Source organism: Schistosoma mansoni (genome assembly GCF_000237925.1).
Source record: "Schistosoma mansoni, WGS project CABG00000000 data, chromosome 3 unplaced supercontig 0220, strain Puerto Rico, whole genome shotgun sequence".
NCBI lineage: Eukaryota > Metazoa > Platyhelminthes > Trematoda > Strigeidida > Schistosomatidae > Schistosoma > Schistosoma mansoni.
In genome coordinates this window covers 1-62,758 of record NW_017386014.1, presented here as the reverse complement: position 1 = coordinate 62,758, position 62,758 = coordinate 1, and the positions used below count along the sequence as shown (strand labels likewise).

Below are 62,758 nucleotides of genomic sequence, written 5' to 3'. Positions count from 1 at the left end.
ATCATAGAAGGTTAATAATTCCAATATGGATGATATGGCTCCAGTAGATTTACCAAGTGTAGTATGTAATAAGAATGTCACAATTGTCTATAAACGTAGATGATATTCAACTAGTAATCCATTTAACATATTTACAGACATAGGAAAACGATGCAGATGTATGTTAGAGTGTATTTATTGCGGAGCAGGTACAATGTCGCGATATGTTGTATTTAAAACGGAAGGAAGTCAATTAACGAGAGTTTAAAGTAATACACTTAAATAACAAGTACAATTGTTTAGTGCTAAATGTACAGAATATGAAAATGCACAAAATAGATGCAACGACTATGAACAATTGTTTACAAAATAGGTTTAATGGTCCTATCTCCACAGTTTCATTAATATTCAAACAACATCATCACCACGCTTTTTCAGGAAAAATGTGCTTGAACTGACAATCATTTAACAACTATATTTGCACACTTGCTTGATTGACACAGTCTATCTCTCAATTGTCAAATGCAGTGTGTGACAAACATAATCACTTTGAAATCATATCATCTATTTACGAACCATTAAATGTTGATCTTTTTCTATAACATGCAATTGAATTTCTTTAGTAGCAACTTCTCAAAAGTGCTTCGAAAACTTGTTGATGGAAATTAGTTTTTGCATTCATTTCACAATATCAACCAATTCACTATACTTTGGAAACTAAATAGGTTCACAATAGTGGTATTAGCAATTCTCGAATGGAAGAATGATCTATTCATTCAAAACTGTAATAACTGGAACTGACTGTGATGGAATCGGACTCAAGATTTAAGGCAGATATAGTTGACCTAAGTTATTCTCTCTCATCATCTAAGGATGACGAAGCTTAGCAGTTTATTTCACCATGAATTGTTCAACTTTATCTAACCAGCCTAATGACGCAATGGTCCCTTTTCGTTATGATGAATTGTATGTATTCAGGAATGAGATCTGAAACGTTTTTAGTTCTCTGCGATGTATCTGACTAAATATTGAATAAAATCAAGAAATACCATTTTCTTTACAACCCGTAAATGCTTTTACATAGGCGTTATTAATTCTCTAATCCATAAGTATGTTATATAAAGGCCTCATTAGCAAACATATTTCTGTTGACCTCATCTGTCTGTAGAAATATCAATGATTGTACATTCTTTGGTCGTCTTTCACTATCTTCTTTCTCATTAATTAAATATGGTATTATCTATTGTGTAGTAAGCCTTATATGGATCTCAGAATGAACAATGTCGCTTTCTAATCAATTATGTGTTCAGTTAACTGACAATCATCTATGCACACAGAATACCGATGAATGAGACATTCATTTTACAAAAGATTGTTACTTTTCTAAAACTAAAATGAAGTGAAAACAAATATTTCACCTGATGATTGACAGAGAGTCTTGCTTCAAGTAAGAATAAATATTGTAATTATATCGTTCTCTTGTAGAGTCATCATACGTTCCGAGTATATTGGTCTGTGTGACTCTGATGAATAGTCATGAAGACAGTCTCTTTATCGTTTACCATTAAATAAACTGAGAGAGCATTTGAAAAATCGGTTAACACATAGGCTACGGTGACATCGAACTACCATTAGGTTTCAGTTATCATACTACAGATATATTCCTCGTTCAAACTGTGTCTTTGAACAGCTAGTAACTGTTGGTTTGTGTCTTCTTCAAGCGTCATTGCATAAAAGAAACCTTATTCAGTAGACTTTTTGATTTAACACAATCTACACAGAGAATATCAAATAATTTTCTAATATTATCTGAGTTATTACGTTCACGGTTCATGTTCGCCATGCATGCATTTAACCGATTTATTTCGGACAATCACGTTCTCCACCAGTTCTGAAGTAACTTACCATTATTGTTTTTTGTGTTATACACTATACTGTGTATGTTATTACCACTTTGATCACATGTTCCGCATTCTCAAGAATGCTGTTATCAACAAGCTCAAATAAATAGGTTCCATCTCATAAACTAATTTCTTCACAATTGGTGAATATCAGAAATGTGTCAGATTCAGATCAACAAACTGAATTCAACTGACTCAATGGTTTACAGGTGCGCAATTGTTACCTTGAAGTTTCTCAACTTCTTAAAAAGTGGTTAACACAAACGATCTTGATTGATTGATTGATTACCTTGGTGAGTACGTCAATTGGCAGACTATTTCTTATTACTAGGTTTTACTGTAACAGAGTCAACGAACGGAAATATCATTCAGAAGCTGAATACGTTAAACTCACTAACACTGACCATTAGTTGATCAATAACTTACATTTTGACGATGATTCAAAAATATCGACTAATCAAAATTGTACTGACAGCATGCGAGGCTGACGACTTTATTCGTTTGATCGTTACTTTGAAACACCTTCGCGTCAGTACAGAATAAATGGAATATGGTCAGTCGGGGTTACTACAAGTAGATTGAAATCTTACCGCACAGTTTGTCACATTTCACTGAAATAATGTTTTAAATAACAAGGACATCTGTGTTGATTTCACGAACTTATGATTTCTCTGTGCCTGGTTCCAATATTTCGAATGCTTTCAATCATTATATTGACGTGATGATAGAATTTCGTGATATAAAATTTTGACACCGTTTTGTCTTTGTGAACTGTTGACTCCATCATTTCTATGTTGTGAGAGAAATTAAGTTGGATTCATGCAATTCTGCTGATCTTGTTATTCTTGCTCCATTCAGACCCAAATGGTGATTTGAATTTCAGCTGGTTGACGTACTTCAAATAATTTTCTTTACATGTTGACATTTAGTTTGCTTTTCCAATTACATACCGTTGTTTGTAATAAAATGTTGAGAGGTATTGTTTAGTTTGACAGAGTCGTCAAAATAGAAAGAGGTCGGATCACGGATTCTACAGAAACACAAAATATGTGAAGAAATTTATCCAGTGATTTGGCATTCATTGAGAAATTGTTGAAACAATGATATTTGATTGGGAGGGGTTTATTGCCAATTTGATAATAATGATGATGTAATGAATGGTTGAATGAAATTACTTCCTTACACAAATTCATCAGTTCTATACCCCACAAAACTGTTCAAACTTCATTTGGCATGAAGTTCGCCTGAAGCGAGTGATCATTCGATATTTACGAAGGATTCTATCACAAAATGTAACAATCAAAAATCTAAAGAAATGGTATTTGTTCAAGATTTCTTCATTTGACTGATTTTGTATGAAAACACATGTAGATACGTATTTACTGGAAATTTTCTTTACTTTTATCTGTATTAACAATAAAAGTGAAGATGTGAACGGAAATTAACGGACTTCAGCCTTCCGGTCCAAGGTTTATGTGTTTAAAACATAAATCATCCAGTTCAGATAATCGCTCAAAACATTCAAACCAACAGCAAGCTGATTCTTGGATTCTTCATCACTCATATTTAGGACGTGCTGACAACATTTTATGGCGTCCAATCAGTTCATATAACTTGTATTCACAATTTGACGATAAACCGATGTTTTGGAAAATTTGTTGGCCACCAATAGTTAAAATAAAACGAAACCAATGACATAAAACACACCATATTTTGTATATTTGTAAAACATAAAAATAGTTCTGCAGTACTGATTGTTTCAGACAACTTTACCAACAAAGTCATCCTGATCAATAAAAATGTTGTGTAACTTATAACAGGCCATCCGCATCATTCTTAAATCCTATCGATTAACACCTACAGTGACAATAATAACTGAAGAGGTACGTTCACTCTGAGTTCTCACAATATTAAATGTTGTTGGCTGAGTAAATTCGGACATTCACACTGTTTTTCAAGAGGTCATGTGTTCGAGTGCGAGGTCGATGTTCCATTGTTTGGTTGCTGCCGATTCCCTCAGATTTTCGACAGTGGTCTAACGTTAATCAATGCAAAGAAATATGGGAACACGGGAATTTCAATCATCTTTCCACAATATTCTACTGATTGCAAATTCTTGTGGAATTATTTGCCCAATGCTTTCAACATGCATGTGATTCCTGGTTCATTTAGTTTACATAAAAGTAGGTTCACAGTGAAACGTATCGAAATTAATGAATCGAAGCTGGTACAACTGGAAATGACACCGAAATAACTCCACACAAAGAAGGAGTGCAGCACTATTTGTTAGGCAAAAGTTACTGTCATGATACACAGATCGCAAGTTTAGTAGCTCAATTCAACATGATTTTAGTTCTTTGACTATTTTCATAAGCCATTATCACTGACCGAACGATACTGTCTGTAAAATGAGTTCTATTCATCCACATTTATCACACAATCAGTTACCAATCTGCACATTCAATTTACCATTGAAACATTAAAAGGTTATTCAACCAGATACGTATTGTTTCTAGGCATAAACAGTCTAGTGAGATAGTTCATTCAGCCACATAGAAAGTGACAAATCTAATGAGCAATCAGTTTCCCAACTAATTCGAGAAAATTTTCGAATTGAATACTTGTCTAAATTTTGTGCGATACATCTAAGTTGGAAGATGCGACAGGTGAAGTTCAAGTGAGAATTTGTGACCAGTGTAGTTCAACCACATCGAGTGTGAAACCGTTTTCCACTGTAAGCGGTGGAGAATGTGGTACAAAACTGTGAATTATTCGACGTTTCACATGAAAACATAGTCTGTCCAAATACAAACTCCTGTTTCTTGATAGCCAACTAATCCTTCTAGTAATGGATCCTCAATCAGAATATCTTGTTCAAAGATGACTTGTCAAACTCACATTAAGTAGAATGATAATATTCTTAATCTTTAAAGAATGTTCCATCTTAGAATTTTAGGAAATTGGCTTATTACCTTGAAGGCAATAATAATAGTGTAAACTATCTGAGAGTGTGATTTGCGATCATCTGTAGGTTTACCTCAATTGTTTGTAGAAATATCAATGTTTATACTTTCTTTTTGCCTATCACCACATTTTATCTAAGCAATCGAATTATATGGTGTTCTCTATTTTAAAGTAAGCCTTACGTGGATCTCAGTTAGAATAAACAATGTCGCTTTCTAATAATGTACTTGGTTGACCGACATTCACCTACGCAAATAGAACACTGACGAATGAGACTTTCATACCACAAAAGATTGCTACTATTCTAAGAACAACATAAGCTGAAAACAAATATTTTGTCTGTTCATTCATAGGAGTGTTTGCTTCAAATATGAATAAACGCTGTAGCCTTACTCAGTTACTTCGAGTACCCCTCATGAGCATAGGCCACTCATCAGCATTCTCTATCGAAATATGTTATGGACGAACCTTTCCAGTTCTTTCCAATTGCTACTCCTCCTATTCATAGCTGCTTTCAATTCTTGACCTAGTGTGTTATTTGGCCTCCCTAGTTTCTTTTTACCTTGAGAATTCAAAGTTAGCGCTTGCTTAGTCATGCAGCTTGATCATTTCCTCAATGTGTGTATATTCCATTTTAGGCTCATTTTCCCAATTTCTTCCTTGGCTAGAAATTAGTTTGAGATTACATCAAATATGATTATGACATTCCAGTCATTCATATACTGATACTAAATACTTGTTTCGCTTTTCTGAACTCTTTTGAATCTACACGACAACTTGAATATGAGTGAAAGTACGCGAAATATGGAGGGAGCACTGTACTCCAAGATCCGTTTATATACAAAACATTTAGAGTATTTATGGAATTTCAAATGGCCTTGTACTTACGAAACGTTCTGAGACCCTACTAATCACAGTAGCTAGATAGATTATCATCCAGTTGGCAGTATGACACATGATTTTTCACTGTCTATATGTTGCTGAGAAACCTCTATTGAATGTCGATTGACCGAGATGTTTCAATCCCCCTTTGGACTTTGTTCACGAAGTTTTGTGAGTCTTCCCAACATCTTTCCTCTCCAAAAAGAAGACATCTTCGGGTCCACTTGCAGTTTGATGACTGGTCTCCAGAGGCGCCTATACTTTCTTTGTTTTTATAGACTGAGTGTCCACTGAAGTTCCTGTCATCAGGTTATCTGCAATTATCTGCAGTGGAAGTCCAGCACATCTGTCTGCCTTGATCCACGTCCTTATTTTTTGTGGATTTGGTTGATGTATCTTGTTTACATTCTAAACTTCCAACGCACCTTTAACAAAACATTTCCTGTTCCCTTTTCAATGAATCAGAGTTACCATCGATCTTTTCATGGTATGACTTGATGACCATTTTATCACCTATATTAAAACTTCCGATATTCTGGTTTTGCTTGCGTCCATCCACTGGTTTCAGTTGCAAAGTGGCTTCCAATACTCTTCGAATACGTCTTTTAAGCGCAGCTTTTGAAGAAAACTTTCCATCTAAGACAATATAGTGGAAAGTAGTTTTATAAGCCCTTAAGAATTTTGTAATTACCTAACTTGTCCCACTCCCAGCAGTGCTCTTTTGAATGTGTCAACGAAGGGCTTTGACCATCCATTTGATTGAGAGTGACAGGGTGGAGAGTGCATATCTGCAGAAGCAAGTGAATGATTCTGCAGTAAATTGCTAGCTGATATTGGTCACAACATTTCTCTGAATTCCGAAGCAGCTAAACAGTTCAGATACCTTGGTGATTGTGTCGCTGCCTGTAAAATTTGCCACAGTATAGATTTGTGGACATTACGTGAGTGCAAACAATATGACTAAAATAAGTTTTCGTCGTACTTGACTGGCATCATCTGCGTACAGCCTCTCCCAAGGATCATTAGGGTTTATCCAACGTTATGTTTAATATTTCTCTAAATGTTTGGCTGCTCGTGAGCACAATAAACATTTGCGGCATTTAGTTTTTGATACCTTGTTCCATTGAAAGCCAGTACGAATAGCTTCTAGCCAACAATTTCATCTTATTGATGTCAGTACGGCCTCTGTAGAATTATTCCAAAACGTTTTGAGGTGCCATTTTTGGAACAACAGTTATGTCGCCGAACATAATTCAAGGATCGACAATCAAGTGTGAGTCCTGACGGTGCAAATATTGTAGCAGTTCTCCTGAAGAACAACTGTTCGGCCACTTGGTGAAAAGATTATCTCCTACTTCTAATGTCTTGTCATTTTCAGTAGCTTCTTTGATGACTTCGAAAGTAACCGATTGACCATAAACCACGTACTCCAACACTATGTGTACTTACGTTTCCGTCCTATTTGCTACCTAAGTACCTTTTCCAAGTTTCACTTGTGTGCCGATCAGTCTAGACAAAGTGTCAGCTTGTACAAAATCAGTAGTAAGCTATTGCTTGTTTGTGACGTCGTAACGATCGAATGCCTCTTCAAGTGCACTCTATGTGCAGCACATGACAAGAGCAAGGATATATCGGCTTGAGATTTCAAGTAATTGACACAGTAATTATCTGTAAGCCATTTATAGAAGGTTTGCATAGGAATATATTCCACCTGTTGCTGTACATCATTATCACTTAGTGAATCCTTAGACTCGATAGACAAACTCATGATCCTAATTGCCACATAAGTCCTTACAACCTATTCTCACACAATCGCAATGTTTAAGTGTCGTTTATCCACATACAGAAGCAAAACGGTGTATCATGACTGGTTTGTGATAACGCCTTGACTGGTTACAAAGAGTACAGTAGTTGAGTCAGAGGATCAAGCCTCATTAGCTTCAGCTGGTCGATGTCTGAAAAGGTTTGGATCTTCGTTGCTTTTTGTTAGCTCAAGTCACTGGCTTCTCGGGAGAGATATCTGTGTCTCAAGCAATCGACGAGTTTACAAAGTAGAAATGTGTGCTATTCTACCTTATGTAATTGAAATGAGGCTTCTAAAAGTGGAGGACATTCGTTAATCATAGCGATCTTATCAGTAATGTCATTGAATTTTTGTTTGAGCATGTTAAGAAAATCTATTTATCAATATCCAGGTTAGACACTGGTTTAGCCCCAGGTTTCAACCGAAGTGTAGCTTCCATAGCCAAGCATCGACCCAAAACAGACTGGAAAACGGTTGAAAACTCCGTCATTAATTTCTTTGCATATGCTTCAGGTTCATGGGGTTACTTTACAAGATGGTGTACGCTGTTTATCGGAACGTCAGCTAAATACAGCTGATCAAACCAGTCTAAACCAAGTAAACTAAGATCGGCTGGTGTTATGTAACATACCCCAGTGAACGTCGAATAGTGAAAAGACACTTTACAATCTAGTTGTTCCAACAAACGTAGGTAATTACCACATGCCGTACGAGGTTTTCGTGTTGTTGGCCGTGATCTGTTCATTTTGATCCAAGATTTTTGTGAGATAACTGATACGTCTGATGCAATGTCTATTTGCAATCTGAACAGATGCCCATTAATTTAAAAGGTAATAAATTTTCTCTCATCTGGGGTTGGACTCTGACAGGTTGCTACTAGACTCAACGAATTCGTGCAGGACTCAGGAGCAAACCTTCTAGTACTTCTGGGGCGATGCGGCTTCTTTTTGGGACAAAATCCATCTTTGTGACCCACAGCTTTACACTTCCTGCAACGATGTTGCTTATACGGGCAGCTTCGAACGTAATGCCACGCACCACAGTGCCAGCATGGAACAGGAGGATTTGTTTTTACTTGTTGGACTGAGTCCGAATGAGATGAAGTAGGTGTAGCTGGGGCGGATTGAACCGTGTTCAGTTGTTGTTGGACTACATGTACTTAAGGGCAATCGGAAGCACCACGCTGAACCATCGTAGTGTCATGCTGCAGATTAATTAGACGTAGATATCCGTTTGCGGTATCATTAAATATCAGTTTGGGGTCTTGATCCAATCGACTGAGCAACCGTGTTCTAATTTCACAACGTTTACCATTGGGGACTGCAGATGAGGATGAGGGCTTTCAACTGACCTTCAGTCAGCGACTTCAACTGAAAGCGTTCGCATTCGCGGTTGACAATGAGCACATGCGTCAGAAAATCGGCGTCTTCGTTCATGGTCAGCTTCAAACAACGGTAGCATGTGTTGAACAGTTAGGAGTTATCTCCGAACTGCTGGATCAATGCCTGGACAGTTTCCGAGTGGGTTTAGAAGTAGATACAAGTTACAATATCTATCCAGTCCACTAAGGCCCAGCTTCCGAAGCAGCAAACGGACTTTTCAAGCATCGTATTGATTAGCGAAAGCAAATTTGATTAAATCTTTATGACGCAGAAACCGCATATCAAAATTGACATTGGATTCAGGATCGTAATGAAACTCAAAGATGCTGCTCGCAATACAATCAACTGAAGGTGCAGTAGTGGTAGGATTAGAAGTTCTTGTTTGAATGTTTGGCGTAATGTTTGCTTCCGTTAACATCTTGATAAGTTTCATCTGCTGCTCGAGCGATGATTCCACTTTTAAAGGATCCATATTTGCACCAGCCTCGTCGCCAAATTGTTATTTCTGAAGCCGTTTTCGACGTTGAACCTAGCATCTGAGTACTGGCAATTGCAAATCAGACAACAACATGGGAAGAAAACAGCATTTATAGTACCAAATGGTGTATATGAATTCCAAGTTATGCCTTTTGGTCTAACGAATGCTCCAGCTACTTTCCAAAGACTAATGCAAACAGTTTTACAAGACATAGTACCCCTAAATGTTTGATTTATCTTGATGACATCATTTTGCATAGTAGCACACCCAAACAACATAATACTCATCTGAAAGCACGATTAACCTCCTCACCCATATTGGCCGTCACGGATACTTCAGCAGACGGAGGCGAATTTATATTTGATACGGATGCTAGTTCCTTGACTAGTGGAGCAGTTCTATAACAAGTAGATCGGGATGTACAGGAAAGAGTCATCGCGTACGCTAGCCGTCGACTGGATAAGAGTGAAGCAAGATATTCTACAACACGTCGAGAGATGTTAGCATTGGCAAAATTCTTACAACACTTCCGCCATTATTTACTGGGTAGACTCTTCCATGTGCTCATGGACCACCGTGCATTACAGTGGCTTCGATCCTTCCACGAACCAGAAAAGCAAGTAGTACGCTGGCAGCAACGATTACAAGAATTCGATTTCACATGCGAGTATCGACCGGGAAGCTGACATACAAACACAGATGTCCTTTCCCGCATTCCTCAGACCGCAGGTACTGTTAACGTCATTCTGAGTACAGCTCTGGAGACTGACTGTCCTTCTCTGCAAGCAGCAGGTCTATAAATGCAAATTATTTACCAAAGACAGTCACATGGAAACAATAAGCCCTCCATGAAAGAGTTAAAAGATCAATCCGTAATAACTCGTCTTATTTCTATTAAATTAGGCAACCAAAAGTTATATGGTGACACGTTATTCCTAATTAATGAATCGAGACAACCCCTACTGATAGTACCGCGAATAAAAGTTGAGAGCATTGTGGAGCGGGTGCACCGCACACTTGGTCATACAGGAGAACGAAGGTCTGAATACGCTGTCCGCCAGTGCTTTTGGTGGCCATTCGTACATGAAGATGTAGTGCAATCTTGCAAGAATTGTAACACTCGATGCCGTTTTAAGTTGCCTCACAGACATCTTGGTCACCGTTGACTCCGATGGTGACCACAGGATCACACCAGCGGGGTGGCATAGATATCATGGGGCCATCTGACACGACAAGAAAAAGGATCGCACATACTTGGTTATGGTGGATTATTTCACTAAAGGGTGCCAAGCAGTGCACATTTCGCAGCAAGACGCCTTTACGGTGCTCCAGTTTCCATCGATCATTGGGTTTACCGTTACAGTGCCCCGTTCTCACTTCAATCTGACCAAGATCCGGCCTTTGAAAGTCATCTCATCGCTGAGATATGCTAGCTATTAGGAATCAGGAGACACACACCGCTGAGTATCATCCAGAAGGTAACGGGCTGGTGGAAAGAACAAACAGAAGTATTAAAGCCATTTTGCAATCGTTTGTGGGCAGATCTTCGCATGAGTTATGGGATGATATGCTCCCTCAATGTCTTTTAGCATATCGAAAATCGGTACATGAGTCCATGGGATTTTCACCCGCTATTTTACTGTTCGGGCACGAATTATACCTACTAGTGAAGATACAGACGCCCTTACTGCCCTGAAAAGAATATGAACATGTACCGTACATACGTACTCTCAATAACCGCCTAACTGATGCATACCGCTTGGTCAACATCTACTTTGTCAAAGCTAACGGACACCAAAAGGACATGAACGATCGTCGGGTGCAGGCACCAATTTATACAGTCTTTACGTCGTCCCATGACATCGTTAGGGATGACGTGGCAACTGTGCACTATGACCAAATAAAATCGGATCGGATGACAGTTTCCTCTGATGCTCGGTTCGTCGATCCACCAAATGCCACTAGGTTTTATGAGGCATCGTCAGAAGGAGGGACAGCACATCCGTGCCCGAGACAAGGCACTGAGGACAATGTCTCATTAAGAGAGGGGATGACATAATGGAGTTGAAATCGCCATGTATGACGTTGCTAACATATTCCATTTTCTTTCTATTGCAGGGCGACCAAGCACAAACTCTTTGGAGGAAGAAGAGCAAGCTTTACATACACTGCGCTTACGAGACGACTTATAAGACTATTTTGTAAACTGGCTTTTCCCTCTGTACTTACCCCCACGAATTTCGATTTTGAAAATAAAAGGCTCATGGCTTCCACTCCGTGTTCTTTCTTGGTGTGAAGTTCTCGATCAACATTGCGTGGTGTGGTTTCAGGTCTTCTCCGCTTTTTTGTGACTGCTGATTACACGTGTTACAAACGCTCTCTCCTCCGTCCATTCTTCGGCTTTATTGGCCACGGCCCTTGATTGAAGATTATAATAGTATTGTGGCATCCTTTTAGGCCTTCACACACTACTTTGGAGCTTTGCTCCGGATGACTATTAAATAATACTACAGGATTTAATCCTCTTCATTTTACTGTTGATGCCATCACATGCAGAGGAACTTTTGTTAATCAAGTGAACTTACTTGTGGTTGTTATCTCAGAGAGCAGCTTACAAGTAACATTCATTTCATAATAACTGTTACCATTTTGTTGCTCAATGTTGCCTTATTATGTTGTAACTGTAATTTGTTATCTTTTGCATTACTCATAGACATACACTTAGGTTTGTAGTGTGAATTCTTTTTGGTATATTATTGGTAACTTTGCATATTGTTATGTCTTGGCTAAGTTCTTTTGCCGAGACCCACCACAAGGTATATTGTTAATTGTTCATATTCACATATTAGATATTAATAGAGTGTTGAGGCTATTGGAAATACTTCAGAGATGTCCTGAAATAAAACCATCAAAGTTAGCAGCTTTACAGCGAATACTGCTCTCAGACTTTTGTGGCATGATTCGTGAAGTTTATAAGCATATATACACAACTGTTGGTATCAGTGGGTCAGAAGTTAGTATGGTTTTTGCTATACTGTGGGTTTCACACAAATATAATGCTCTAAGCCTCAATTATTACTTACTTTTGTGCCACTGAGTAATCCATTCATATAAATTGTTGTCAGAGTCTCCATTTGATTCATTCAATAAATGGTGGACACTTGTAGAGGCCTACTGGAAAGTGGCACTGCATGCTCCTGACCTTCTGTTCTCAAGGTGCAAGAGTGAAGCTTACAGAGATTATGGAATGAGTTTGAAATAATCTAGGTGGAACAGCTCAGAACCGACCACAATTACTTAGGTAATATACACTCATTACACCCTTAAATCATGAGATTAAGATTATTATTATTATTGTTATTATTATTAATAGCTTTATTCAATATTATAATCTGGTACAATATAGAATTCTCAGCACGAGTTATTTCAACATGTTTTTTTACTAAAAAAACAGAACAGAAATAAATTTTAAAAAAAGGTTCAGGAAAATCTGACTTTATACAAATTATCGAATTTGAGATATGCTTAAGAAGACAGGTTATTTACTAGGTCAACTCTAACAGCCTGTTCGTCACAAAGTAAATTTGCTAAGTAAGGTATTACAGAACTTTTATAAATTTGCTTGCGTGCATAAATTTCAACGTATTTACGTCTCGTTCTACCAGAAGATATACAAGGAGAAAGATATGAATGAAGCGGATGGTTAGTATCTGATAAGATAACACCTGCTAAGAGTTTGGAAGACTTAAGATGTCTATCCACAAGCATATTAACAATGACTTCAAAAGATTCACCACATACCTTGCAAACTGCCTTTAGCATTCTACGCAAAATAGCAAAGTCTTTTCTCAAATGCCCAGGAAAGAATAATGGAGAACAATATAAAATAATAGGTAATATGCAGGAATTTACAAATTGTAAGAGTAAATGGCGAGTAATCCCAAAAGCATGCAGCCTCTTTATGTAGTATGTCAAACGGTAAACTTTTTTCGATAACAGTAAAACATGGGAAGACCAAGAAAGATCAGAGGAAAAAGTAACACCAAGATATTTGACCCTCGACACTGTGTTTATTAGGAAGTCTCCAATGGCACAAGCATTATGGGATCCCAACATAGAGTATAGGTTCTGTCCATGTCTCAAGCTAAAATTAACAGCTTGACATTTAGATGGATTGAGTAAGAGACCATTACCAACAGACCACCTTTCAATACGAGATAAAAACTCATTCATTTCTATAGGATGTAAGGAGGTAGAAATTGGCATACATACAGTGAGGTCGTCCGCATATTTTACAAAATGTATTCTGTGGAAGATGGCAGATCATGCAAAAAGAAAGTGAAGAGCAGAGGTGAAAGAACAGCTCCTTGTGGCACACCTACAGTAGACAGTAGAGATGTTAAACACTTTCCTTCAAATACAGTGTACTGTTCTCTTCCAGAAAGGTAGGAACGTAGCCAATTGGTTATCCAGCTGTCAGTGTCGATGCTAATCAGCTTGTTAAGTAAGAGGTGTCTTGAAATAGAATCAAAAGCAGAAGTAAAGTCCAGGAAAGCGCATCTAACATACTTCTTACCCTTTTCCAACACGAACACTATATTGTGATGCAGAACAGCAACGGCATCTAATGTGCTTCTTTTGCATTTGTAAGCAAATTGAAATGGATCACAGTGCTCTTTTATTGCAGGTTGAAGTGGTTGTATCAGTAATTTTTCCATTATTTTGAGGAAAGGTGAGGTTATTGCTATGGGTCTAAGTTTCGCCTTTTTATCACCAGAAGATTTCTTAGGTATAGGGATTACCTTTATCTTTCTCCACATTTTCGGTAAGACATTAGTTGAGAAGGATCTGTTAAAGATATTCGTTAATGGATAACATAAAACGTCAGCACATTTTTTGAAAAGGAGGTTTGGGATACCATCAGGTCCTAAACATTGGGATGAATTCAGAGACTGGAGACATTTCCGGACATCATTTTCAGTGAAACTGGGGACACAATTATTCTTCAAACCCTTGGATATAGGGAGCATGATGTCAGATGACTGACGAATAAAGGACTTATTTAAGTCACAAACATTTAGCTGGTTATCGCTTCTAGTCTGCCTGTCCCCTGTAATTTCTTTAAAGAGTTTCCACATACTTGGAGAGCTTCTACAAGATAGGAGTTTTTGAGTGAACACAGAGTTGAGACGTCTAATCTCTTGGTTTATTTGATCATTTAACTTACGAACTTCAATAGCGTTTTTCTCCTTGTACATCCTTTCTTTTACCCTCCGTAGTCGTTTTAGTTGTGGAGGTGTAAGTCGATCAAAACTTAAAAAGAAGGTTTCGGTAGGGCAGCAAATATCAAAACAGAATTTAAGATAAGAGGTGATAACATCCGTTGTGTTTTCTATTGAGTCATCTGTAAGTACTTCCCAGTTGGTCGTACGAAACATGTTTTTCAGATTTTGCAAATTTTCTTCTGAGTAACTCCTATATATTACTTTTTTGGTATGGTGTATGTGTGTACTCTTTCCATGTTTACCATATACTTTAGGTAGAACACGAATTATACAGTGACCCGACTTAGACAATGGAGCACGTTTGTGAGTCACATAGGTACCCACATCATTAATGAAAACCAAGTCTAGATGAGCATTCAAACGAGTAGGAAAATCTACTACATTTAGGTGACCTAGTGATGTGAGGAAACTACAGTCACATGAATTGAAATCACCACATACAATTGAAAGTGAGTAACGGCGAATTCAGTAAATTTATCAGCAAAGACAGATAGCGCAGATGATGTGCAGTCTGGAGTCATGTAGATATTGGTAACATAAATATATTTGTATTTATTCAGGTGTTTTGGACGGCACCTTGAAGTTAGACAGTCAATAAAGTCATTTGAAAACTTGAAACAGGCAAAGTAGGTCGACACCAGTTAACGTTCACAAAAGTAGTTACTGCGCCACCACAGGTCTTTTTATTGTTTCATCGATCCTGACGATAGATATTAAAATCACGTAATGATACTAGGCAATCATCCTGTAAGTCAGTCAACCAAGATTCTTGAATTGTGATGACACCACAATTACGATACATGTTTTGACATAGCAGAAATTGGAGATAGTCCACCTTGTTAATTAGTGATCGACAGTTAAAGTTAAGTAGCTCGGGAATCGACATCTGATTGATGTTTATTCTCTTTAAAGCATATTGACAACCACCACGATGTCTCTTATTGTACTTGTTTGTAATTTTTGCAGCGAACGGACGTAAGCTTTTCATAAACGCGTCTGTATAGGTTATGCGATTAATAGGCATAATGATAGGTTAAAACAAATTTTAAAAATCAGATAACTTGTTGAAATATTTAGATGGAAGAAACAGGTAGCCCAGTTATTCAAGCAGGCCGCCTTGCATTATTTCATCCTCTCTACTGGTTCTTTCTCCCTGTATCGCATGACTGTAAACAGTCTTTTTTTACGTGTTACTACCACTCAATTAACTGTTTCTATGAATTTGTTCAGACCTCAGTAATAAGGATAGGTCTGTAGATTTTATTAATCCTTGCAGGTTGTAACATTGTGAATGCCCAATCTCGCATTGAATATGTCAGCAGAAGGCGATGATATCACGTGTTCTGGTAGCGAATTCCAGTAATTCACTACTTGGTGCGAGAAACGAAACTCCAGACGTAGACGATTTGACCTCGAATTTCGGACTTTCTTTGAATGTCCTCTCAGATGATCAGTCCGAGACGGAGGGAAAAGATAAGACTTTAATATGAAGGTCATCGTCTGGTGCACGATAGGCCAATATTAAATCACCCGGTATTCTACGGTAAGATAACGGAAATAATTTGAAGTATCGCAGTTTGTCTTCATAGAATCGGTAAAAGTAACATTTTAGTCCCTCGTCGTTGGACTCATTTCAACATATCCGCCTCATACCTGGAACAAATGCGGTCTCATGAAATTCGGGTATAATAATCTAAACATCTCTTCGTTCAAGTACTGAAAAGACCAACGAATAATCCGCAACACCGTAAAGCCTTTAGCAGCCTCAACCTTGCAATTACTCATAGTTTTGAGGTCTGTCCTCATTATGATCTATTATTTTTTATATTCCATTGATTTGCGTAACACTAATCCACGTATTATGTAGTGATATTATTCACTATGTTCATTTAATTGCATCTCCACACTCTTGTTAGAATTTACTAGTGACTACCCGCTTATCCAGGTAACCAGTGAATGGAGGTAATGGTGTAACATAATCTGACATACTGTGTATGGGTCTCCAAATCTTTATGTCATCAGTGAAGAGTAGAACGGATTACTTCTCAACAGTTGGTAATTTATCCGTATGAGGTAAAACAAGAAGAGAGTCGATGATTGTACCCTTGGGAATTCCACCTTTTTAAAGGATCCCACGATGAGTAAACTCCATTCACCCTTTACCATCTTTCTCGTATCAAGGAGAAAGTCGCTTATCCATTCTATGACCGGTCAAACTATAATTTATAGACAAGCCAATCAGAAGCTTATGAGGGATTTCAAGGTCACAGCGTCAATTTCAGTGCCTGAGTCATTCAGTCACAGCGTAGAACTTTTTAAGTACGTGCATCAGTTCGAGCTGCCATACCACATTAGCACAGAGATGAAGTTGTCGATTCCAATTCCATAATGGTAGTGGTAGTAAGAGTATAAGCATTATGTGAAAGATAAGGGTTTAAAGATGTTATTGAAGGAGTGTAATACAGTGAAATAAATTTGGAAAGAGAAAAAGGATAGGGACTTAAAGAATTCAGAAGATTAGAATTTGGCAGAACACAAAGAGTGGATGCACCTTCGCCATTACAAACGATTTTGATCCATGTCACTCAAGGTCTCTAACCATCGGTTGTTATCATCTCGCGGATCCCAACCAGGTAGTCTACACTTACCAACACGGCTCAGTCCACTTGTTAGTAACTTCATGGATTTGTGTCACGTTTTGATCTGGCTGCCCCTAGCTTTCTTCCAACCCACTCCTACACCATAAAGCACTGCACGTCTGTTTTATTTATTTATTTATTTAAACACATATATATTGGTACAAAAGGGCACCAGGTACACATGCGCCACACAAAATAATGAAAGTAGGAAGAGAAGGGATGAAAAGATAAGGCGGACTAAAATGTACGACCAGAAGACTCTTTCAAATAGGAAAGTAAGAACCATACTTTATGTAGAAAGTAAAAGAAGGTTGCAGCAGGATCGCCACTGGTTTCTATTCTGAGCCATATCTGATAACGTCTCTAGCCACTGTGTTGCACTATCTCTCGGACCCCAACCAAGGAGTCGTGAAGGACCAACAGAAGCTAGCCCTTTGCAGCTCTCTTTCATGCCACGACACCATGTCATACACTGACCTCCTCTCCGCTTTTTCCAACCAGTCCCAGGGTCGGCAAATAATGCACGACGTGGAAGTCTCTGGGACGACATTCGTAAAACATGTCCAAGCCACCGAAGTCGGTGTTTCAAGATGGTGACACCAATTGAATTATCGTCTGGGCAGTCAGTGGTTGGGCATACGTAACACGTGTCCCAGCCATCTCAACTGACGGAGTTTCACTACTTCATCAATCGATTTGCCATCATTACCTAGTACTCGTTTCCTAACAACTCCATTACTTACCCGGTGGTCCCAGGATGTACGAGCAATGCTTCGAAAACACCTATGATCGAATACTAGTATCCTACAAATATCCTCTACTCTTATTGGCCATGTTTCACAGCCATAAAGTAGGACGGAACGAACTGCTGCGCCGTTTTGACGCGTTGTCTTTCTTCTTCGAAGAGCCTTACCGCAGGAAACAGAAATCCGTAAGGTAAGGTAGGGCTTGACATTTTTAGGGTCGATCTTTTCTACCCCCCCCTTCCTTGTTAGAAGGCAGCATCGCCGCAGATGCTGGTTGTCCGAGGGAAACACATTGTTGTCACACCCCTCTACAGCCAGCAGTACGACGTCGCCCTCGGACCTTCAGTTGTTGCTTTTAGTCTTACTGTTCTCCACTCGACTTGCCCGGCATGGTAGGACTCACATGAATATACGTTCCAGCTGATATAGCTCGATTGGGTCGTCACGATAGACAAACCTGACCACTACGCCAATGTAGCGGCTACAATCAGGACAGGACTATCGGACTTATCAGGTTTGAGATACTGAGGTATTCTTAAGACAGTACCTTTATCGATAGTTACAGAGTCCATCAACAAGCGGCCACAATCACAGTAAATCATTGGTCGTTCCGCATTACTGATAAAAAATACTTTACTGAAATATTCCAATAAAGCTGCAGGTGAGTGACAAAAACTTGTGGTACATGTGTCCAATCATCCCCTATCTGGACTCGTGTTGGTGACAGGAATAAGAGTAAGTTGGAATAAACCTTGGAGTGATCAAGCCATGAATTGAGATCATGATACTGACATTTTGTTTATAATCTTGGTGAGAGTGGGTGAAAACTACCTCGTTGAAGTCAATGTTATTACTGATCACTGGTTGTAGACGCTGGTCGACGTGACTCAAAATCACCCTGTGATGTAAATACTTGTGTTCTTCATCTTTTACTTAAATCTAGAGCCCCGTAAATTCATTCCCCCTTGTGTTCCGTTTCATTTACTATCGTAAATACTGCTATTGATTCAACCTCCTACTTACCATGTATTTGGTCATAAGCTAAACTCTCAACCGTTGGACGAGTTTACCATGTAGCAGTTTTCTTCTTTCTACTCTGTAAACGTGAAACACGCCTATTAGGAATAAAGGATATTGGTTGATTACTAGTATTCGATTGTAAGTATCTTCAGAGCATTGCTCGTATATTTTAAGACCATGGAGTAAGCAATGTCTGGGTTAGGAAAAGGGTACCAGGTAAGGATGGCGAATTGATTGAAGAGGTAGTAAGTCTTCATCAACTATGGTGGTTGAGATATGTGTCGGGCTTGCACAACCAGCGCTTACCTCAACAGTGTTTTATGGTATAGAAGTGGGCCGGAAGAAAGCGAGGAACCAAATGCCCTGGTACGGCATTCATGTGATTTTTCATTGTTACAGAGTTTTATGTTACTATCCTCATTATCTAATAATCACGTTTTCACAATGCTAGAATATTCATCTATATATACGTGTTCACATTATGTGTAGTATTTAATATACTCATAATCACTTGTTATGCAGTGTGTTTTCAGTTTGAATCATCATATGAAACAAGTTGTAATAATCTCCTTTCCATTATAGGTACTGTGAAACTTGTCGTAAGGTATACACCACGTATTCTTGAAGAGATGGGAGCACGTTTTGACAAACAGAAAGCTCGACGTCGACAACTTAATTAACAGAAATTTAGAGACGTGTGTGCATAATTCTGTGTTGTATAATTAACCAAATTTGGTTAGACTAACATACTTCCATTATACAGCACAGATTAAGTTTTCGAACTCTTTACATTCCCATTAGAATCTGTAGATAATTTGTTGTTTATATTAGTTTTTGATTATTTCGTTGATTTTGAATTCTTTATTGTAATTTGCTTTATCATTTTGTAGTCATATAGACAAAATATTTAATTTTTTGTGCAACAATGACTTTTTGTCATTAATCCATTTATGTATCTATGAAATGAAGACTTACGTTATTGAAGTACGTTTGTAAGTATGATCACTTGGTTTTTGAAGAATTATACTTACCGGTTATTGATTTTAAACTTATCCAATTAAAATATAATTATGGGGATTTCATGGATTATGTTGAGACATGTACATGTAAGGTATACGATCACTTGAACTGTGAGAAAATAACAGTGGTAGAAATTCCACTGAATATATGTTTGTAGTCTAACGACTATTGTGTGTGTAGAAGTAAGTACTAGATTTGAGACACAATGGAGGTAATGAGATACGAAAGATCCATTAGGCGTCAAAGTGAGACTGTGTGTAGTTGAGTATCGTTCTAGGTAAGGACACGTCATAAAAGCGTAGAAAGACAAGAAATTAACGAAATAAGACTACATTTGAGGCGAAGAAAATAAGATCAAATAACGCAGAGTTTTGAATGACACCTAACTCTATATTTAAATTAAGGTAGAATAAATGCAACTAAAAGTTCACCATGTTTGAGCCCTCGGTTACCTTAAAAATAAATAGATGCCTTCAGGTCTAGATGAACATCCGAAAAATTTGAATCGCTCATTAATAGTAGTCAAATCGCAAATTAGTCAAACATTTGAAGTTGTATATAATTTAGTCGAATAGGCTTTTCCTTATGCAGCGAAGGTATTTAGTAAAATGTTAACTATATTGATTTGGTAGTTAGTAAAATGTTAACTGTATTTATTTTCAAGGCATCAAATGTTTGAATTTACTCATTCAAAATGACCTCCACATAGATGTTTACACCATATACAAAGAAAGGTTTAGTTATGTTTATACAAATTTAAGATATGAATATGTAGTTCTTTCAGTACTTTCTATAAGTTCAAGTATACGTTTTATTACATAAAGTTGTTCGGATAAAAGACTTGACGCTCGTTTGTAGCAAACTTCATCATATCTAGCCAAGTTTTCACTCTATATTCGCATTATAGAGGTGGTATTCTCCATGTTCATATCTTTTAAATAATCAAATTTGTAAGATAAATTTTAAAAAGCATTCAAGAAATTAGTAATAAGGAAGCTTAGAAATATAAGGAAGAATTATATTAGATCGTAGATGTGTCCATTATTTTATTAATGATATTCACGGTTGAATTCGATTTGTCTCTAGCCATATACAAACCCTTTGAAGTAACGTCTTGAGTAATATGTGGCAATATAATCTTAAACATATTTTGTTTCATCCTGTCCTTGTCCGTGAGAGTTAGTGTCTTCACCCGAATACACGTCCTATGTGTAAAATATGATCATGGTGATAGTTCCTATTTCTATGATTTTAAATAAATGGCAAAGGCTTCTACAATTTGGATGAGCTTAGAGACTAATCATCCAATAATGTTTGACTGGATAAGTAACTTATGTTTGGCTTCGTCTCTGTTATATATGTTCCAGCCCAATTCTATCAGCGATCTTACTGCTTGTACTTGGAAATTAGGAACATTGGGATTCCTACGACGCAAAGCGGAAATACGAAGGCTGGTACAAATGGGGATTTATTGACCCTTCAAAGACGCGTCCCGAAAACTATATCACTATTAAACCAAATACCTATTCATATACTGATTTTACATATACTTGATGAATACAAAACAAACATCATGTAAATGAAAGAAAACAGGGTTACTGTAGAACATATACGAAGTTCACATAGAATAATACAAGGAATGTAACTGTTACACTAAGAGGAAGTTCGCACTTCTCATATTGAAGAAAATTCACACCTATTTAGTACAAAACATACTGACCCGATATAATGTTACACTAAAAAGTATAAAGTAAAATGTCACACTGAAGCAAAAACCAGTGTCAAATTACCACACTTGGGAATAGATTTAATGTCATAAAATCCTACACCAAGATAAATGAAAAGTCAACTTGCTTTCTTATTCCGAATTACCAATAATAGGAAAACATCAGGAGATGAATATCCTATAATAATAACTAAGTGTCTCAAGGTGGAGGATGAAAATGATTTCCGTTATCCTTGAACCAAAGCAAAGATGGATGACGTCATTTAGAGAGATGGAGTTTGAGTATCTTTAAAGGTTGTAAGCACATAAATCCCTGAAAACCTACACTCATAATAGTCGTCTAAAAACTTTTATTTAATCCTATGAAACAGCTTATATCTCTATCGACTTTACAGTTAATAAATAAACGAAAAGAAATGGTATCTAATAAAATACAATTCAGGACATAGTCCAGAAAGATCACCTTTAGCTAAAGAATTTCATTTCACTTTTGTGCGAATGATAGGAAACAAATGTAGCTTAATAATTTGACTTGTTGAATAAGATACGTAGAAATTTTCCATTCAGTATCAGTGGAACTGAAGTACATATTAAAGTCAAATTGTGAAGAAACCAGCACACATTCCCAATAATATACCACTTGGCACCAATTTCTTAAGTCTACAGAATCTGACAATGGAAAATTTAGCAAATAGTTTCGTGTTTTGCCCATTATATACTGACATGTGTAACATTCACTATCAAAATGTAGTTTAAGGCCAGTGAAATGCAACTAAACCTAGACAAGTTAACCATCAAGCCGAAATATATTTACATCAGATCACTGAAAGTTCAACAAGTTACCGAATATCACCAAGGTCAAAAGATGACTGACGCAGACCAATCAATGGCACGCCATCGGCTGGCTAATGAGGCAGTGGCTCCACTTCACATTTCTCTGATCTGCTCTTACTGATAAATGCCACTGTTCCTGTAAGACCCTATTCACTCTAGAGTTATCGAGGAAGACGATTCATTTGGTTATCACAAGATAAGCTGGGTTAGGTAATGATCACGAGGTGTGATCTCGACGTAAGCGAACTCGCCATGCCCTTTACTGACTTATAGTAGTAGTAGTAGTAATCCTTTAAGACTAAAAGGGTTGTAGATGACTTTTTACATTACTACAATATACTTCTTCCTTTCTGTGCGGTACACACATAAATTACAATGCTTCAAACCATCTGGCAAGAGTTTATTTGATAACTCAATTTATATTTTGGTGGCTATTATTAAGAATTTTCCCTGACGAGCGACCTTTGTCTGGGATTAAGAGAAATTTTTCTAGGTGAGACCATGTTATATTCGTCCTCTTGAAAGAAGCGATAACTTCAACATTCCAAGAGGTACCGGGCTGCAAGAATCATCAGCATAATAAGCAGAAAAAGCTTCAAGTCTTAAGACAGTATATTTGAGTTAGAGTCCAAAGTACACTTTATGGCTATTGACATTATTCACTAACTAATTTAGTGTGATCTACATAGCAAGACAAATGCATTACGTCAGTATTTCGAAAATTACGAAAATATATCATCTTGGTGCCTCCCCGCTTCTTGAGGTTGCAAACCGAACGGGATCCACTTGAGGGATGCCACTTCTTTGATGCAACACCAACCCTAGAAGAACGAAATGTCGGGGTCAACCTTCACTCATAGGCCCATACATAACAAATCTAAAGACCCTCTGATGGAGAGCACATCCGCAGTACTTCTCTTAGTCGTGACTATTAAAGTAGGTCATATTAATGGATAAAGATTACCTAGTTTGGATTCACTCGATCGCCGTAACTAATCATTGGAGAGTTGAGCGACATAGGTCAGAATAAGTACCAGTGTTCCAGATGCATTTTTTCTCCTATTGGAACCTAATCTAAAATTGTTTTTATTTTCGGGAGTTCGTTTTTCTTCGAATTATACTGTCTGCGGCTAATGCTTTTTTTACTACCACAGATACTGTTACTAATTCTACTAAACTGGCACTTGTGTTAGCAGTTTTATCTCAATATGATGTGTGACGGTAACTTATGCACTAGGTTCTAGACTGTTTACGACTGAATGCCAACATTCCAATGTAAGAGCTCACTAAAACTGTGTATTTCACTAGAAAGGGTGCCATACAAAGTCAGGAGATATGCTTTAAAGTTTTATGAAGATGCATATAGCGTATTGCGGTCATTTAAATGCAGCCATACAAAACAAAATCACAGTTTATTACCGTAAACATACATTACTGAGTACAGAAATATTTAGGAACATAATTTGGTATAATTAACATAATTGCCACAGATATAATAGTTTCAAACATTTGGCAAATGAAACGAAAATACAAGTGACTAAAGTTAGAAATCAAAGTAGTTTACTAACAAAAACATTGGTTTTACATTATACGTAGGGAGTCGAATGGACAACAAGAACTAAAGTAGATCCGCTTTTTACATTTTCAGAAGAATACCTACATGATAATCTTAGAATTTTACCAAGACAAACACAACAATCAAGTGCATTCTTAAAACATATAGTAAGAAACAGACAAAATGAATCAGAGCATAAGATTGATGCTATTGTTGGGTGGTAGTCGTTTACATTCACCTGGTATTTCAAAGGCACATGTTTAGTTTTAACTGTTGTGCAATGTGTTTATCACAGTTGTTCCACATCTGTACGGAAGTCACCATATCGCCAAATGTTTTTACGTTCTTTCTTTGCTAGTGCTTGTGCATCTAGATACTTGTGGAGCAGATTGCGTGGTAGTCGTTTTAGAAGCTGAGGCTGGATAGGTTCAACACATACCAAACCATTAGACAGCAGTGACTCACTGATATCTATGTCGTTTGGACAGACAGATGACCCAGATGTTTTATGATCTGCAACTGGTAGAACTAGTGTCACTGCTGGGACAGGTTTCAGTGATTCGTTTCCACACGGTACTGATTCGTACACAACAGCAAGTCGCAACTGTTGAAAAGAATCAAAGTAAAGAAATAAACAAACTTGGGTGCATTACAGTTTACTTAAAAGTTACTGGTTTATATTTTCTGCAAAATATGGGAATAATTTACTTAAACACAGAGTGGACCACTTTTTCAGAAACATATATCTTGATACGCAAATACAGCATTGAGAAGGGAGGATCTTTCAAAAACGGCAATTATTATAGACCAATAATTTTAAATCATTACAACACTGTTATAATTTCTCTTCTTACGACACATCTACTTTTACTACTTAGTATTCTTGGGAGCTACTGCACTCGATTAGTAACCACATCAGAACACGGTTGAACAGGAACGTAATTATATTCCAAACAAAAAGGTTGCATGGAAGTAGGAATCACAATAAGAAAAAAGTTATTATATCCATAATTTTTACATAAGGAGATTCTAGAGTCTAATCCAGGTATCCACTAGCGCTTGTTGGATAAGAAATAGCTAGTGAGCGTACTCTAACACGATCCTGCACGGAACATATCTTAATCCAATCTGTATCCCGCTAACAAACGCAATGACCAACTACAGGTTTATACGCTTTGCTAGAGGTTAAATCTCTTTGTGTGCAAGGGATATTAACCAACTGTTCAAAAATCACAGTAGATGTGGTGGTGCTCAAAACTGAGTTGACAACCAAGTCCTAACTAATAAGCCTTCATTTGGTAACTGTTCTAGGCTTTAAAGTGTGATGCTAATAGGGAATGTATCTGGGTGGCATATAAATAAACAAAACAAATGTGTTCAGATAAGGCTTCGATTAATACGTACTGCGTGTAGAAGTGTACGAGATTAAACACATGAACGAATCAAAATTAATGATACAGGCGTATCAGTAAGTAATCTAAGAATTACTAAGCATATATCAGAAATTCGGTCATGAATTAGATACTTCTCCAACGGTATGCAGACGTTGTTAATACGTATTGTACGCCAGTGAGTCTTATAAAACGAAAAACAAAAGATAAACCCAGTAACAAACACTTCACCTACTTCTTTGTTTTCAACGAGGTCGCAGAAAGCACGCTCTGCAAACATGCGATCGGAAGTATCAGGAGGAAGTTGAACAAATGCCAAACGATATTCTTTCACTTGTGGTGGGAGTTGCATTAGTGAACCAGGTGGAAGAGGAGAAAGACGTGATGAATACTCAGCTGCATCGATTACTTCTTCATTACCAAAGTCGATAAACTGAACTGTAACAGATTTGGGTGAACTACGAATAACGCGTGCTCGGTACCAGCAATTATCTAAACTGAAACAGGCAATACATAGACTACCTTTTTTAGGACAGTATTCTGATGGGAATGAAGGAAATGATTGGCTATTCAGCATTTGACTAATCTTCACCAAGGTGCACGCATCTGATAAGTGTTGAGCGAAGAACCGAAGACCCTGACTACCAGAAGGTCTGGAGATCCCGGTTATTTGAACAGGTTTCCATGATAACTGCTATAGAAAATAGTTAGAGAATGGTGTTTTACAATTTAGACATATAATACCATGCATGATACAATTGTTTAATATGTATATATATATATATATATATATATATTTTCACAGTTATATTCTTGCTTTTAGAAATGTAAACACATGCAAGGAGATAATATAGTATCCCGAAAAATTTCAAAGAATATGCTTCATACCTTAATATTCTCATCATTGATAACGGTTTTCAAATCACCATCTTCATCAATTTGTAGTTCTGATAAGTCGTCCAAATATTCTGATAAACCAGCTAGTGGTACAAGACTACCGTCCTCTGCACCGCTCGAAACAGTAGGATCTGAATTATTTTGAACTTCGGCTTCCCATTCTTTTACAAACTGATCGGATGACCACAAACCACACCGATTAATCTTGGCATCTTCTTCTGCTTTCAGCATATCGTGATAATGAGGTGATCGTTCTGTTGTGGGAGCCCGATGAACGGTACCGAAACCTTGAGATATTAGTAAGACACTTAGATTTGTTTTTTGTTTTACATTAGTTTCGGTAGACTTTTTTTTCTTTTTCTTGCCTGACGACTTGTTAATATCTGGTTCATTACTAGACAGATTAGGAATGTCCATGTAAAGATAGCCAACAAAATTCCCTACTCTATCCATTGCCTCTACCTTAATTTCAACGTTACGCTGCATGCACAATTCCTTAACAAACATGTAGGCCTCGTTACTGAACGGCATATCGGGTAAAGCGACACCATCTGGACCGATTCTAAAAATTTAAAGAACGAACAGATTTTCTAGCGTTAATAACAATCAAATCTTGATTGTACAGCGTTCAAATGGTGAAGAGTGGTTAAAGAGTATGAATAAACCAACAGAGAATAGCAGGAGTTATGTGTTCAAATGCTTTGGCACAGCGGGGAGTAAGGATAGTCTGCTGTCCTTCAAGAATATTGTCACATAGTCACCCGTTTACAGCCACTACCAAGAAAGTCTTATTTACCCCTTTGACGGGGCGGGTGTAATTTATGCAAGTGAAAAGACGAAAAGTCAGTTTCTAGAGCTTAAACTTGGATGGTGGTTAAGAAACGTCTACCTGAGGGAGCTGAAAAAACCTGACTAAAAAGAATGGTGAATATGGGCTCTGGAAACCTGAAGAACCAAATGTTGCGAAAACCTCCCCTTGGTCACTAGCAACAGTATGATCGCATTTCTGTCTTGTGGATAAGAATACTAGGTAAAAGGTCCGGGCAGTGACTGACTAAGAAAACCACCTGCTTTGGACTGGGCATTTAAGCACTACCTCACCCTTCTCAGAAATATGACAATGTATAATTACAAAGGAACTGATTCGCTTGCCTTGCTTCACTACTAATGCAGATGACCATTACCCATTGGATCCGAGTGATTTAATTTTTCTTTGCTCCATTTTTCTATTTTGTGTTTTCTTCCATCCTATCCATACTTTTATTTTCCAACGTAGACAACAGCTCGTCCTTGATGAAAACCTTACGATCTAGACGAACTCAGGTCACTGATTGGTCGGAACTTTGAGTGCTGCTACTGAATATGGATACCGGATTAGTTTTTTCTGAAACCCTATGTGCTAATCTATTATATTTACCATTTGAAAACAAGGAATAATAAGAACACAAAAGACAGGTACACATGAAAATTTATTCCCTCAAAAACATGATACTCATTTGTATATTGATATCTACACTTGTGTGATTATTAACTACAAAAGTCACACGTAAAAAATGAGCGAAATTATATGCCCATGCACATTAAAAAGCAGATAGATTTAGTTGCTTTTAGTAAGTATCAATATCAACATTTGCTGTATCTCTGAGACCTGTATTTCAGATTTTAAAGAAATACTAGAAATTTGTTCACCATCCGCTGATTCGAAAATTTTGTTTACTATGCACTTATCTGAGTATCCTGTAGTATCTTCGGCCGATTTAGCTGGCATTGGTTTTGCAAGTGCCAGGAAAGAGGTAGCACTAGTCGACTGAATCCCCATTGAAAATCGTTTATGTTTTGTTAGGTTTGAAGGACCTATGAAGGTAAGAAATCAGTGTGGAAAACGAGGCTTCGCTCAACATTTTCTATGTAACTGGAATCGATTATGGGTTCCACCATCACTTAAATGTATAGGTGTTGCAGTACTAGCTGGAGATTTCAGCACACTGGTCGGGTGACTAAAAATAAAGGAAATTTACTTTTGTTGTTGATTGAGACTCGTTAGTCAGACGACGAAGTTTTGCGCAGATGGCAATCCATTTCTGATTATCACTCACTTGAGTTGCACAAGTCAAGTGTATGTATTTGGTACCCCTGTGTACCAATATTTGTGTTCAAATAAATAAATAAAATAAACTATAACTAATTCCTGCAGCAGTTATCGCTGTTGTCATACCTGTTCTTTCTCTGGAACTGAAGTTGAAATAAAGATTGATTGCATAGCGATCACCTACCACTGGAGTGATTGTGTATAAAACTCGTATTCCGACTCAGATTATCATTTGATATGTGTAAATTTTATTTTACATTTCAGTACCCATCAAATTCAGCATTCTAGTCGGATCGATGTAAGCGAATTTGCTGTAGCTCACGTTGAAACCAAATATTAAACCCATCTAGGTTAATGACCAGCCATTATCTCACTCAAAAGTATAGATTACAAATGATTGCTTTCAAACGACAGCTGCGTTGGCTTGTTCATGTGTTCAAAACGTCAGCTCAGAAACTTCAATATAATAAATGATATCTTAGAACCGGGACAGGTTGGAAAAAGCGTTAAGGCGGCCAGCTGATGAAATAGTGCCAGGATATGAAAGAAAATTCTATAGGATCGATACATGTCAACCTTGAATAGGCAATCTAAGTTTTAATAAAAACATCCAATTCGACTAAATGACCTATACTGACCAATTGACAGTACTTAAACTCTGCGTACGTTTGAGGTAAAGAGTGAAGAAATTTAAATTAACGTTTACATCTTCTTAGCCATTGTTTTTAAAAATGTGTACATTAAAATGAACATACCTTCCCCGACGTGGACACTGAATACCACCAAGCAACAGAGTGATAACGCAGGTCTCTCGTGGTATATAAATACGGAATCTGCTTGCACTAAATACAAACTCTACCACACCGTCCAGTCGCTCAGCACGTTGTAGAAAAGATAAAAACTGTCTAGATTTAGCTACATTCCCTAAAATTTTAAAAACGATCACATCGTTTAACACCTCTTAATGAGATAATAATAATAATGATTCAAAACGAAATGATAAAACAAACGTGAGAAGAGGTACTAAAGCACAGGTGGCTTAGTGACTTTTAACCGATAGATTGCACTCCTGAACGCTGTTCTGTCCATTCTGATTCAGGCAACCGGGAGGGACTGTTACTACATAGACCTACTACATCGAAAATTATTAATCACTTACAAAAACAGAATGTGATACACTCATCCCAAAACAGACATAAGCAGTTACTGGAACCAAGGATTACATAATGTGAAAAAAACTGGATAATGGTAAATTGAGGATCGTGAATACATGCTATCTTAGGAAATAACAGACGGAAATTAATGAACACTGATTCTAGGAAATACAACTATATTGGTTGATATAGTTCTCGTAGTGGAAAATGAGTGGTACTGAGTGGCAGAAATTATGGAATTATATCGACTAAAAAAATGGGATTAATCATTACGATTAGCGTCCGATTCCCAAATTGAAAGTTTTCACCTAGCTAATTGACTTCAATCAGCTTAAAATGAAATTCGCTTATCACGCTTTCCTTTGATTTAATTTCTGCGTCAGTCAACATTATGTCGAAATGGTCAATGGTTAACCATAAATGTTTCAACAGGTCAGTGTTTATAGAGCGACCATACAGAGTTAGAGTAAGCCGCTGTTTCTACAATGAGATTTTGCTAACAATCGAGCACATCATTTTGATAAAATGATTTACATGACTGAATATCTCACTCCATATGGTTGAAAATGTCATGGATACAGACAAGTCCTGAAGTAACATTTCATGTTTGGAAGAATAGAAACGCACCCAAAAAGATTTTGACGTCACTCAAAGGGTAAAGAAGTAGTCCTATTGCGTATGCGGTCAAAACAATCAAAATTGTCATTTGCGCAACCAATAAAATAATGACTTTGAATATGGAAACTCTCTGAAAAGCATTTATTGAAAACGCCATGTTCATGACGTCAAGACAAAACCTGACTGGAGGGATCGAATGTTACAATGAAAATTGCAAATTACGAGTCATACTATCTGTATGAAGACCTATAAGAGATAGTTTGGCCAATAGATACATAATGATAAACGTTTCGTCTTTAGCTGTATCATTATCCCTTCATTTAAAAGAAACGGTTGAAATGTACATGCTGGAAACCAAACAGAACAAAAAACAAATGAATGAAGGAATTAACAAAATAATACGAAAAATAGAACCTGTGAGATCTGCAACACGATGAATTGGGGCATCTTGTTTGCTATACATTCCAAGTCCTTTAGACTGGGCATTCTCTTCTGCTGCAAGAAGTTCACCGTAAAATACAGAACGAGAATCATTAGTGTTTCGATAACGGACTACAGAGGCCAGACCTTTTGAAACCAGGGCCAATGCAAGGTTGACATCATCAGCTCGCACTGTGGCACAAACACGTTCGTCAACGGTATTAGGTGTCTTTGGTTGAATGTAATCGACGTGCGCAGTTACCTGTATACCAAAGATACAGTAGTTACGTACGGATAAAGCATGTTTTCTGTAATCCTAATGAACTACTGTTTTACAGAATATTTTGCAAGGTACGAGTAATCAATCGATTTGTTGAAATTTTACTTACTTGTTTTCCAATGAACTGACGGAGTACCTCTCTAGCTTCAAACACATAAGGTATGTCGTAAAGCGGACGAATACGACCACGTTGGGCAGAAGAATCGTCTTCTTTGTTGTTGCTTTGTGGTCGCGGAGCTCTTATGCTGGATAGAAAGAATTTATGAACACCATCTGAACATTTGATAGAGACGTTATCACCGTTGCCGACTTCACATATCTGGAAAAAAACAATACCCATGGATCTAAGTTTTTGAAGCTAAGAACAGTGAGTCCAAAGTACTAAAATTAGGTCTAGCCTGAAAGAGGCTCCGAAATAACATGTCCACAATACCATAGTTTGAAATGACATGATAAAACTGACACTAATGCAGTAACTTTTTCACTGGAATACACAGATGGCTAAGATCAATACAATTTCCGTGGTTAAAAAAACAATTGACAGCCTAAGTCGTTGGCTTAAACTTGTGATGTACATCGCCATGTGCAAAAAAGTCTTAAAACAAAAGGGAGAATACATCGACATCGTACGAAGATGGCTGAGGTGCCAAGAGGGAACAAAAATAACGTTATCCCTAAATTCAAAACATGCCAAGGTCCATTAAGCTTCGGTTACTCTCAGTGGATAGTACAAAAGATCCGGAACCGTACAGCAATATTAAGATGGGGGGTAAAAGAAACTAATTGGTTTATGCTACCTTGTCCCAATGACATTGTAAAGCAGAAAATTGAAGCTATTCATTTTTTGAAAAATCTATCTTGTATCTCGTTCCAATTTATACGCATAGGTGGTTGCCTGTCGTGGAATGAATTTTAAACTGATCCATGTATTTTTAATTCAACCTGTAGATAATGGGAATAATATAAAACGTACTCACTGTTCGACTGCAATACACGTCCTACAAGTGCTTCAACTGATTTTGGCTTGGACCAACAGGACAGTATTATTAATCCTCACACCAAGAGTTCAATTGACAAACAAATTCCCTGGTATGGAAGAGTGGGGAATTAGCTTTTCCACTTTGAGTGCTTTTACATGGTCACACATATACAACCACAGACCGGTCAGTCCTACTCACTGCATTCTCGTGGAGGGGGTTATTCACGATATTGAGAAGACAAAAAGAGAATGTTAGGCACTTTAATCGGGTTGGTAGACACGGAGGGTCTATCCACGGGAGTTGGAAAACCCTGATTCCACACCTAAGGAGCACACAGGCCCCATGATCCTGAGGAAACAAATGTAGGGTGAACCTGTTGTTCGTCACTGGCTACCATGGCGCTGCATCCTTTGACTTCGCTCCATTGCCTTAAGGATTGGACCATCAGGTCTAAGGCTTGGGGAGCGACCTCTTAAGGAAACCAACCGTCTCGGCTTGAGCAACCGGGCAATATGCCAGCTGTAACACATAAAATGATTTGTGACGCATATATAGTTGATGCTCCCTTACACCAATTTTTACTTCAATAAATTATAGACAAAACAAATAAATAAAACATACATGAGCTGAGTTGATGTTTAATTTGCGGGTATTTTGCGACTCATTATAGTTTAATAAATACGTGTGCGATGAATTACAAAATTTAATGTTGCAGAGTACTGAGAAGAATTTTTTAATATTTACTAAGAGCTATTTACACTATTCAGATTTTTACTCAGAAATATAAATTGAACAGCAGTACAAATAAAGTTAAACGAGCACTCACAACCCCACTGAATATTTTCCCTGGAACAACTGTTGGAAGACTGTCTGAATGTACCTCAGCTGTTTGTGTGGGCTGATAGTTTTCAAAAACGCGTAGTCGTTTTTCTTTCGCAAATCTTTCAGCTATTTTATAGGCTTCAGCAGCACCTGGAACGCTTACTAAGTTCAGATTCCAATCAATACAATGAGCAAGACCATGACGCAGCAACAACTCAGCTATATTCCCATTTGGGTGGAGGATGCTCCCGACGAAAGTTTGATTGAATACGGATTCCAACAGTATAGTAACGTCTCTCTGCAGAAGTCTGGATTCGGTAAAGAACAGCGCATCGAGACCCCACGCATCGGGAACCTATAAACCATGAAACAACGATATGCTAACTCACAATTTTTCCATCCTCATAACGTATTGATGGACATTTAATTCCTGACATTGTGACAGTAAGGTATACAAATGTATTTGGTCTTTCATTAAGGGATTCAGGCAGAATGAAGACTTGTACAGAACAGCCATCTCGAACATTTTCGACAACAGCTTTAAGTGGTCGATTTTTGTAGCTCTCGAAGAAGCTCCGAATGTTCTCTACTGACCAAAGAATTTCCCTCGTAACAGGGGGGTTGGGAGACCAACGACCCTTACCAAGTGATTTTGCTTGTTCTTGAGCAGTTACAAGTTGCTGGTAAACTTTATTTTTGGCAGCTACTGTCGGATTTAGCTTTCTCACTTCAGCTAATCCCTGTTCCACTAAGGACAAAGCAACATTTTCGCCACTGATATTTTTCCCTGATGTAAGGATAAATAAACTAGCTTAGAACGTACCAACATACACACATCCATACTTGCGACCGGATGGTTGTTCTGTTTCGATAGAATAGCAAACTTCTTTCCCGATTAAAAGAGTACGAACAAACTCTCTGGCTTCCCAGGCAAACGGATCTTCTGATGTCCCAGTAGGAACTCCCGTTGAAGGCTTACGAGCAACGCGACCACATGAAATATTGGACAAAATAATGGTTCGTTCTGGAGGAGGACCGTTTATGGGTCTGTCACGTACCATAATAGTATCTCCTGATAAAACCTATAAAAGGAAAATAGTGGTGCTGAGAAAACCTAAAATTGCATCTTGTATGTTAGAAACTATTGAACTACGCAAAAATATTGATACTATAATGAACAAATCAGTGTATGAGCGACGTACTTGCTTCACTATTCCCAAGAAATATGTGTTTGTGCTGACTGGCCGTGCTTCTTCTCTATTGTTCACAAGAGAAGACATTGTTCAGACGATACTCTCCAATGATATTAGTAACAAACACGTGGCAACACACAAACTGAATAATCCACGACTATCTATGACGAATAAAACAAACATTCGCGCAAGTTTTAGATTTCAGATTTGTGTAGTAAATCATGAGTCAATTGAAGCTAGATCATTATGGAAAACCTGGAAGCACTGGACGTCCGTTTCGTCCTATTATGGGACTCCTTAGCAGTGCGCATCCACGATCCCGCACTCGCGAGATTCGAACCCAGGACCTACCAGCTCCGCACCGAATCACTTAGATGTTTTTTTATCTATCTCTAGCTACGTTTCAATTTTAGCCTAAGATTCTAAGTGATGAAGCAATTCTCGTATTGGAAATTTTCTTTGCCATTATCTTTTGATCAGTGATTCAGCGCCGCTCCTGTGTTGTGTAAAACCATTGAGGAATGAACAGTTAAGCATAAATTTCCCGTGAAAGGAGTAGAGGTTGTGAAATAATTCTAACCTGCTCTCTAAATGTAGAAACATTCATCCACCTAGCTTCAAATGTTAGCTTAATTCCTGTTTCTCTTCACTATTCCAAGTTAGCGCTTGTTTTGTTATACAGTTTGATGAATTCCCTAATGTATATCCTATCCACTTCAAGCGAGTGTACCCAATTTTCTCTTTAGATGGAAGCTAACTTGATCTCTCCCACAGTACGCTGTTGCTGATGGTATCCGGTCAACGGACATTGAATATAAGTATCTTTCGTAGTTAATTGTTTATAAATACTTATACGTGTTTGATAATGTTTGTGATAGTTCTCAAAGTTTCAGCTCCTTAAATAGAACCGTCTTGACATTTGCATCGAAAACAATGACTGTGATGATGGCTGACTTACAGTTGTTTAAGTTTCTTATGTTGTGGATTATAAAACTAATTGGTCTTAATTTGAAGCTCTGCCGGTATTATCATCCTGTTACATGAAGTATTTTTATATACTAAAAAGTGCTTGAAGTATTGTCTACTCTTATTGTAACTTGTCATATTTATCTTTTATTCCAGGAACTGTCACCTAAAACGCCTGTAGCTGATGTTGCTCAATTTCTTGTTGAGTAAGTATATATTTTTTCTCATTTCATCACAGTTTCGCTTTAAAAATTCCAATAGCATTTTTCTTTATGTCAGCATAACATATAGATTTGACGGATACTTCTCCATTACACCTATTTCCTTACCACAAACCTTGTGTGTCATTCATGTTCAACTTATTACCAGTTATGTCATAAGCGATATAACTTCATCTAGGATTATGATATTGAAGAAAGCATCTACTCAAACTCCCATATATGTTTTCCCTTAATCAAACCATTGTTTTAATCATCAAAACTTACAAGTTGACATATTTGGTTTTTCATTCATCATAATAATTTTAGAATTTATTTACATTAAATCATGACACTTCTATGTGTGTTGCGTGAGTGCTAGTGGTGGGGTGACTAATGAGATCAATTTACGTGCTATCTTAGATATAATCGTGATGTCAGTCTGCGTGTCATAAGTCCAGCTCATAACTCGTCAGTGACGGTAATTCTGCTTTGCGCCTGAAAAGCTTCGCTTCTCCAAGTTGAGAATGTTACGCGACTGTCTGTGTTTGATCATAATTGTTTCCGAACAACTGATAACATTTATTAGCATTGAGTGTTCATAACACAGAGGCTTGGTGGTTTGTGCTCGAGTAAAGTGATGCTATTTGCGTTGGTGTCACAACTTTAAAAGGCCGGCTTCGATAACTTAGACGTGTGCGAAGTTATTATAACTACTGCTGTTATCACTGTCATTAATAGGGAAGTTTGATTTTTTCTGATCATTTTCTGTAGGACACTATCGTTTTCATCTTCTTTTTCTGCATTTTATTTTCTGATAGTCAAAAGTGTGATGAATATTTGGGACATACCTTAGAATTAATAGGACGATTGTGGGATTTGTCAAGTAAAGGACTTTCATTACTATGTTACTATATTTACACTCTAAATATTTATATTTAATATGTTAGACAGTAAAGAAAGGTTAAGAGTTTTCGGTGCCCGATCGTGGCCGCTACCTTGACGTGGTGGTCAGGCTTGCCTATCGTGATCAATCAGTCGAGAAATACTGGCTGGAACAATCATTCGTTAGGGTCTGACCATGCCAGACAGATCGGTTGGAGAGCGTTTAGACTAAAAGTAGCAAACCCCAGGTTCGAGGGTGATGTCGTACTACTGACTGTAGAGATGTGTCACCGCAGCTTGAATTAAGTGGAAGATGGCTTTTTTTATTCTTTCCAGTGTCTTAACCACGACACTTGCGAGGCTGACAGATCTGTAGTTCGATAGAAGTTGTCTTGATCCTGTTCTATGTATAAGAATGACGATTTCATCCTTCCAATCCATGGGTAACACACCCTGGTCAAGTGACATTTAATATCACAGTCAGTGGGGCTGCGATATATTGTACAATGCATCTCAGGATTTTATGATGTAATTCGTCCAGCCCTGTTGGCTTCTCCGCATCTAAGATGCTAATAGCTTTAATTACATCGCCTCTGTTAAGTCCACAGTCAGTAGAAGGTTTAGTGACTTTGTATTTGGGTCCAGCCCATCTCAGCCGTGAACTTGAATAAGATAACTGCATGATATCTGAGGATAAATGGGTATTTCGTTGGACACCTAGAAGTATTTACGATGCTAAATGGCATTAAGTGCTCATTCTCAAGTCCCCGAAATTTGGAAGGATAGTGGTCCAATGGCTCAAGAGGTTCTTCATCAAGTTCGGATTTGAGTTTTCTCTAACTAATTTCGTAGCTCGTCACTATATACTTTCCAGAGTATTCTTATCCCTTTAGAGTAGAGGAAGAAACTTTATTTCGGTACCTTGAATTACTGTGAATAGAAGTATTAAAGATTGGTAAAAAGTGCCGATCAAAACTTGCAAAGTACATATCAAAGACACCAGATCAAGGTATGCTCTGAAGATATTTTTGTCAAAACCGCCGCAATGACATAAATCTAGATCGGAGTTGGTGGGCTTCAAAAACTTTCATTCGGCTCGCCCGTGCTATGTTAAACACCTTGCATGTTACTGAGAGTAGGATGATGCTTCCGTAGTTCTCACCTACTTACTTACGCCAGTTACCCCTCGTGGAGGAGCATAGGCCAACCACCAGCATTCGCCATCCAACCCTTTCCCAGGTAATCCTTTTCAGTTCTTTCCAGTTGCTATTCAGCCCGTCATATCTGCTTCTAGTTCACGGCGTAATGTATTCTTCGGCTTTCATCTTTTCCGCTTCGCTTGAGGACTCCAAGTTAGGGCTTGCCTCATGATACAGTTCGATGGTTTCCTCAATGTATTTCCTATCCACCTTCAATGTCTTGTCCCAATTTCCCCTTCAGCTGAGAGCTGTTTGTCCTCTCCCACAGAGGGCTGTTGCTGATGGTATCCGGCCAATGGATGTTGAGTATCTTGAGTAGAAAACCATTTATAAATACTTGCACCTTCTTGACAACGATTGTGATAGTTCTTCACGTTTCATATCCCTGCAGTAGGACTGCCTTGACATTCATATTGAAGATTCCCACTTTGAAAATAGTAGAAAGTTGTTTTGCGTCCCATATTTTCTTCAGTTGTAGTAATGAGAACCTTGGTTTTCCAACCCCTGTCTTTAGGTCTGCATCAAATCCTCCGTGTTCATCGATGATTCTACCCAGGTACATGAATGATTCCATACCTTCCAGAGTTTTACCGTCAAGCGTGATTGGCTTGGTGTTCTCCATGTTTTATTTGAGGATCTTACTTTGTTCCTTTGTGCGTGTTGACGCCTTCTGTTGCAGAGGTTGCTGCTACACTAGTTCTCTTCATATGCATTTGTTCATGTGTAGAAGGGTTGGGTCATCTGTGAAGTTCGAATCGCCTATTTGATTATGAGATATTCATTGTATTCCCTGCCTCCTCTCAGATGTCGAAATCTTCATAATCCAGTCATCCAACAGAAGAAAGAGGAAGGGGAAGAATAGACACCTTTGTCTGACTCCGGTTCTTACTTGGAATGCATCTGTTAGATGTTCTCCATGCACCACCCTGAACTTTAGTCCGTTGTATGAGTCCCTGGTAATGTTGACAATCTTCCCAGGAACTCCATAGCGTCGAAGAAATTTCCATAATATTGTCCTATCCACACTGTCAAGTGCTTTGGGATGGAGTTGCCCAACCCTACACCTTTACCCGGGCCTGGAACCAGGATTAACTCTGAGAGGGCTACAGGTGTAATTGTAGTTTTACCAGTTATTACGATTTCCACTTTTCGATATCTTGATTCGCCATCTTTATTCCTAGTCGTCGGTGACACTTGTATGTCGATGGTGATCCCGTGATAACTTGGAGTTTGAGAAAATTATTTTTTAGCTGAATTGACACAGGTTAAGAGCATGTAGCGATATATCCCAAAAATAAATGGTTCCGTAAGTCATTGACACTGATGCTGACCACATTAGTCGTACTGGACACATCTAGGTGAAGGTACTGGGTCACTTATTCATACCAAATCACGAGTGAGTACGCTATATCATGCATCTCCTGCAACCGTTAGCCAGCATCGATTAAATGCTTACAAATACGTCGATAACCTTTCAAATACATATTCGAACCTCCTCAATTCTGACTTCTGGTTTGACTGAGTCGGAATAGTTCGATCATAAATGTGTAAAAACGTGGCCGAGTGGATAACGCGATGGCGTTTGAAGCGAGGGTACTGGGTTCAAGTCCCAGAGTGAACATCAACTCTGAGATGCAGGTACATCCAGCTGACGAGTCCCAAATAGAACGAAACGCGCGTCCTGGATTCCACTACTAGCCACTATCCGTCTCTGATTATATACCATTTCTGTAATTTTTATTTTTACCTATTGCGATAATGTTTTTCTCGCCCACTGGTGTATTACATCTTCATCATGACGTAGCAGACATTTAAGTTACTTAAAATTAAGCCTCTTTCACCTCCCACACTTCAGCTAATGCCATTTTGGCCCGACAATATGGAAGTCAGCTTCTGCGTGGCAGAAACAGACTTCCACGACTATGGAGTGACTGATCCATGTGGGAAATTTCCCTCAGTAATGAGGGCAAAAAGTACGTCGAACCTAGTATGTTTGCCAGTGATGTTTTGGAACCTTACTAAGAATTTAGAAAAGACTATCCTTAAAAGAGCAGACATAACCGACTGGTAGACTATAGACCAACTCTTCCACAATATCGAGCTGCGAAACGGCCCGGCAAACGGAAATGTCGATGTGAATGCGAGATGTCATTGGTAAATGGACATTTGACGAGAACTTGATTGAACGGCTGTTCTTGTATGAGCTTTCTCAACATGTGCATGCAATTCTTGTCTCATTTCAAAGTAACGTTGAAGATGAGTTGGCTGCATCCGTTGACCCGATTCTGAAGATCAACATAACTCCTAACGCCGAGGTTTATTCTGTCAATGAAAAGACTTAAACAAGACAAAAACGGCGCTACAGACCTCTATCCTATTCTTACTTGTTATCTGAATATCCATCAAAACCGTATACGCTCTCAAAATCCTCAAAGAAGCTTGTCACGAAAAATATCTTTTTCTAGACTACGAAAGACAGATTATCCTTATTGCTAACCGTACCACAATAAGTACGATAAATCATCTACAAGTTGCAGAAGGCCTTGCAGTTTCCCAAACTTCAAACCGTTCATCACGAAAAACCTCTCAGAAAGCCTATCTGATGGCACGCGCTAACGACAGACGTAGCCACTGAACACAGATGTCTGTGAAACATCACTGACGTGATGACGAAATTTCGCTATCAAGTTGACGCTGAACCAGTGTTTAAGGTTCTTCCCGTAAATCTTAACGACTGACCGCACGAACCAGCAAACGGGAAACCCATTACAACTTGCAATAAGAGATAGTTGCATCTTAACGTGGGTACCAACAATTAGACTACTCCCGAAGCTAGAAAATCTTGATATTGTCAGATCTCTCTAAAAATGGCTTAAGGATTTCCTAGTAGGTCGTAGACAGAAAGTAAGAGTAAATTCGAAGTGCTCCACCTGGAGACCAGTACTGGGTGGAGTACCTCAATGTTCTGCCCCGGCTCCTCTACATTTGTGCTATATCTAAATGATCTCCCAAGTATATTAGAGTCCGCAATGTTATTATACACTGACGGTGCGAAAAGCTGGCGGGAAATAACGGTAGACGCAAATGCATGAGCACTTCAGACAGACTGAAATATTGTGATTAACTGGTCTAAAGAGGCCGTTGCTCATCAGTGCGGCAAAGTGTCTACATGAACTTTGGGAATACAAAAGTAGATAGGTACAATATGGGGAAGTGCCTGTACCCGTGGTCCAACCCCAAGGATTTCGGGGTGACAGTGAGTCATGATCTTAAGACCACGACCCATCACCAGGAGGCTGCAGCTAAGGGGTTTAGAATCCTACGGACTTTAAGACGGACATTAACTAAGTTAGACACTACCATCTTCACTACAGTATACACAACCTTAGTGAGAACTAAGCTTGAGAACTGAGTTCAGGCTGCAAGCCTCTGTTTAAAAGGTGACTAGGATATCTAGAAAACAGTACCAAGGGCAGCTGCCCTTGCAATTTCAGAGCTCCGGGGTTAACCATCCAAGGAGAGACTTGACCTCTTTACTCTGTCCTATCGCAGACTAAGAGGTTATTTGATTTTGACGCATATAATACTAAGAAATGATTTTGGAATTAAAATATTCTCTCCTTTTCTTCCCATTAGTGTGGGACATCTCAGAGGACATAGCAGGCGACTAGAAAAGCCAATAACTAATAAAATGCCCGTGACATACAGTTTTTCACATCGAGTCATCAGTTCTTGGAACCTGTTACCGAAGCAGTGGTGTCTACACCTTCAATTGACTGATTTCAGAGAAGACTGGACACTCATAGAAGCATACTAGGGAAGGAATAACATAGGCTATAGGCCTTCTGTCCTTACTACACAAATCTGAAATCTGAAACTAGCGCGAATGTTTGTTTTATTCGTCATACATAGTCGTGGATTATTCAGTTTGTGTGTTGCCACGTGTTTGTTACTAATATCGTTGGAGAGTATCGTCTGAACTATGTCTTCTCTTGTGAACAATAGAGAAGAAGCACGGCCAGTCAGCACAAACACATATTTCTTGGGAATAGTGAAGCAAGTACGTCGCTCATACACTGATTTGTTCATTATAATATCAATATTTTTGCGTAGTTCAATAGTTTCTAACATACAAGATGCAATTTTAGGTTTTCTCAGCATCACTATTTTCCTTTTATAGGTTTTATCAGGAGATACTATTATGATACGTGACAGACCCATAAACGGTCCTCCTCCAGAACGAACCATTATTTTGTCCAATATTTCATGTGGTCGCGTTGCTCGTAAGCCTTCAACGGGAGTTCCTACTGGGACATCAGAAGATCCGTTTGCCTGGGAAGCCAGAGAGTTTGTTCGTACTCTTTTAATCGGGAAAGAAGTTTGCTATTCTATCGAAACAGAACAACCATCCGGTCGCAAGTATGGATGTGTGTATGTTGGTACGTTCTAAGCTAGTTTATTTATCCTTACATCAGGGAAAAATATCAGTGGCGAAAATGTTGCTTTGTCCTTAGTGGAACAGGGATTAGCTGAAGTGAGAAAGCTAAATCCGACAGTAGCTGCCAAAAATAAAGTTTACCAGCAACTTGTAACTGCTCAAGAACAAGCAAAATCACTTGGTAAGGGTCGTTGGTCTCCCAACCCCCCTGTTACGAGGGAAATTCTTTGGTCAGTAGAGAACATTCGGAGCTTCTTCGAGAGCTACAAAAATCGACCACTTAAAGCTGTTGTCGAAAATGTTCGAGATGGCTGTTCTGTACAAGTCTTCATTCTGCCTGAATCCCTTAATGAAAGACCAAATACATTTGTATACCTTACTGTCACAATGTCAGGAATTAAATGTCCATCAATACGTTATGAGGATGGAAAAATTGTGAGTTAGCATATCGTTGTTTCATGGTTTATAGGTTCCCGATGCGTGGGGTCTCGATGCGCTGTTCTTTACCGAATCCAGACTTCTGCAGAGAGACGTTACTATACTGTTGGAATCCGTATTCAATCAAACTTTCGTCGGGAGCATCCTCCACCCAAATGGGAATATAGCTGAGTTGTTGCTGCGTCATGGTCTTGCTCATTGTATTGATTGGAATCTGAACTTAGTAAGCGTTCCAGGTGCTGCTGAAGCCTATAAAATAGCTGAAAGATTTGCGAAAGAAAAACGACTACGCGTTTTTGAAAACTATCAGCCCACACAAACAGCTGAGGTACATTCAGACAGTCTTCCAACAGTTGTTCCAGGGAAAATATTCAGTGGGGTTGTGAGTGCTCGTTTAACTTTATTTGTACTGCTGTTCAATTTATATTTCTGAGTAAAAATCTGAATAGTGTAAATAGCTCTTAGTAAATATTAAAAAATTCTTCTCAGTACTCTGCAACATTAAATTTTGTAATTCATCGCACACGTATTTATTAAACTATAATGAGTCGCAAAATACCCGTAATTTAAACATGTCGGTTGTGTGTACTTATATCACTGGTTTCTAGAATTTGAATTACGGATTTTCCAACATTCTTCACCACCATCCTCTTGAGTGGTCAAAAATCACTTCCACGATAGAATGTCAGTCAATTAGTCACCTACAAAGTAGGACCAGACACAAATGTATCGGTCCAATTTGCCACACCACGTTAGCACAACGAGATGAACACTGAATTCATAGACTTTCGAAGGGAGTATATACACTTACGCCATTGTGATCGATTCTGAGCCATGTCACCCAAAGTCTCCTGTCAAGATACAGTGTAACTCCTCCAGACTCTGAGCATCTATATTCAGACGAGGATCCTATCACAATGATGTTGATGGAGTCTGTCTTGTTACAGAATTCTCAGTATTTCTATATTGCAACAGGAATCTGTCCACTTCTCTCTCCAGTTTATCTAATCTTGTAGTGGCAATGCAACTACTACTTGTTGCGGACATCTTAGTCTGCACGAGTTCTCTGCCATACTTCAAACGATGCTGGCAATGTAGTTGACTTCAAAGGGTAACTTTTGGATTTCTGTTATCTTCCACAATTGTTTGCCCTGTGAAATATGTCTACATTTAACTGCGACCATCAACAGATGAGTCTTGTCAAAAACTTCATTTTCTCAACACTAAATGTCCACTATGAAACTCGACAAGCTTGGATTCATGTGGTGCATTCAGGTTAGTAACACTACCATTTAGACAATGTAATGTCAGACGTGGAGGGTAGCTCATCAAGTTTGGCGAAATAGACAGGAAATCAAGTAATCGGATTAGCATTCCGACATTTTCGCATAGCATCGAGTACACATCCAAGATAAAGCATTGACGGGTTTCTTTGAAATCATGGACGGTCATTTCGTCACAGTATGAAACCACTCAGCAGTGTGACATGTTTCTCCAGTGAGATTCGGATAGTTTGCTGGTAAAAGTTGCACTAATGAACAGTTGTTGACATGCACACACTACGTGCGGATTGCCTCGATATTGTCTCAAGTCACATGCTTCATAAAACAATATCGAGGCATCCACACAGTATGCACAAATGCCAATAAGAGACTAATCGGTTGCAGTCTTGAACGACAATGGGAAGATGCAAGCAAATAACAACACATGAAGTTAAACTTTACTCAAGTGCACACTCAGGACTTGTTAGCTAAGTGGATAACGTGATGGCGTTTGAAGCGAACGGTACTGGGTCCGAATCCCAGAATGAACATCAACTATGAAATTCAGGTACGTACGACTGATGAGTTCAAAATGGGACAAAATGCGAGCCCTAGATTCCACTGCTTGCCACCATCTATATCTGCTTATTAGGCTATACTAGTAGGTTGGAAAAATAGGTGACTTGCTTTTTGAAAGGTCATAACAATGTCTTTATTTTGTTTAATTCTTTTCAAGACGTTGTATCCTCTGGAGCTTCATTAGGTAGATTGTCTGGATAACTCTTCGTTGTCCTGAAGAAATGATTATTTGTTTTTCTGGACTGAGTATGTGCTTTCAAGGTTGAGTTGATGGGAGCGGTCTCAAAGAAATTATATCCACGTTCAGTTGTGTAAACGGACTGAGCATTTCCACGGTTCGTTTATAATGCTGGGTTACAATAACTCTTCAGATTTCCAGAGTAACTTTATCATCATTTTTATTTTTTCTTAGAGATCGGCCTAGGTTTACTTGCTTTTGGAGTGGGTTTTCTTTGTCTTGGTGTCCTTTTTTTCTTCGACGGTGCTCTATTGGCTCTAGGTAATGTAAGTGTTCAATATAATTCTAGGCTGCTCCTTAAAGGTTCTTTTCTTAGGCGGAATAGGATGTCTCATTGGGCTACAGAAGGCTTGCACTTTCTTCTTTCGACGTACGAGTTTAAAAGGAGCAGTTTTCTTCTTTGGGGGCATAACCGTCGTCCTTTTTGGCTTCCCTTTCATAGGAATATTGCTGGAAATTTATGGAATGATAAATTTATTCAGGTAATAGTGCGAAAAATAATCTCTAGGTTGTGGGTTTTGCGCATTTTTCTTATTACGATCGACAATCAGATTTTTCAACGAACAGCCTTTTAAAAAAAACTTGCTTGTTAACTTCATATTAAGCTTGAACATGTGTAAGATTCAATGTAATGTGCCTCCTCGGCTCCTCAAATTATATCTTGTTTGGTCGCATTATTTAGGGATGTCTAGTTATCTGGAAATCAAACACCTCGTACTGTTAATCTCAATCTTTTTGAGATAATAGAGGGCGTCTAAGTGATTTTTCGTCATCAATACAGAAAGCTATAACCGATTTAGTCATCTTCAATGTACAACCAGACAAATATGCATTGACCCAGGTTGACATACCTCATTACCGCCAAATCCACGAAAAAAGTTACTTCAACGATAATGAAAAGGATTCCATGTAAGGATGTGAAACAGAACGAAGTTAGTTCGTAAAAAGAGAAGTACTAAGCAATTCTAATCTCAGTTTAAGAGAAGACAAATAGTGTATACACCGACACCATTGTGATCGATTCTGAGGCATGTCATCCAAAGTGTCCAACCATCGATCGATGCAGCCACGACGGGGTCTGAAGCCAGCCTGTTTTTCTCGTGCTTGCAGTTCACAAGTCTTAGTTAGGCGCCCGATAATTATTGAGGCTAGTATTTTAGATGCTATATTAGTCAGATTAATCCCTCTATGGTTATTACAAGATGATTTTGACCCCTTCTTATATATTGGGACAATAAGTGATTGTGACCAGTCGAATGGGATTACGTTCAACTCCCAGATTTTAACCACAATATTAATCAACCTAGTCGCTAAAATTGGGCCACCAGAGTAGAAGATACTCGTAAATTACCAGCACTTTATGACAGATGTCTTAGAAATATAGCTCGCATCTGTTGGGATCATCTGGTAAGTAATGGTGACGTCAGACACAGGGTATTAGAGAATGTTGATAAATCAGTTGAAGTTTTGGATCATCATCGACTGAGATGGTTGGGCCACATGTTACGTATGCCTGAACACCAACTACCAGGGCGTTCAACTTTGACTAGTGCTGGAGGTGGAAGGAATTAAGGGGCGGCCAAAGTGGTTCATAACTTTCTTCCTTCCTATGCTATATCCTTATACACAACCTATCTTTTATATACTACCACCACTAAATTATCTACTTCTATGAATTTAGTGTTCATCTTGTTGTGCTAACGGGGTATGGCAACTTGGACCGATGCATAAATGTGCCTGGTCCTACGTTGTAGCTGACTGATCTACTCTTGATGGGCTCGCTTCGCAGCCATAAAGTAAAACAGAGCGAACTGCTGCACTGTATACTCGTCCCTTAGTTGATAAGAGGATATCTCACCTTCGCCATAGGTGACGTTAGTTGACAAAAGCCATTGGCGTTTTTTTATTTCCGACTTTCTATTATTCACTCGTTTTGTTACCTACTATTGTCATTGGATGAACCTCGTATTCAGGTCGCTTAGTATGTTTATGTGCTTTAAATAATTGCTTTTGAGTTTCGGGCTGTTTATAGGTGGAGAAAAACAGTGAGACTTTGATAAACTCTTGCTGTTATGTAACTTCAGTTCTGTTCACCTAATTTAGACTACAAACCGGGACCAAATATAAAAAAAATTAGTTGTAGAACAGTAGCGGTTAAAGCTGAAGCATTTATGCAAAGCTCTACTTTTGTAACCCAGAGGTTAATTCAGTGTCTTGTCAGTGGATTAATTCGTTTTGTATTCAATATTAGAGTTCATCAAAGCCACCTCGAATTAGATATTAAAGTTAACATGACTAAGCTGTTAATCTGTTGATAGCCGGACATCGTTATGTTATACCATACGAACACAGTAAGTCGCCATTAGCAGAACTGTTAGGATCATTTGTTTAGAGCGAAATCTTCGGTCCCACAGATTACAAGCTGCACCTAATATTTTTATCGGCCCTAATAATATGATCAAAATCCTCTGGAGTTAATTCATTATACCCCTCTTGTTTGAGATTAGGTAATGGCTTTTTCCCCTCCTTAAGTGTTAAAGCTTTTATGTTAATCTCACGTATAGGCTGCTAATGTCTAATGGTCAACTATTTATTTATTTAAACACATAAATATTGGTACAAGGGGCACCAGATGCGCAAGATGATGTAATAGATTATAATACTCAATTGCGTAATACGAATAATAACAATAGTTGATTGATTTATCTATTTAAACACATAAATATTGGTGCAGGGGGACACTAGATATATATGCGCCACATAAAACAATGAAAATGGGAAGAGAAAGGGGTAAGATGCATATAAAAAAAGTAATGGTGAGGGAGACTGAAATGCACAACCAGAAGAACTCTCTTAGTTAAGGAGGTTATAACCAATCTTTATGTAGAAAGTAAAAGGTTACGGCAGGATCGCCATTGGCTTCTATTCTGAGCTGTCTGATAACGTCGCTAGCCACTGTGTAGCACCATCTCTATAACCCCAACCAGGGATTCGTGAAGAACTAACAGAAGCCAGTCATTTGCAGCTTTATTTTATACCACGACACCATGTCATACACTGACCACCTCTCCGCTTTTTCCAACCAGTCCTAGCGTCGGCAAATAATGCACGTCGTAGAATTCTCGGGGATGACATTCGTAGAACATGTCCAAGCCACCGAAGTCGGTGTTTCAAGATGGTGACACTAATTGGGTTGTCGTCTCTGCGCCCGAACACACGATGCTGAACCTCTGCATTACTAACATGGTGTTACCACTGGATCTCAGCAATCCTTCATCCTAGTCATGTGGTCCGAATGAATCACGGTTTCATCTCATCTCGTGATACTTAATATTTTCGTCACCATTCTGGTCTTTGTCTCTGAGGAGTCGCGTCAACTGTCTAGTTTAGCTACTCTTTTCTATTTGGTTTTATTCTTCACGACTTCTCACGTTCACTGATCTGACGTTTTGTTAATTTTTGTCGATTGTTTAGATGGGTTTCCAAACCTATTCACTAGTGACTACTGGAATTTATCTTTCCTTGACCTTTTGGTTTAGATCGCTAGCTAATGTCAATGCTGCTCATACATCTGTTTTAAGATCATGCCGGGCTTCTTAAAGATAAGTGTCTAGTTAGTTTTTTCAAGTATGTCTTTGAAAATTCTACCTTCAGACCGAGTTTGATCAGGTTCTCAATATGCCATATTTCTGCGTCTCCAATAAACGGTGAGCGAAGTCCAGACACGCGTTCCAAGACAATAAGTCTTCTATCGAGACTCCATCACTAGTTAATTGCAGTGATTATTCTGTCCACCATTGCACCGGTGGCAGGAGTTGCCAGCCTTTCAACTTGACGTGCATTCTTACTTGGGCTCTGAAACTACAATCGCTGCGTCTAAACGTCTGGCTTTTAGAAGTTTGAAGAGATTTTAGTAACACTTACCTTTTATTTTATTGGAGATACTGTCAGTAAGAGGGCAAGATAACTGCATATATCTTTATTGTCCTGAGTTCTTGCTATCGACTGGAATCCAATCGAAAAGTGTCCACAGTACTTCCTAATATGTTGCTAGACCTGTACCCGTTAAAATGTGAGGTAATGTCTTATATTCAAGTACACAAACAGTAAGTCTCATTGCTTCTCCGTTTTAGCTAGGTTCCTGTAGGAATAATGGAGCCTGTTATCCGAAATGAGACACTTTAACCATTAAAAACCCTAATATGTGGTTTGGGTCATTTTTTTAGGAGGACGGGGTTAACATTTTACATATTCGATTAATTGACTGTGGTCGTACTTGCGGAAGCAAATGAAGCTGAAGGAGAATAGGGATAATAACACAAATAGACCAAATATTTAGGGATTGAGAAGGGCTTGACGGTGAGCAGTAAATACCACCGAGTACCTGAAACTTCCTAGTAACCGTCATCAAGAAAGGATATCATATTTGTGATACTGAACTAGAATCAAATTGATGTTACTTGTCATGTATTCCTAAAAGCTTGACCATACAGTTCGAGGAGTAACTGTTGGAGGTTCACACAATCGTTTTGTGAGTAATTTTTGTTGTGCTATCCCGGTTTCCCTCAAGCCAACAAAAGATATTGTGTCGTCCGGATCCTATTTAGCACGTAATACCTTTTTTCCTGCTTAACTGTTGTCTGTCAACTTCTTTGTATTAAGTATTAATACAATACTAGCCATAACATACTAAGTTATATCAAATGGTGATCATGTACAATTTAATTTTGTAGTAAATTTATCCCAGTGGCAATCAAATTTTTGTATGGTGTTCCTGTAATCGGTTGGATCTTATGGCTTCCCGGGATTAACGGAGTAAGTTTATGTTTAAAAGTAGCGTAATACTTCCCATTTTCAGCTGACTAATTAAAGCTCGACTTAAAATCGAAAACTAATAGACAAACTCTTTGCCCAAACTTGGTATTTTCTCCTTAATACATTGCTTAACTTAGCAGCTTCAGAATATAACGTGTACTTAAATGTTTAATCATTAACCTGGGCTTCTATAACGCGCACTTCAAAATCTTTTTACACTGAAGTTATCCACTTTGTCTTATCATTGTCAACTATTATTATTCTATATTTCGTCTGCATCTATTAATATGGCTAAGTTATCGACAATTAGATTGAGACATCTTAACAGTGTAGACTATCTGGTTGGTGTCCACGTGATTATCGTAATCAATGGTAAGAGACTAGATGACATCGGTCAGAACCGTTTGCAAAGACGAAAGTGCACTCACTCCTAGTCTTCTCTAGAATCTGAGTCCCGAAATCCGCTTGTGCATATTCTTTCCCTTTTTTGTATGTCCAATCCTTTTCCTACCACTACTGAAATAATTGCATGTCACCATGGGAATTTGATATGAAAACTTGAACCGATGCATATGTGTATGATGATGATCACTTGGCTGAACTAGAGGTAAGTAAATTGACTAACAGGTTTTAACCAAGTGGTTTACCAATAAGGCAAGTCTTGTGTAAGTTGTAATTCCCTTATTTGAACTACGAGCTTTGATCAATTACAAGAACACTATCTAGTTTTTTCTGGAGACTTATATGTAGCTTTTATTCTGCAGTTAAACTACTTACGAATCAAATCAACCTCAAAATAAATTTGATCATATAAGAGTATCTACTCCTTTCCTCATGCTTGAACTAAAAATAGATTTCGTGGAATGTGAAACTAAGTACTTCATGTAGTTCAAAAAAATTACCTGCTTGAGTTCTGGGTTATTGTTATTTAACTATAACGGTCACTCAAATCTCTTCCATTGAGTTGCACTTTCGAACTTTACTTCACCTACTTCGGTTTTGGTTGATGGGTTGTATTTTTAGTCTGAGCACGAATGGTTTAGCTCAAACTGAGATATTAACTTGTACTTGTTTAGTGAGTTACATCACTTCATAAGTTCTTCAAAGCTTACTTCTAATAGCCCAACAATCGTTGTATTTAGTGATGCTACAGCTTCCTTCAGTTAGTTAAAAAGGACCAAGCTGTACAATTTTCTGTGAGATCCAAGATTATTAAGGTCTGTTTCTTATTTATTACACATTAAATATGGTAAAAGGGGCATGAAAAATCTAATGCGCTACATAAATACAGAGGCAGCATTGTAAAGAGGAAAAGGAGAAAAAGACATTACATTCAAAGATAAAAAAGAAGTATACATGAATATTATGCAATAAAACAATACGGTTCGGTTAAGGATATAGCCAAGAAAGACTTTCCGTTAAGCGGATTACTTTTATTTCTATGAAAAATGTAACAGAAAACTGACAGGGTTGTCTTCGGCTTACAGTCTAGGGCATCTGGTACTGTCTGTTCACACTGACTTCCACCAGCTCCAAACTTCGCAGTCTTGATCTATCAACAAATCCCAGTCTTATAGGGCTTTCTTTGATACGATTGAATCATGTCATAAACCAGACATCACTTTTTTTCAGCCAGTCCCAGCTTCGAGAAATAACCCAAAATATGAATGTCGCTGTAATGAAATTCTAAACATATATCCAAGCTACGGAAGCCGGTGTTTCAAAGTCGTAACACCAGTTGAGTTATCGTCACCGTACGCGAACACATTGCCGAACCTCAACATTACTAACATAGGGTTGGCATCTGGTATGAATAATTTTTCGGAGGTAATGTTGATCAGAAGTAGAGGGACACTGAACATTCTCAACTAGGGAAATCCACGTTCTAATGATGCATTGCAAACCTGACTTTTTACAGCCAGATTGACATCAAGATGACAGGCATCATTCTATGTAGGTCGACCTCATCTGTCACATCACCACAACTCAGATACGAAAATATTTGTTTACTTTTAACGGGTCACCACCAAGAGTGAGTTCAGAAACAGGGTCCTGATAGTCTTGCGAAAATAATTTTCAGTTAGAAGATGCTAAGTATCTGCGTAAAACACGTTAATAGGCAGAAGGAATGTAGCTTTAATGTGAGAAGTTACAAAGTATTTACATAACATATATACCTAGCCTTCAATCGTCCATTTCCATCTTTCTGTGTTCTGCCGACGCCGTGCTTTCGATACATTGAAACTCTTCACTCCGTCTGACAACTGTCGCAACTTTGATGCCATGTTCCGCTACGCACTACTTACAAACATCCTTGCGAGTAGCGTCCACTACACCTGTTGTACCTTCAATTACTGACTGTATGTTGGCTTAGTACAATTTCGATATGTTGAATATCAGTGCACTGTATTCAAGACTGAAGAATCTTTCACCAAGTGATAGACCTGCACTACCACAACAAAGTCTATCAGAGCTGTTTCCAGAATATCGTCGATCAAAAGATTGAAGACCCTGAATTACAATATTGAATGCTTCTCACTTAGCAAACACAGCTGAAGGTTGCTCCTGCACATATCTATTTCTTGAGAATTATTTGTTTTGTTTCCTGATTTCCATTTATAACTAGCTGGGTTTATTTACTTCTATGTTTATTTTCTGGGACAACTGAGCCAAAAAAGTGGCACCAGTTCATATGGTCATCGGCTGTTTGATTAAGTTTCAAGTGTTCAGCCATCGTCTTTCTTGGCATACTGCTAGCAGGTAATGTAGGTTATTCTTAGATTTGGGAACGTCTATTTATGCGTAGTAGAAATCGCGATCTAATATTATTTAAATATTGATAAAATGGCATTGAACACACATACCTGCCAGTGACTCCTATGCGAAGCGTTGTTTGTTGGATCTCGTATTTAGTGGAGAACAGGCAATCACCCCATGATGTATTTCTGCTAACCCACGGATGTCTCTGTTGGGTAAAAATTCACCAGCATACTGCGATTCGTTTCATTAGCTTTTGACGTTACTAGACACGTCTCAAAATAGAAGACAACAGGAATCGTTCAAGAGTTCACTGTTGCTTAGCAATGTATCTCTTTAATCATCCAAAATTTATTTCTTTTTGTATGGAGCATACTTTTATTCCATGTCGTATGAATCATTTTTGTTTTAATTGAGTGCTATGCTTCTGTCCATGTGTATTATTTTTAAATATCATACTTTCTTTCTAATGACTTAATCTATTGCCCTTTTTTATTTCATCAACCTTGATTAACTTCCATATACTTTGTAGTTTGTACGTAGACTCAGTCAATCCAATTCAATGGTATGATGATGCATACAAAATGGAACTTCATGTAGATCATGTTTACCTTTTGATGAACACAATAGAATGTAATATTGTGAAAACAAGTTTGACTCTCTCTTTGTACATGTTTTAATTTTGAAAATATATAAACAAATTTCTCTACGTTTTCTATACTGTATATGTCTTTAAGTAGTGTTTTCTTTACCCCCCCCTCCTGAAAAACAAAAACATGTTATACGTAAAGTTATTTAAAAAAAATTGATCCTATTTATCCTTTTAAATGTTCATCTTGATACTTTTAAGAGAGAGATATTAACGATTGTTCTCTCACTTTTTCTAATTTTAATAAATCATTGAAATATTGTAATGTGTATAAATTTAACACAAATTAGTAAACTGATTGAACAATTACTATCTGCTCGACCGTTGCTGCTACTTTGACATAGTGATCGGGCTTGGCTATCGTGATGAACCAATCAAGCTATACTAGCTGGAACAATCGTTCCTCAAAGTTCTATCATGCCAGACAGGTCGGTTGGAGAGCGGTAAGACTAAAAGCAGCAAACCCAAGGTCTGAAAGCGAAGTCGTACTGTTGACTGTACAGAGGTGTGACGGCAGTAAGGTGTTTCTTTTAGACAACCAGCGTAAAGCGATACTGCCTTCCCACAAGGAAGGGTGGGGTTAGAAAAGGTCGACCCTAAAAATGCACACCTCGACTTATCCCACGGATATCCGTCTCCGGCGGTAAGGTCCTTTGAAGAACGGAGCTAACACTTCAAAAATCCCCCACAAAAAGGCCGTGCGTGACCGGTCTCGAGCAGTTGTCCCTTGGACACTGCGGTCACGCTCCCAGGTCGTTAAGATCAACACTGATCCAACTTCCTTTCAAGGTGTTATGTCTTAGACCTAGGCGGTAGCCAATTGTTATGACTTGATCAAGGTCGTCGCTGATTTGTTATGACCTTACGAATTTAACAAGGACGTAATTCGCGTAAATTATCCACCAATAGAATACGACTTCTACGACCTTCACACTGTGACAATGACGTTCGATTAGTATGAGTAATCTAGCGTCCTTATTCGCCTAACCCGTCCACTTGAGTCCAAAATACCAATAGCAGCTGCTGTAATGCGAATCGTTTATTTCAAACATACTTTATCTATATACCAGACAGGCAGACCACACCATAAAATAGAAAATAATATTTGTACAAAATCAAGCCAAACGTGGCTGGAAGCGTGGGAGACAGTACTCAATAAACTGAGTATAATTTAGGAACAATAAATCATATAATAATAATCAATAGGTCAAAATGAAGCTAATAATAAGAAGAATATAGACATAGATAGTCCAGTTACCGAATAGTTATACCATAGGAATATAAATAGAATAATAGTGTAATAAGAGGTCCCGTAAGTTATCAGTACTTGCTTTTTTCCTAGTATATAACACAAGGTCCCTCAAGATATACCCTTCCACGGTGTGGGCAGCCTGGAAGTGATATTAGCCCTCATACCCGTAACTGCACTGACTGATCTGTCTGCACGATTTCACTGAAATTCTTATTCAATGGACACAAACAAAAGAAATCCAACTAAGTGGTCTACTAGTTTCAGTAGATAAACATCAAAATAATGTTACTCTAATGTACTATTCATTTGTCTTGCGATTAAAAATCTAGTGAAATTCGAACCATATCAAGAATTCAAATAAATCAACATATAAAAATGATGGTACTAAGCTGTTCATGCGTTTCAACAGTTAATGCAATGCCAAAGTTATGCATGTATCTACGAATAGTTATCCGTCATCAATTCAGAAATAAATAAAAAGCCTTTTCATAAACGCTTTATACAACTACTAGGATACCGCTCTAACCTATAGAAATCGATTCACTATCTTTCGCTTAACAGAACACCATGACCTCTTTAACCATCGCCCCGTTCGACCATTTATTTTCGATGAGAATCCGACTTGTTTTGAAGAGGAGATAATAGTGAGACCTTGATGTTCAGACGGAACATTAGTAATACTAAGAATAAATATGAAAGATATATATTTTACATTTCGTGGTAAGTTCATAGCCGACATAAATCTTAACGTACTGCAAAAGTTATAGTTAACCAATGTTTTATTAACGTAGATATTTGATAATCTTTCAAATAATTTGCCTCCGAAGCAGTTTAAAAATTAGTTACAGTTCTTAGATTCTTCACACATGAATATAGATGTGGCCTATTTGAATTTTGAGGAGGTATGGTTAATTGTCCAACGGACTAATATTAAACTACCATTACTACTGCTTTAAATATCCACTAGAAGTGCTTGATCGATCATATTTTACGTTAATTAAATATATAAAATCCATGGAGAATCTAGAAGGACTGTTTTATTAGTTTGGAATAGGATATATATATATATAATATATATTCATGATCATACAAGTATTTTATCCAAGTATAATTATTCATTTATTTAAACACATAAATATTGGTACAAAGAAGCGCCAGATACATATGTGCCGCACGAATCTCATTCGATTTGTGTGATGGCTGTGATACTGCCCGAGTGCCCAAACTGAAGCAGGTGGTTTTTTAGGGGGTCACACCCGGAGCCTTTGACCTAAAGGTCTAAATCACAAGGCAGTGGAGCATCGTAAAAAGATGCAGTCTCATGGTAGCCGGTGACCAACAGTTGGTTCATACGCCATTCGTTCCTTCAGGATACTGGGACCCATGTGTACCATTGATTTGGAATCAGGGTTTTCCAACTCCCCTAGGTGGACTCGCAGTGTCCACCAACCCTGTTAAATCGCCAGACATTCGCTTTCCGTCCTCTCAATTTCGTAAACAACACCCATGGTGCGAGAAGGCCGTGAGTAGGATTTCCCTGGTAGAGACTATATACGCGTGGCTATGTGAGAGCATTTCGAGTGGGAGAGCGAACTCTCCCCACTCTCGGCCGTATCAGGTCATTTGGGGGCAATAGGATAATATCTGTGTAGAAAATGATTTCAAAGTTATAAATATCTGAAGAATAGTAAAGTTTTGATGGAAACGATTTATTTAGATTATTACTGAATAGTATTAATCAAGTCTACAAAACAAGGATCGTCAGATTTCTCTACGTTTCATAATTAGGCTGAAAGATTATATTACATGAAGTTGTCAGAAAGACATAATATTATAAGGACAACTACTGAGCATCTACTTTGTATGTACAAGTCCTTATTTTATTAAACGATCAAAATTATAAGCAGAATGGTTGGGGGGAAATATGATTCAACTACAGTTTTAAGATCTCTCATAACTAAGCATTAGAAAAAAATAATACAATATAAAGAAAATATTACATCTTTCACTTACTGTACCTTATAGACAGTATATTATTTGAATAAAGTCAAAACACCAAGTGAGGCGGAATAAAGTATTCATTTTGCTTCGCAGTTTCGCTTCAGCTGCTCATAATCGTATTCGTATTAAAGTGTAATATTAAGATACAATAATAATAATATAAATTTACAAAGGGAAAGAATTGGACTAGTAGCGATTTTAAGTATAGGTATAAACATGTGTGAGGTCATCTGAAGATGGAATTCAGGAACATGAAGGCAGTAACTAGATGAAGTTTGAAAACCATTGAGGTGTGTAATAATTCTAGATTTGAAGTGTACATAAGTTTTAAGTAGGTAAATGAACTGTAGATGAAATAACAATTAGTTTGGTGGAAACTGTATGACAAGAAAATACAGTAATTATAGATGATCTTGATGAATATGAATTTACTAAGGCAGTGGTAGATTGATATTTGTCTGTCTGAAAACAAATCCGGTAATCGCTATTGCTTTGGCGAAACATAAGGAAGCTGCATCGCTTTTAAGGATTGGTAAACGTTAATAATCTGTCTGTTACCAATTAGGTGCTAAAATGTTGTAGAATCACATTCTTTGGAACATGTTAGTGAATATATATACACTTTTGGACATACATAAATGTAGTTGGAGGTACTGAGAGAAGAGGACTTATTGATTTGTTTTTTTCAAGGAAGCAGTTTATTTCATGTAATGTGACTACCTTTGTTACTGAATGAATGATCTTCATTGCACTATTTATTTTGTCAATAATTGTTTCAGTAACTTCATCTTCATTAAAGCAAAGATATACGAAGCAAGCTTTCTTTCAAGTTGTATCATACTTAAAACATCCACATGTTTTGATACACTTCTCAGTGTTACACTTCAATACGAATACGATTGTAAGTAGCTGAAGAGAAAAACGCGAAATAACATTGATTTATATTATGCTGCTTCACTTGTCATTTGGGTTTCATTCAAATTTCTATAGGGAACCAATTGTATGGAAATTTTCAAGAATTGCTCCCCTGTCAGTATAATATTACTGAATATGATTTCATAGAAATTTTAGAAGCTTCATGATCCTGTAACCGAAAGAGTTGAGTATTACAAGGAACAGAGGTCACATATTTTATTGAGTGTTCCATCATTCGTATAAAACAACCTCATTACTATTGGTGCGTCTCGTTCACTAGAACGATTTTGTGAATGTATCTTGTCAAGTTTAAGTTTAATGAAAAGTGTTAAGGGTTTAGATTTGTTTAGTTGTTATTAACACGGGTTTATATTTCATCTTTTTTATTTTACATATGAGCATATGTGGAAGCAATTTCTAAGAGTTTCTGACCGAATCTTTGTTCATCTGTCATATTATCTGATGCAGGAGAAAATGTACTACTCAATTCACGAAATGTCATGGCAATACGTCGGGTAGTGATATCTGTACGCCTAATTTCATGTTGCCAGATGTATCGTGCAGGTCCACTAACAACCACAAGGGAACGTCTGTCCAGCAGCACACGGACGCAAAACTACAAAATGAAAAAAACATATATCAGAAAGGAAAAAGTCTCTGAATATTATAAGAAAGCTCATAAATTACCTACAGAAATCTTCATAATGAGGATAGTTGAAAGCAGTAGGACAGATTAATAATTAACACAAAAACAATACTTCTAGAATATCTACAGCATTGGATTTCTTTCATTATGTGTTGATTACTTTACAATCATATTACAGTCGATGTTATTTAGATGAAGTAAATAACTTGGATCATGTTTGGCTTAAACAATCAGTTTATTTAATTAATAGTTAATCGGTACTGGGTTTGCTGAACCGGGAAAATTTTCGTAATAGATGTTTACTCATGATAAAGACACTGATCGTCAGTAGTTCCATTTATTTATTTGAACACAAATGTTAATTAAAAAAATGGCACCAAACACATATGCGCCACATACATGGTGTTGCCACTGGATGTTAGCAACCCTTCGGAGACAACGATGATCAAACACAGAGAGTCGTCTAACATCCTGAACTCGGAGAGGCCAGGTTTCACAAGCACATGGGAAAACTGTTCTCATTTACGCGTTGTAGATCTGATCTTTTACAGCCAGATTAACATCACGAAGGCACCAAAGATGACCCAGATTGGCATAAGCCCTTCTGGCTTTCATTATACATGAATTGATCTCATCACTCACCCCACCACTAGCACTTATGTAGCTACCCAGATACACGAACTTCCCGACTACTTCTATTTGCTCACTTCCCCCACGGTGTGTGTAGGGTCAGGGTCCTGCTAGTCTTGTAAAAGTACTTTGTACTTGGAAGGTGCGAAACACACCATACCTACAGGCATTGATTAAGTGCAGATTGTATGGCTTGGGTATTATCGCACAATAAGACAATATCATCCACATACTCGAGGTCGGAAAGTCTTTCTCTACACAACAGATCCACATTATTATTATCTACATCTATCAGAGCTGTTTCCGAAACGTCATCAATAGCAAAGTTGAAGAATGGTGAGACTGAGCTACCCTGTCTAACCTCATTGCTTGAATGGAACAGTGGAGAGAGATGGTTGTATGTCCTCACACTGCCTGAGGTGTTTGTATGTAGGGCTTTTAAGATGTTAATAAACTTCTCAGACACACCTTTCTTCAATAGACAATCCCAGAGAACAGTCCTGTCTAACGAATCGATGGCGGCCCTAATGTCAACAAACACTACGATTGTTGGCTTGTGATAAGTATGACGGTGTTCTCACAGTTGGTGAAATGTGAATATGTGATCAATAAATCCTCGACCAGAATGAAAACCAGCCTGCTCTTCGCGAGTCAATCTTTCTCGGGATTTGAACATTCTACGAAGTATGACGGATGCCAATAGTTTGAACGCGAACAAAAGTAGACTTATCCCCCGATAGTTGTTGCAGAAACGACGTGAACACTTTTTAAAGATAGAAACAACTATCGACTCATTCCATGATGATGGGACACTCTCTAATTGCCAAATGCCCTGGTACGCCCGAGTGGAGAGAGTCAACTCTCCCTCACCAAATGCTCACACATAGCCACATGTATACAGCAGCTGAGAGGAAATTCCTACTCACTGCCTTGGGAGGACAAAAACTGAATGTCCGGCTCTGTAACCGCGTTGGTGGATAAGAAGATCCATCTAGGAGAGTTGGAAAACCCTGATTCCAAACCAATGGTGCACATGGTCTCCAGGATCCTGAAGGAACAAATGGCGTATGAATCAGTCGTTGATCACTGGATACCACGGGACTGCATTTCCTGACGTTGCTCCACTGTCTTGTGGGTTAGACCTTTAGGCCGAAGGTTCCGGGTGTTGGCCACTGTAATGTAAGGTAAGATTAGCTCAAACAAATGTATGATCAGAGTCTAGATAGGTACTTCATAAAAACTGGCAGTCTTGTACGCAACCATGCCAGCGGCAGCTGGTCGCGATATGATTAATCTGAGTCCAAGCTTGAGATGAAGAGGGAGGACGCCAGGTGGCACATCGGTGACCACTCTACCGGTAGTCAGTGCTAGCCAGAAACAGGTTGTGGTCTGCACATAGTTGCAATAGGCGGTCACCGCTATACAGAACAGTAAGACATGAGTTTTATCTTCCTTAGTGCACGTCTGACGACACGATCCAGACACAGATGAACCCTTATCAGTACACCTTTACATTACAAAATGACATCACAGATTACTGATTAAGAATCTACAAATAATCCAATTTTGCAAAAAATTATGCAACCAGTGTGGGGCTACCATTGAAAATATAATAGACTTACTGAGCCTCGGGAAACACTTGGCACATATGATTGAACACGTTGAAATTCTTGGTTTATGCCATCCACCACGTCAGTTGTCGGTAATGTGAAAGTTAAATAAGTGGCGCCACTCAAATTGACAGTCACCAATCGATCACCCCACAACCATGAATCATCATAGTGCGGTACAATACAAGCTCCACGATCTGATTTATACTCCAGGTTACACAACTCTACTGGGATAAATTCAGGGTGAAGAGATGTGCTTTTTTTTAATTAAATCATTATAACGTGTTATTAGGAACCTAGAATATGCTGGCAGACCATAAAATCCTCCGATGTGCACCTTCTGTCGTTTGAAATTCACTTTTGGTCCATAATCCTAAAACAACATTTGGCAACAAACTCATATGAGAAGACTGAATGTCAACATTTCAAAGTACCAACGTCACAGTAAGGGAAACATTGACAACATTGTTGGCTGAAACATAACAGAACCTCTTACGCGAACCCACAGACTTAATTAGTTGGTTTGGAAACCACAGACAGAGAAGAGATCATTAAGGGTAAAACAGTGATAAGACGAGCAGATATAATGGTCAGATGAAGACGTGAAGAATTAACCTTAAGAAATATTCTGTTAAGGACTAAGAACAAGTTATGCATAACCTTTGTTACTTGCAAATTACGAGCACGGGTTTTTGGTGACTGTATAGTTGCATCCATGTCAGAGCTTTCCACATTTGAAATTATATATATATATAAGCAATGTACGCGTACATTGGAAGCATCGAGTAAGCAGTATCGAGGTTGTTAATAGGGTACTAGACAAATATGGAAAATCGGTTAACGAGACTGTGTATCTCCACCACCTGAGGTGGCTGGGATCTGTATTAGGTGTGCTCAACAACCACTTACCTCGACGTGTAACGTTGGGTGGAGTAGGAGTAAGTCGGAAGGAAGATAAGGGCCATTTAACTAATCTGTACAGTCATCCACTGTTTATCCCATCTATGTTGGTATGTGTAGACTACCTGGTTGTGACCCCTACAATAACTGCCATTAGTGATTACGTGTTATGGCTCAGAATCAGCAGTCACGGTGAGGCAGATGCACTAGTCCTTTGTTGTTTCCCCAGACTTCTAGTTTAGTATACATTCATGCATACCGTTCCATTCCCTCTACTTGGACCATACTGTGAAGGTTTGTCGTCGATTGTCATTTAACTTTTCCACTTCATCTGTTTGTGCTGATGTTGGATGGTAACTTGGACTACTGCATATTTTTCTCAGACTTTATGTTGATTATGAGCGCACTAGTGCACGACGAATATCTCACTAGCGGAAGTTCAGGAGTTAAAGAAGTCTATTTTTAACCAGTTGATCGCTGGTTTTAATTCAATTTCACCTAAATTATTTTGTTCGCCTAGGTAATACTACTAACCTTTACGTAAATTACGTGGCTTAAAACTGAGATTTCATCAGCTATTAACGGAACAACAGCAACACAAGCTTCCGATTTAGCAGTAAATGTACTTAATTATTGTATTTCCTAGTAGTACACTAGAAATTAATGTACACTAATCAAATACTATAATGCGTTTACTGGGTGCTAAAACAACCAAAGTGTTTGGTGGATTCCATTTTGTTATAGAGTTTATATAACAAAACTAATTTGTTTGCACATTGTAAATAAACCAGCGTTTGTCTATATAGACCAAGTAGTAATCTTAGCTGTTAGGCTAGTGAAAGTGGGTATTTACATACAGATACGTGTACTAAACTTTTAACTGCACAATTTTTGTTAAGCTACGAAAGAGTTACGAACATGTAAACCGACTGTTGAAATGTGATTATCTTAACCGTTGAGTCGAAGTGTTTAGAAAATCGTAGCAGACGGAATCACTTAGTCGACAAATGAAGTGGACATCTCTATGGTCACGATTTTGTTTAGCCATTTTAGACAACAGACTAAACCAATGTATTACACGACCATAGTGTTGGGAAAGTGCAATCCTAAATACAACTTTCAAGAAAGAGATGAACATAAGATCAACTTTCAACACATTTTGGTCACATCATTTCACGAACTTCTAATGTATTTCTCACCATAGTTTGTGTTTATCAACAATTACTCAGTTTTCTAAGTCTAATCATTACCACCGATACATGACCGATTTATTTGAATGTATTCTCAGCTCCATTGAAATCACCAACAAGGGTCACATTACGAGACTAGTCGTTTTACTCTAGTTAGCGGGACAGAGAAGAAAAAGACAAAGTGGTTTGGTTCGGTTTATTGACGTCGGCGTTGCAAAATATTAGCAAAGCGCATGAACGCATCACACAGATTTCTAAGTATTAACTTAAAGCGTTGTAAACTGACAAGATGCTTTTTGCATTTATCGACAGTACCACAACACTCCACAGACGATGAATTAAAATGCTAATGATGATCAGTAACTAGAGATGTGGCGAAAGTATAGAATTGTATAAATTACGCTGTCAACTGACCATGAACGCTTTTAGCCTTTCTTAATTTGATTCCTCTCATAAATAAACTAGGTAGTGAACTAGTATAGACCCACCATTTTTACATACTTTATGAGGTGAGTTACATTTGATTGGATCACCACAAGGGTATCTCCTTTCCTACAATGTGGAAAGATAAATCAACTAGATCACCCAAAGTAGGTTATCTGAGTATCGTATTTCAGTCAAAATCTCAGTTACTCCAAACAACGGCTGTTGAAGATACAGGTGATCAATTAATGCTTATTATTAAGTGCGGAAATTTACATCAATGCACTCTGGACTTAAGTACTAATTTTACGTTTATATCTAAATTTCGTATTTGGCCTGATGGTAAGGCGTATTTCCTGCCACTTGTTCCTGACTTCCCAAAGGCCCTTCGAAAAGACACACTTGGAAACTACTTATACTGATAATCAATGACGTCAAGGGTGTTTTCCCTGATTTAGTCACAATCGGCCTTTTATTGACTAAATTACATTTCAGCTATAATTTCTAGGTGTATATGATGATCTCACATAAGTAAAATATAATCTTCATTGCAACATATATGAAATATGAATGCAAAGCTAAATTTTACTTTTAATTTTTGAAAGTCCTAGTTCCAAGACTCAACACAGTTCACAACTCGGCTACACAATGCACAAAAAATCAAGGAATAACCACCAAGGCACCCCCCTTCACGCAGTCGCATTTTAAC

The 62,758-nt window shown here is 38.0% G+C and overlaps 8 protein-coding genes across 8 annotated transcripts; 3 read left to right on the top strand and 5 right to left on the bottom strand.

The window, feature by feature from the left end:
- Positions 1-20,137: 20,137 nt before the first annotated feature.
- Positions 20,138-20,392, bottom strand: Smp_202410 (unnamed protein product; the record flags this gene model as incomplete). The annotated part of the gene is made up of 1 exon (XM_018792840.1): positions 20,138-20,392. One exon carries the CDS (start codon positions 20,390-20,392, stop codon positions 20,138-20,140), a length of 255 nt encoding a protein of 84 aa, XP_018644651.1.
- A 3,662-nt stretch (positions 20,393-24,054) lies between these two features.
- Smp_081570 (ebna2 binding protein P100, putative) lies at positions 24,055-31,367 on the bottom strand. Its single transcript, XM_018792839.1, has 6 exons — positions 31,174-31,367; positions 30,779-31,046; positions 29,348-29,516; positions 26,495-27,065; positions 25,842-26,300; positions 24,055-24,819 (listed from the first exon to the last, which is right to left on the bottom strand). Exons 2-6 carry the CDS (start codon positions 30,825-30,827, stop codon positions 24,505-24,507), a joined length of 1,563 nt encoding a protein of 520 aa, XP_018644008.1. The 5' UTR covers positions 30,828-31,046; positions 31,174-31,367; the 3' UTR covers positions 24,055-24,504.
- A 1,332-nt stretch (positions 31,368-32,699) lies between these two features.
- Smp_166110 (ebna2 binding protein P100, putative) lies at positions 32,700-34,198 on the bottom strand. Its single transcript, XM_018792838.1, has 4 exons — positions 34,069-34,198; positions 33,690-33,948; positions 33,256-33,653; positions 32,700-33,221 (listed from the first exon to the last, which is right to left on the bottom strand). Exons 1-4 carry the CDS (start codon positions 34,144-34,146, stop codon positions 32,820-32,822), a joined length of 1,137 nt encoding a protein of 378 aa, XP_018644009.1. The 5' UTR covers positions 34,147-34,198; the 3' UTR covers positions 32,700-32,819.
- A 7,090-nt stretch (positions 34,199-41,288) lies between these two features.
- On the top strand, positions 41,289-41,756 carry Smp_118190 (hypothetical protein; the record flags this gene model as incomplete). Its single annotated transcript, XM_018792837.1, has 2 exons — positions 41,289-41,366; positions 41,487-41,756. The coding sequence occupies 2 exons, from the start codon at positions 41,289-41,291 to the stop codon at positions 41,754-41,756; spliced, it is 348 nt and encodes a 115-aa protein (XP_018644595.1).
- Positions 41,757-42,213: 457 nt separating this feature from the next.
- Positions 42,214-42,756, top strand: Smp_101780 (ebna2 binding protein P100, putative; the record flags this gene model as incomplete). The annotated part of the gene is made up of 1 exon (XM_018792836.1): positions 42,214-42,756. A coding segment is annotated over one exon (402 nt), but the record flags the coding sequence as incomplete, so codon positions are not given.
- A 1,532-nt stretch (positions 42,757-44,288) lies between these two features.
- Positions 44,289-52,542, top strand: Smp_166120 (hypothetical protein). The gene is made up of 5 exons (XM_018792835.1): positions 44,289-44,403; positions 44,436-44,527; positions 44,565-44,743; positions 48,995-49,076; positions 52,366-52,542. The coding sequence occupies exons 1-5, from the start codon at positions 44,370-44,372 to the stop codon at positions 52,402-52,404; spliced, it is 426 nt and encodes a 141-aa protein (XP_018644010.1). The 5' UTR covers positions 44,289-44,369; the 3' UTR covers positions 52,405-52,542.
- A 4,496-nt stretch (positions 52,543-57,038) lies between these two features.
- Smp_119120 (oxygenase-related) lies at positions 57,039-57,266 on the bottom strand (the record flags this gene model as incomplete). Its single annotated transcript, XM_018792834.1, has 1 exon — positions 57,039-57,266. A coding segment is annotated over one exon (228 nt), but the record flags the coding sequence as incomplete, so codon positions are not given.
- Positions 57,267-59,659: 2,393 nt separating this feature from the next.
- Positions 59,660-59,909, bottom strand: Smp_197790 (hypothetical protein; the record flags this gene model as incomplete). The annotated part of the gene is made up of 1 exon (XM_018792833.1): positions 59,660-59,909. A coding segment is annotated over one exon (135 nt), but the record flags the coding sequence as incomplete, so codon positions are not given.
- Positions 59,910-62,758: the final 2,849 nt, after the last annotated feature.

Excerpts from the sequence above, each read along its gene's own strand:
- Smp_081570 (XM_018792839.1), bottom strand. The coding sequence starts at position 30,827 with ATGTATAGCAAACAAGATGCCCCAATTCATCGTGTTGCAGATCTCACA. Across the intron at positions 27,066-29,347 it reads CAGTGTCCACGTCGGGGAAG|AATCGGTCCAGATGGTGTCG; the intron begins GTATGTTCATTT and ends TTAAATTTTTAG. Across the intron at positions 26,301-26,494 it reads TCAATGATGAGAATATTAAG|CAGTTATCATGGAAACCTGT; the intron begins GTATGAAGCATA and ends TATTTTCTATAG.
- Smp_166110 (XM_018792838.1), bottom strand. The coding sequence starts at position 34,146 with ATGTCTTCTCTTGTGAACAATAGAGAAGAAGCACGGCCAGTCAGCACA. Across the intron at positions 33,949-34,068 it reads TCTTGGGAATAGTGAAGCAA|GTTTTATCAGGAGATACTAT; the intron begins GTACGTCGCTCA and ends TTCCTTTTATAG. Across the intron at positions 33,222-33,255 it reads GTTATGAGGATGGAAAAATT|GTTCCCGATGCGTGGGGTCT; the intron begins GTGAGTTAGCAT and ends CATGGTTTATAG.
- Smp_166120 (XM_018792835.1), top strand. The coding sequence starts at position 44,370 with ATGCTGGGTTACAATAACTCTTCAGATTTCCAGA. Across the intron at positions 44,404-44,435 it reads TAACTCTTCAGATTTCCAGA|AGATCGGCCTAGGTTTACTT; the intron begins GTAACTTTATCA and ends ATTTTTTCTTAG. Across the intron at positions 44,744-48,994 it reads GGAATGATAAATTTATTCAG|TAAATTTATCCCAGTGGCAA; the intron begins GTAATAGTGCGA and ends TTAATTTTGTAG.